General features: G+C 33.6%; 5 protein-coding genes across 7 annotated transcripts; 4 read left to right on the forward strand and 1 right to left on the reverse strand.

Annotated features, from left to right (window-relative positions):
* The first annotated feature begins 12,558 nt into the window (after positions 1-12,558).
* LOC120279045 (bifunctional fucokinase/fucose pyrophosphorylase) lies at positions 12,559-21,911 on the forward strand. Its single transcript, XM_039285888.1, is given in 8 exon segments — positions 12,559-12,916; positions 14,292-14,568; positions 15,063-15,430; positions 16,015-16,141; positions 18,331-19,347; positions 19,608-20,332; positions 21,364-21,669; positions 21,671-21,911. Coding segments are annotated over 8 exon segments (3,246 nt in total). The 5' UTR covers positions 12,559-12,580; the 3' UTR covers positions 21,761-21,911.
* Positions 21,912-22,252: 341 nt separating this feature from the next.
* LOC120279462 lies at positions 22,253-26,276 on the forward strand. Of its 2 annotated transcripts, none has more exons than XM_039286393.1 (5): positions 22,253-22,583; positions 22,714-22,937; positions 24,304-24,402; positions 25,064-25,137; positions 25,844-26,276. In XM_039286393.1, exons 1-5 carry the CDS (start codon positions 22,268-22,270, stop codon positions 26,067-26,069), a joined length of 939 nt encoding a protein of 312 aa, XP_039142327.1. In that variant the 5' UTR covers positions 22,253-22,267; the 3' UTR covers positions 26,070-26,276. The 2 variants fall into 2 exon arrangements, with proteins under 2 accessions (XP_039142327.1, XP_039142328.1); XM_039286394.1 differs by having other exon boundaries at positions 22,732-22,937.
* Positions 26,277-27,743: 1,467 nt separating this feature from the next.
* On the forward strand, positions 27,744-30,832 carry LOC120279231 (BTB/POZ domain-containing protein At3g05675-like). Its single transcript, XM_039286104.1, has 2 exons — positions 27,744-27,887; positions 29,324-30,832. Exon 2 carries the CDS (start codon positions 29,392-29,394, stop codon positions 30,694-30,696), a length of 1,305 nt encoding a protein of 434 aa, XP_039142038.1. The 5' UTR covers positions 27,744-27,887; positions 29,324-29,391; the 3' UTR covers positions 30,697-30,832.
* An 11,599-nt stretch (positions 30,833-42,431) lies between these two features.
* On the forward strand, positions 42,432-48,471 carry LOC120279254 (ORM1-like protein 3). Of its 2 annotated transcripts, XM_039286132.1 has the most exons (4): positions 42,432-42,744; positions 44,271-44,412; positions 46,049-46,055; positions 48,023-48,158. In XM_039286132.1, the coding sequence occupies exons 1-4, from the start codon at positions 42,559-42,561 to the stop codon at positions 48,156-48,158; spliced, it is 471 nt and encodes a 156-aa protein (XP_039142066.1). In that variant the 5' UTR covers positions 42,432-42,558. The 2 variants fall into 2 exon arrangements, with proteins under 2 accessions (XP_039142066.1, XP_039142064.1); XM_039286130.1 differs by lacking the exon at positions 46,049-46,055 and having other exon boundaries at positions 42,439-42,744; positions 44,271-44,420; positions 48,023-48,471.
* Positions 48,472-59,638: 11,167 nt separating this feature from the next.
* On the reverse strand, positions 59,639-60,951 carry LOC120278719 (dof zinc finger protein 2-like). The gene is made up of 2 exons (XM_039285446.1): positions 60,741-60,951; positions 59,639-60,638 (listed from the first exon to the last, which is right to left on the reverse strand). The coding sequence occupies exons 1-2, from the start codon at positions 60,762-60,764 to the stop codon at positions 59,724-59,726; spliced, it is 939 nt and encodes a 312-aa protein (XP_039141380.1). The 5' UTR covers positions 60,765-60,951; the 3' UTR covers positions 59,639-59,723.
* Between the last annotated feature and the right edge of the window lie 11,138 nt (positions 60,952-72,089).

Consider the following 72,089-nt stretch of genomic DNA (forward strand, 5'->3'; position numbering starts at 1 on the left):
ATCAAGTTTTATTCCATGTTGTTTAAGCCCACTGAAAACACTAGCAACATTGTCAACCTTTTTATTTATTTATATGTATATATATATATATATATCAAAATATTGTAGATATAGTGACTGGAAGCACTTTATCCCATTTCTCACCACCAGCATGTGCGCTACCAAACAGTAGAGGTATGGAAGATCAAGAACAGTCCCATTGTGACAATCATCTATAATGGCATGAAGCCTTGCATTGATTTCATCATCATTCCTTGGGTTTCAAAGTCCATCAGCCTCGTCGCCATGAGTATGCATGCTTCTCAAAATTTTACTTTTACTATTCTTTTTTTGGACACCATACAATATCCTTAGAAATAATGCAGTTTATATTACTTAAAAGCATGTTTGCTTAATCACAGAGCTCAAAAGCTTCAAGCCACCATTACCGCCACATTCTCAATTCTCCTAGACATGCATGAATAGTGGTGGGTCCCTTCATATGCCATCGGATTCAATTATTCTCCTTGTGCTTTTTTTTTACCATATGACACATGCATGTTTCGATTCCATTTGTCTTACTGAAGACTGAGATTTTTCATGCAAATAGATGATCCTGGTGCATTTCTCAAACCATTCTTCCGTCTCACCTGGCATTTTGTTTTTTAAACCTTGCCTCAGCCTCACAAAACATAATGGACAACCTATCTAGGTCTCCAACTTTTCTTCTAAACTGCCATAGTTTCAACTTTGTTTTCGATCACCAAAAAGCCAACCCTCATCTTCCTCGAGCTTGCAGCTGGTAGCACCTCTTCTACATGTAGGAGAGGGTGGTGGAGTGGCTATTCTTGCTTGTTTCACCGCAACATTTTGTCTAGCTCTATCTCTTATAGTTTGCCCGCTCCTTTGTTCTTCATTCTCAGCAGTAGTGACAGAAGTCTGGGAATCAGTAACAGCAGAAACTATGATATTGCTTGGCGATCCTTCACATGTCTTGCTTAATGATTGAGGACTTCATTCAAGAAAACTCTCACAACCTCCATCACCTCTAGTTATATATAGATATAGGAGAGCAAAGTTATCCATGGGACTTTCACAAGGGCATCCTGCCTCTGCAACTTGATCTTCAAATCTTTTCAATTATGATCTGCAACATTTCTTAAACAAAGTAACATGGACTTGCATGCCTCTGTTTGCAAACACTTTGTTATAGCCAGCTCGTTACTGTAGCAATTTTAAAGCCCAACATTGTAGCAACGTGTACTGTAGGAACCTGAAATTTATTTTATTTTTCTTTTTAAAAGCTTCAGCCTTTCTCTTCCATTTCCCATTCATGCCCAGTTGGAAACCCTAGCCATTTTTTTCTCTTTTTCTTGCCTTTTGATGGTTAAAGGTAAGTAAGTTTTTATTTTCCTTAAGTTTCATCTTGTGTTCTTCATCATAACCTTAGAATAACCTTAGAATAACTTAGGCCTTGTGTTCTTCTTGTTTCCTCTCTTGTTTTCCTTGGATTAGTAGAAGTAGAGAGGATGAGAAGAGAAGATTCCAAGGTGAGTGGGCTAACCGAATTCCTTTTGATCTATTTCAATGTTTCATCATGTATTTGCTTGATTTGGTGTTGTTTAAATGTGATTGATTATATTGGAAATTTTGGTTTGCTTTTGATGGATTATCATATTAGGTTTACATGTGAGATTTTCGAGAATCTATTTGTTGTTTCTATTGAAGTTCAAGGCTTGTATATATGTTGACTCATTATTATCCTAATTGCCAACCCATTTTGTTTTGCATAGCCCACTTGATAATTGTGGTATGTTGTTGATGAGGAAAACTAATAACCTTTGGGGGGGAGGTTTATCATGATTGGTGCGAAAGGAGGTGTGTGAACCTTTTTCACTAGATATGGTTGATTTGAGTTAAGGAATAATGCTCAATGAATGAGGTATGTAAATTGGTCGTATTCTTGACTTATGTGGGATTTATGGGGTGGAATTTGGGTGATGCATACAAAGTGTTTGATATAATGCCTTTAAGGAAAATATGTAAGCCATGACCAATTGGTTATTAGATTATGATGATGTGAGTTTATGGATTGCTTGAGATAATGTTATATGTGAGAGTTTTATATTAATGTTAATGGCATGTGTATTTATGCTTATATGAGGTGTATGTGAAATTGTTAGAATAGATTGGTACATTGGTGAATAAAGACTTTATTTTTCCCTATATCTACATTTGAAGTGTAAAATAGTCTTAGATTTGTGAAGAGTATGTGCAAGTTTATTTATAGATGTAAATTTACAAGTGTTTGAGTTTGTAGCCAAATGAATTTGACTATGTGAGGGACTTATACTTATGTAATTAGTATGTTTGGATATGGGAGAGATTGTATATGTTTTGATGGGTTAGGAGTATTGAAGGAGATAGAGAGATGATTGCTCATAATAAAATGTAAGGCATGGATGGAAGCTTTATGTGAAGGAATGCAAAAGCACGAATGTTCAAGAATGAAAATAGTATATTGAGTTGCAATTGAATCTAGAGGAATGGAGTGGTAAGAATCTAGAATTGAAAAGATGGTAGTTTTGACTTAGTTTCATTTCATCTTTGATATTGAAGGTAATCTTGATTTAATGTAAACTCAAATTGGGATAATTGCTTTACATAGCTTATTTTGGTTGATGTTGCATGGTGTTTCAAGGGTTGTTTTGATATTGGAAGGGAAAACTAGGTTTATAGACTTTGAATTGATAACTTACTTTAAAATGTCAATTTTGATAAGATGCATGGTTGATAACATGAAAATGATGGGAAAAATCATGGGTGTGGATTGGATATGTAATTATAGTCATTGCAAATGTAATACTCTCAATATGTAATTGTTGAGTATGCTAGTGTATGGAAATAAAAGAGAGACTTGATTAATGATACATGTATGGATGTGAGGAATTAAGGGCAACATTACTATAGCTATCACTGTAACACTGACTCATTTTCTTCAATTTTTATTCCGGAGTTAAATCTCGGTTTGGTATGAATTCAGTAATGTTAAGGTGATTTAATATAGAAGTTTATTAGAAAATGTTAAGTTGAAGCATGCTTATAATCCTTTGGTTTAATCTTTACAGGTTTGTGAGAATAATGATATGCTATTTTATTATAATTGGAGTCTGATAGAGGGGCTTGATGGTTTAACTTGAGTGGACTTATGTTGTTGAGAAAGGATGGAGCTACTCCCATTTACCACCTGGTTTTACTCATGTATTTTATCATGTCCCTTGAACCTACTTTCATATTATATTATCATTGATCTTACCCTCAGTATTTTTATTTGATTCCTTATCTAGATTATTGCTATTATTAATTATTTGTCATCTTAGCATTTTATCTGGTTTTCTTCACTAAATTGGGACTTTGAAATTTTGTATTTCTATTGGTGTGAGTACTTGGGCAAATTTGTGAATACTCTGTATTTCGACTAGGATGTTTTGTTTTGAATGATTTATTGTATCATTTTGTTTGTTTTTATATAATTTATTCTGTTTATCTAGTTATTTGTTCCCGAAGTGAATCTTGGAATTTATTAGTATTTCTTAGTTTATGTGAACTTGTGAATTTACAATTTCTGAACTTGAACTCTGTGTTTTTGGTGTATGATTATTTATTTATTTTGTTCTTGCATTCATTATTTGGTATTTTCTCTATCTGTATTCTGTATTTCTGTGGTTTTAGTACATTTTCCATTCTTGGCTTGCCCAGCTAGGAGGAGTAAGTCCTAGCCATGTGCACATGTTTTCTGTAGTAGCGCTACCCTCCGATTGCGGTCGAAGATCCGGCTTTGGCTGTTGATATTCTGTTCTGTTTTGACTTCATAGTCGATGATCCAGTCTCGTACTGTTGATTTCTGTTATTAGTCAGGGAGATGTACATATCTGTATTCACGTATTCTCTATATTTTTGATTATTTATGTGTTTTGAGTATTTTTTGTATTTCCGTTCAATTATTAGTCTGTCTGTATTTAGAGCATTTTCTGTTTTTTCGTTCCACTATTATTCTGCTATTTGCCATTCATTTATTTATTATTTTACCCACTTCTAAAAATCCTGTTGTAGTCTGATTGGAAAGTATTATGTTTTGGAAATGTTAAGATAACTAATTTCCGTATTTTGCTAGTATTTATGAGGTTTCCTCTTGTTTTCGCCCCACTCACTGAGTAACCGAGTTACTCAGCCTCTCTTCTTCTATCTTTTCAGGTACTCGACTTTTAGGTTGTCGTGCTTAAGACTTTGTTGTTCAACCAGTGCTAGGATGGATCCACTAGGGTTGTCGTTTTCTTGTAAATTTATTATTTACCTATATTTATACTTCGAATTCTTGTATATATAAGTCTGTGTTGTATTTTTCTGTACCATTTTATATTGTTCCCTGTTCTACTTGTTATGGTTGACTCTGACCAAGTCAAATTTGAGGCCTTGCACCCAATGGGGCCCAGCCCCTTTGGATGAGACCGATCTGTCAACTGGCCCTGCTTTGGGGCTGGGGCGTGACACACTTCAAGTCTGGTTTCTCCACATCTTTATATAAAGTGTTCATACAACCCTAGAGAAGAGTGTTCATCTAGGAGTTTCACTATCTCCCATGCAATGCAATGCAATGCACGCATGCAATGCAAACGAACAGCATCATGGTTGACCTTCTTTATTCTATATGCCTCCATATCCTCCGCGGTTATCTCATCATTCTACTTGACATTGTATTTTTTTCGTTTTCGTTCATCTCTTTCTTCTTTCTTTCATCCTCCTTCTTCAGAGCTTCTGCAAGACGTTTTTGGTCAAGAATCAAATCTTCAGGAACATCAGTACCCCAAGTGAGAAGGTTCTTTTCTTCATTTTGTTCAGGTTCCTCTTCTGAAGCTTTCTTGTGCACCATGTTCACTTTCAAGTCATCATCATCTTCATCTTTTTCGTCTTCGACCTTCTCTTTCTCTTCGTACGGTATAAAAGAAGTGGCAGCAATGATGGTAAGCGACGACGGCAGCGGACAACAACGGTCACCAACAGCAACAAACAAAGGCAGAGGTAACGGTGACAACAACATTAGCGAGTAGCTTCGGCAGTGAGTAGCAACAGCAACGGCATCCGGCATGATTGGCGGCATTATCTCAGCCACTCAACCATGACGGCGATTCTTTTTATATAGATTCATGTAGATATATGGGGAAGAGAGAAAAAAACCTTGCTGGTTCTTCTTCACCAATCCTTTCTCTCTTCTGAATTTCTTTACTCACTAAAAAAACTCTTTTCAAATTCCCACCTCTTTATCTTCGTCGGTCGCCTCCTTTTAAAAGATTTTTTTTATCCTTATCCTCAATCCCAACCCCCTCTCGTAGAATCCCAACCCATAACCTCTTTCGCGGAATAAGTGAAGAGAAAGAAGATAAAATTAAATTTAAAATTTAAAATTTAAATTTTTTTTAAAATTTAATTAATAAAATTTCAAGAGAGGATAAAATCAAAATTTAAAATTTTAATTAAAATTTTCAAAATTTAATTAAATTAATAAAATTCAATCTGCCTCGGGATATGTGTTTGGGAGCCCCAGGATTTGCATTTTCTCAGGTTGTCTCGAGATATGTTCTCAGGCTGTATGAAATTTAGCCTTGCCTCGGGATGCGTATTTGGGCTATCCTAAGATTTGAGATTGCTTCAAGATATGTGTTCTCAAGGGCAATCTTGTAATTTGCATTTTGCCTCGAAATATGTTCTCAAGGGCAATTTTGTAATTTGCATTTTGTCTCGAAATATGTTCTCAATGGGCAGTTTTATAATTTGCATGTTTTTTTATTTGCCTCAGGATTTGTATTTTAATCCAAGACAACTAAATAATTTATTTAAAGAGAACACCCAAAATCAATTATGATTAGGACATTTAAATTTTAATTCTAACCATAATTTAAATTTTAATTAAATTAGGATTTGGATTCTATTAGGACATATGTTATTATTATTATTATTATTATTATTATTATTATTATTATTATTTTTATATATAAACACATATATTTTTAATATATTTTAAAGAAATTCTTTATGGAATTGCGCCTTCATAATATGATTGAAGAGTATGTTATTACTTCACCGACCACCGGAATCTAGCAAGTATGTTAAAATTCATTTTATTTATCTTCTATGTGAACATTGTGAAGCAAGTTTGTGACTATTATGTTATTGTATAAATTTTGTATAATTTTTTTTACCAGCCACCTCCCACACACTTATGGTTTTTTTTTATTGTTAGGGCAACTTTAATCATTAGAATATCATAGAATTTGATATGCATACCACTTCATCAATCCATTAAACTCTTCCCATTAAATTATCTCCTATGATGGTTATATTATAAAAATAAAAATTCACAATCAACCCATTACAGTATTCCCATACTATAATTATTTAATAAAATATTAAATATTATTAATAAAATAATTAAATAATATATTTAAAAAATTAATATTACAAAATAAATATTTTAAATAATTAAAATATATGAATAATATATTATTTTAAAAAAATAATTGATTTATGATGATAAAAACAAAAAAAAAAATTTAAAAAAATTGAATTTAAAAAATTTATTTAAAGTAACGGGTCCTATTAGTTTTAAATTTAAAAAACTAAAAAAAAGATAGGACCCACCCATTGAGCATGTAGTCACCAAATGTTCAATGGGTATTAAACCCTCCTTAGAGAAGGTTTAATGCTCATCCACTCAATGAACTCCCATTGAGTTGTCATTATAGTTACTCTTAGCTCTCAACATTTATCGAAAGAGAGAAAGTCATAAACCCCAATTTTTGGTATGAGAGTCAAGTGTAATTTTTATATTAAAACTGATAAACACATTCTCAAAATAATAAGAATTATTACTTTTCTTTAACTAAAAGATAACTCCGTGAAGGACATAAGATTGTTACAAGTCAGAAATGGGTGTTGATGTTGTAAAAATCCAAATACCAAAAAAAATAATAATAATAATAAATAAAAACAGTTTTAATAAAAGACATTTATCTAGTGGTATTAGCTCTACTGTTGAAAAATTAATTTTAAATGAAATTTGAAAGATTGATTTATGTTTGTAAGAATAGGTGTTTTGAAAATTGAAAAGACTTTGGCTTTAAGAATTTCAACAGTTTCGGAATTTGAAAAGTTTTTAAACTTTATAGAATTTAAAAAGTTTCAAACTTTTGGAATTCTAGAATTAAGTTAGAATTTGAAGAATTCTTCAACTTCATAGAATTTAAAATGACTTAAACAGACCTTTTGAATTCTAGAATTAAGTTTGGAATTTTAAGGGTTAGTCTCTATATAAAGGGTTTCAATCTTTAATTTTAAATATGCAAAAAAATACAAAAACATACAATACAATAAAATGATAATTCTAGTGGAAAAAGACACACTCCACTTCCTTCAGCTCACATAATTTAGTTCGCTGGAGTTGTAAAGTGGTGTTACCTTGCAACTGAAGACCGTTATATCCCAAGCATCAGAGGGTGACGAATCTGCTTTAAGGAAACTGTGTGATACATAGGCTCCTGTTTTGTCTCTCCCCGTCTTTAAATTAGGTCCTTTCACTTTTAATATAAAGTTTTATTTTACTTGCTATTTTTCTATTTACCAATATCCCACATTGCAAGGATTGTTCATATCCAACACCTACTGCAAAAAAATGTCATATGAGGATATTCATTTAATATATTAATGTTAAAAAAAAAAGTTCCGATGGAGTTGTAGCCCAATCCTCACATTTGTCAATGCACTCCTATAGTATCAATCTCAAACACACAAGAATCATGTGAATGAGTGTGACGTGATCATCAATGGAGCATTTTTAATAATTATCAAGTTTTGTACCAATAATTTTGGACTTGATGATCATTAACTCAATATGTATGGAAATATTAATTGGTTTCATATACATCAAAGATATGAATAACAGGTCACAAGACAAAAGAAGATATCGAAAGAGTAAAAACAAGACTTGTAAAACCAGTCTTTTAGGATTTACACTCGTTACTTTGTCAATTGATGTGACCATCCTTATACTGATATTTATGTTGTTTGTTATTATTATTATTATTATTATTATTATTATTATTATTATTATTATTATTATTAGTAGTTAAAACTCATTGTCTCCATGGGGCCTAGATCCTGCTCATGTGCAGAAGGTGAAAGATGCAGATTGAGGCAAGCTTTGTTGATTTTGGAGCATTGAAAAAAAATTGTATAATTCTCGCAAATATGGTGTACAAGGTAAAGTAAAACAAAATTTACATATAAAATTTTCATTGAGCAATAAGACATTGGAGAATTTTTTTTTTTATTTTTTTATAAAATTAGATAAATCGCATTCTATAAAAATAAAATATAATACAAACAACATAAAAGAAAGCAGCCATTAAAAAACATAATGACAAACAACAAAAAGTTGAAGAAGAAATTAAAATAGAGTTGACAATAAAATAAAAAAAACATTATAGATCACCATGAATGAAAAGTATCCTTATAAAAATAGAAGAAACCTCTAAGAGGGAGAGGTAAAGTGGAAACGGATATGACATCTGTGTGTTATCAAAGTCTACTTCGCTCTATCAAATTACGCTCTAAGGCACTTGTTAGGCACGATCACCTTCTTCTCAAGTATTATCTAGAGGGAGTCGATGGAGAATCTAGTGTAGAGTTCATATTTCCATCTAGAAGAATTTTTTCAATTATGAAAAAGAGAATATGATATTATAAATCTCACAACCCTACATAGAGGTTGATATGTGCTCTCCATAAAGTCAAGTTGGCACCCTTTAGTCCCACATCGGCTAATTGAAAGGGTATTCATGTGCATATAAGAATGGGATCTTTTGGGATATGAATCCCACTATTATATGCATAACGATTTTCAATGTCGCCTTTTCTCTAGTTAACCCTTACATAGCATGAATGCACACAAGGATGGGATCCACATATTCATTTTAGTTAGGCCCACCCTTATATGCATATGGACACTTTCTCTCAAATAGCCAATATGGGATTAAATGGTTACATATGTAAATGAATATATAAATTTGAAAGCTTTATCTTTAAAACGTTAACATGGGAGAAAAGACACATTTACAAAAATACGGAGATAGTATCTCTTTTTATTTCTATAAAATTAAGCATTTTAATTATTTAAAAATAATGTTTAAGGTCAAACTACTTTAGGGCTTGCTTGGCTGGGAGGGTTTGAAAGGGTTTTGGAGGGTTCATAAAGTAAGGGTTCTTTGAACCCATGCTTGGGGGAAGGGTTTAGAAGAGTTTGTAAGGGTTTTGGGGGTTGAAAACCTCCCATTTCACTCAATTCATCAACCCACCAAAATGGTGGGTTGGGGAAGGTTAAGTATTTTGATGATGATTTTGCCCTTATATGATTTTTGTAATTACCAACTTTGCCCTTTATATTAGGTTTGAGCCAATGTTAGCTTCCCATCACTCAGCTGCTTGTGCTTTCTCAGCCGCCAACCTGACCGTTCGCAGAGGTGATTTTCCCAGCCTTTTATCTATGCGATTTGGTTTTTAATAGATTTCAAATTGCATGCTTGATGATGGTTGCTTGATGTTGATTTTCTTCATGCGGTTTGTATGTGTTTTGTTGTAATCGATGTTATGATTTTGATGATTGTGGAGTGATTAGTTTGGTTCAACGAATTATAATTTTGATGTTTGTTTTGCTTTGAAACTGAATGGTTGGTTGTTTTCTTGAAGTGATTTTATTTGAAGTTATATATCTTGTTCCAACAACCAAACTGCTAAGATCTCAAAATCTAGTATTTATAATCTTAACAATAAAGATTATGCCTAGAAATTCAATGAGAAGTCCTTTCTATGTATATGGCAGAGTTGTTTGGCATAATAAAAAGATAGAGGATGAATTCAATACATGAATAAATTGGCATAATAAAATTAGAATAGAACCTGTACATGTTTATCCAAATAAAATTCACCAAGATATTCTTTTATAAATAAATAGCAATCAGCAGCATATTATCAACCAAATTAGAATAGAACCGGTTCATGATAGCAAGATTTAAGTTGTTGAACTAAATTGTTTTATAACAGTTTTATGATGTGATATTGGGTTACCATCTATAATTGTCCAATGTATAGGACTAGCTTCAAATAAATTCTCTCATTTTATTTTTACCAGCTTGGTCAGATTGATGTCATCATGCATAAAGAGTTTGCCAGCCAAAAATCAAGATCTGATCGTGTTCCATTTAGCAGAATAATGTTCAAATATGTTACGGTAAATATTAAGTATCTTGATTAGTATGTTGTGTATGCTGACAAAATTAAAATAGAAGGTTAGTATTACTTGCCAACATGAAATGATCTTTGGTGTATTAATGTGAGATATAGTTACTAAAATCCTAATTTCATTCCTCCTATTTTTGTAGGGATTGGTGGATGATTGTCACAAATGGTGGTTCAACATTGAATGATTTTGAAGAACATTTTGTATCTTGATCTATCTTGCCAAATCAACATTGACTTGACTTTATTTTGATGAGCAATGTGATTTGATTTCATGCAAGAAAACAATGTGTTATGGTTTATTTAGATGTTGGAGCAACGTATATGTTGCTTAATTTGAGAACAATGTGTTATGGTTTATTTAGATGTTGGAGTAATGTGTATGTTGCTTAATTTAAGAGCAATGTGTTATGGTTTATTTAGATGTTGAAGCAATGTGTCATGTAAGGAAACAATGTTGTGATTTATTTCGATGAAAAATTTAGATTACAATGTTGGAGCAATGGTGCTTAATTTGAGGAAACTATGTGTATTATGCATGGTTTATTTTGTGGTTTTATGAAAATTGTTGTACTCATTTGTGTAGTTTTTTTGGTGCTACAGAAATTTTATTATGTATTTTGGTGCTACAGTAATTTTTATTACATTTGTCGATTTTTTTAAAAAAATTTGATAAAATTTTATGTTGGAATAACAAAGACTCAAACCAAAAATTTTGATTAGTTGTGCATCCACAAAATTAAAAATAATCTAAATGCTTATGCTTTTAACAATATAAAGGTATTTTGGTAATAATAACACATAACCTCACTTTCTTTTACTTTCAAACCAAACACAAAATGATAACAACCTTACTTTACTTTTCCTCTCCCCAAACAAAAGTATGTATTCAACCCTTCCTTTTCCTTTTCTTTCTTTCCTTTCCATCCAAGCACACCCTTTTAGTGTTAGGAGTATTAGCCCCACTTTTACTGCATGAAAATTTTTATTATTCCCGGGTCGTGTGTGGTGTGCATGTTCCTAATTGTGTACTTTATAAAAAAAAATTATTATTTGAATAAATTACTTACCAATCCATTCAACTATATATGACGGTGATAGATTTAAATTTTATCTTTAACTGATTTAAAATTTATCCGATTTAATATTTTGTTAATTTTTATAATTATAATTTTTTTGTTAGTTCACATCTAATTAACTGAGCATATTTTTTAATTTGTTGAGATCTTCAAAACATATTCGGATAGCATCAAATAACAATAGCTGCAATCTCATTATTTAAATTAATCTAATATTATAAAACATTGAATATCATGAAAAATTGGGGAGACTTTTATCTTATCAGTTAAAAACTTATTTTTTTTCTATTTCATAGTTTTTTTCCTTTAAAATTTGCCCCACCTCCTCCCTGAAGATCATTCTCTATCTGATCTAGTTAAATAATCCTTACCATCTCTTTTTGGTTACCATTATGATGGAAAGAAACATTTTATTATATAATTTTACGTTTTTTTGTGTGATTTAGCAATATTATTAATATTTAATAAAAATAAAATGATAAAAAAATGACCTCACAATTTGAAAATACTCTGACCATTTTATACTTCACATAATTTTGAAACATTTCCTTAATCTTTAATTATTAATAATTGAAGGATAATTTGATTATTTTCTTTTATTTTTATTATTTTTATATTTTTTTTGAAAATAGCAGTTCGAGTTTTTATATACATATAATCATCTCCCATACTAACAAATAATCCTCACCATCTCTTTTTGGTTACCATTATTATGTAAAAAAAACATTTATTATATAATTTTACGTATTTTTTTTTGATGATTTAACAATATTATTAATATTCAATAAAAATAAAATGATAAAAAACATAACCTCACCATTTGAAACCACTCTGACCATTTTATACTTCACATAATTTCGAAACATTTCAGCAATTTTAATTATTAATAATTGAAGGATAATTTGAGAATTTATTTTTTAATTTTTTTTATATTTCCAAAAATAGCAGTTCGAGTATTTATATACATATAATCATCAAATTAAAAAAAGTTTATTCTTTTCCTAAAATAATAATAATACTAATACTAATAATAATAAAATTTTCTATTCATCATTTTCAAACCTTCTCAGTATAATAATAATAATAATAATAATAATTTTTATTTATCATTTTCAAACCTTCTCCATTTACGGTCAATTCCTTTTGCCTTCAACTTCAGAGAGAGAGAGAGAGAGATGGAGACATTGGAGAGGCGAGCGAAGGGGAGGAAGGCCGGCGGCGAGCTGGAGGCGGTGCTGCGGAAGTCCTGGTACCGGCTACGGTTGTCGGTGCGGCATCCGGCCAGGGCTCCAACGTGGGATGCTATCGTGCTCACGGCTGCCAGCCCCGAGCAGGCCGAGCTCTACACCTGGCAGCTGCGCCGGGCGCAGCGCATCGGACGGATCGCCGCTTCGACTGTTACCCTCGCCGTCCCTGACCCCGACGGCGCCCGCATCGGGTCAGGCGCTGCTACTCTTCATGCTATCTCTGCCCTTGCCGACCATTTTGTCCGCCTTGGCCTTGTCCCTGAGGTGACACCTTCTTCCTTTTCTTAGGATTCGTTGGTATTTGGGATGTATGGAATCCAAAATGCTTTTGCTTTTGCTTGTGTGTGTGTGTGTGTGTGTTTTTTTTTTTTCTCTTTGGGTTTAGTGTGAGATTAGTGTTTGCAAATTCAGTAATTTGGATTTAGTGAGTGCAAAGAACCACTTAAGAATTAAGAATTAAGTTGGAGAAAACATTCATACTAGAAAATTCGGTAATTTGGATTGCTTGTCTTCTTCATCTTCTTCTTCTTCTTCCTTTTTCCCTATTTCTTTCTTTCTTTTAATTTTAGTATTTTAGGCTACAAGTACACTTAATTCGTGTTGGTCTCTGTTAGATGAGAATGGGATGAATGCTTGTGCTTGGAACCATGTTTATGAGTTCCCAATTCACAGTGATTAGTTTGTATTTCATTTGCTAGTTGAATTGCTGCAATGGAGTTTACTCTACTTGCTGATATATTCATATTCAGTATTTTAGAGTCTTAGACCAAGTATTTATTTATTTATTTTTTATTTTGGTAATAAGCACCCTGAATCCATGGTGGTCTCTGTAAGATGTGAACGGGATAAATTCTGTTATCTGCAACTTTGTCTGTGAGTCTGCAATCCATGTTGAATAGCCCATATTTATTTAATTATGCAGTGAATGCGTTAATATACTGCTGAATTTCTGTGATAGAGTTCACTTGCTGAAATATTCATATTCAGTATTTTGGGTTACCAATTCATATATATATATATATATATATATATTTTTGAAGTCTTTTGGGAGATAAGTACACTACTTATGTTGGTCTCAGTAGGATGAGAATAGGATAAATTCTGGTGCTTGGAACCCTGTTTATGCGTCTGAATGGTTTGTATTACACAGATAATGCTACGTTAGAGTTCACATACTGAGATATGCCACAATAAGCCCTAGAACTTGGATGTTCACTAGCATATACATTGTAATGAATCATTATAGGTTAAATTAGCAGTTAGATTGAAGGGTTCTCCATGGTTTCTTCTTCGTTATGGTTTGCTTGTGTTGTAAGTACATCTTGATTATACTTTCTGTTGGAATGGTATTAAAATCTGACCCATTCTAGCTGTGAAAATTTAATATATACAGTTGTGCGAGTCCTTAATACCTATTCTGCCATTCATGCTATAGTCATATTTACCTCATTGTGCTTTCTGCATGTGTGTAGCATTTTTCTCCTGTTACCCTTAACAAATTGAATATCTCTCAGTCAGTTCTTGTTTTTTTACAGTTGCTATTTATTTTTCTTACTGCTTTATCAGTCACTTCATTATCGAGCCAAGGAAAATGCTTTCTTCCAATAATATCTTTAAATAAATAATTTATCTTTTATAGGTTGCAGATGATGATACGGCAAATGGATCTTCTGTGGTCAATGGCCGGTCCAACAGTGTTCTTTGCCCATTGATGTTGAATTTTATGGCCAAAAAACATATATTGTTGCTTCATGCTGGAGGTGACTCTAAGAGGGTTCCATGGGCAAACCCAATGGGGAAAGTTTTCTTGCCATTGCCATATTTGGCAACAGATAACCCTGATGGGCCTGTTCCATTGCTCTTTGACCATATACTTGCTATTTCTTCTAGTGCAAGGCAAGCTTTTAAGGATGAAGGTTGCTATACTGGTGATCCTTCTCTTGCATTTAATGAAAATTGGCTCTAATATCCTGGGAAAATTGATGCTACCAAATGCGATCTTGAGGTTGAGGTCTTCTTTACATGCCAAAATATTTGAAACATAATAATGCCATTAAAGTCTTGAGCATTCATTATTTCCTCTTAAAAATATCTATCTGCATTTTGATTTTTCTTACTAGCACAAGGAAAATTTTCCATCCACAGTCCATTGCACTTGTGCTGAAGCAGTTTAATCCAAATTGTTGGGCCTTAGTCGCTATTGGATGAAGAGACCTGTTTGCTAGCCTTGCAAGCACATATGGATCCAAGCGATTTGCCTAAGTTTCCCTTTCAGCATTCCTTCACCCATCTTTCTTTCATCACCCTCCTTTTGACCATGGATATTTGTTTTTTATAAGTGCCTATGTATCTATTTTTGTCCATCACTGTCGTAACTGTTCTTATATGCCTCATGTCCCTATGTTGGCAGGTGGGCTCTTCATTATGACCGGAGATGTACTTCCTTGTTTTGATGCATCCACGTTGAGCCTTCCAGATGATGCCTGCTGCATTATCACAGTCCCAATCACCCTGGATATAGCTTCTAACCATGGTGTAGTGGTGGCATCAAAAGATGGAGTGCTGGAAGAAAACTACTCCCTCTGTTTGGTTGAAGATCTACTGCAGAAACCAACAGTGGAAGAGCTTGTTCAGAAGCATGCTGTTAGACATGACGGTCGAGCATTGCTTGATACAGGGATAATAGCGGTTAAGGGCAAGGCATGGCTGGATCTTATTATGCTTGCATATTCTTCAAGTAGAGCAATGGTACTGGAGCTTTTGAAAGCTAGAAAAGAGGTAAGCTTCTGTCTTTTGGTTATAGCTCTCATATAACTGCTAGGGCATCATTGAGTATGATAGTCTTTGTTGAATGTGCTTGTCTGCATTCTGGTCTTGATTTGTTAGAGTTTATTTCTACAATCCTTTCTAAGCATGTTCTACCTTATTACCTATGGGCGTACATCAGGAAGTGTTCACATACTTAGGGGGATGTCTGGCATTTTCTGTTCATTGCTACATGTAAATCTACTTCTGCATTGCAGGATCTGCAGGAAACCACTTATCCAGAAAGGTTGTTGATTTCAAGCTTAAGTTGAAGAGCATCTTCATTTTGATTTTAGCAGTGCACATTTTATCATTTGCCTATCATTTTAAGAATTGTTTAACTAGGTTCTCTAATTGTTATATTATCTTTGTAAATCCCTTTGGTACTACACATACCTTTTTTCTTGAGAGATGGGAGCACATCCAAACTTTCAAATTTTAGTCATGCTAATTGCAGCCCTATCTTTTCTAGATTATTATTCTCATTCAGACTTATATTCAATTAAGGAGCTAGATTTTCTGATTGGTTTTTTTAATTGTATAATGAGATTTTGCAGATGAGTTTATATGAGGATCTGGTTGCAGCATGGGTTCCTGCCAAGCATGAATGGTTAAACTCACGTCCTTTAGGAAAAGAACTCATCAAAGCCTTGGGGAGCCGGAAGATGTTCAGCTACTGTGCCTGTATGTCCATTTGTTGTCATAAATTATAAGATTTATCCTGATAATTTAGCACCTTTTAATTATGGATGAACCTTCCCATTTAATTCTGTTTTCTCACTAATTGGAAAATAGGAATATTAGAGTTTATCTTTGTGTTTTGTTTGAGAATAATTATATTGATTTTCTATATTATGAAATAGTTGACTGGTCAATCATTATGATTAGTAATATTTTACTATGACTTTTACTTGTTTAGGTGAAATTTTGACCCCTCTATTATGAATATGGTTCTTTTGGCATATATGGTTTGGCATAACGTTATCTAGCTTGTGACAATATTTATGTATCATTGCATCTGTCTATTGTGGGCAGACATCCATCATCTTCTATAATTATGTTGGAGCATCAATTATAATTAAGCAAACACTAAGTTCACGTCTATTTATTTTTGTGCCAACATACCTTCCATTTTTTCTTTTTTTTCTTTTTTTTTTCTGGGATTGGAACTGAGGAGTCAAAGTGAGTCAGAGCTTAGACATATTGGTCACAATTGAACTAGTACAGCAAAATAATTAAAAATATAACTATATAGCCTGTGGATGATGACATGACAAGGTGTTTGACATGTTCATGCATGGCATATGCCTTAAGCTCCCCTTACCCAACTTGAAATTAAAAAGCTTATTTAAATCCATGTCACTCACTCATGCTTGAATGGTAAGAAGCTCTTGGGTGAACATTCTTCCTAGTTCAGGAACTGAAATGACCTGTTCTTGTGTTGAAGGAGAAAATTGACAAAATGTTGTTAGTTCAAAGGCTAACAGTTCACTTTCTCCGAGAAATTTACCTAATTGTTATAAACAAGGTCTGACAAAGTTTTTTTTTTTTTTCTCAATCTCACAGTACAAACATTATCACATTTAGTATCATACATAATCATAGTTAGCAATAGGACATGTCAGCTAAGGGTGTAAAGTTCAGTTTTTGTATTGTTACAGATATGGGTAAAATTTTTTTTTTTTCTTACAGTTATTACCTCACTTAACATAAAAAACAGAACCCCTAAATAAGCATGGGATGTGCCAAACAAAGTAAAAAAGAAATTTCTTATTGTTACAAACGTAGGTGTAAAAGCAAGTTATCTCATTATTGCAAACATTACCACATATACCTAGTGAAACAAAACCTTAGTCAAGCATACCATTTATCAAATTGTGGATAAAATGTAATATCTCCCCTTATTACAAATAAATGAAATAATGGTATAAAAGTAATTGATCTCCTTAATACAAATTTTGCTTCACATTTCATTACTAACAAACCCCAGCCAATTATCAAATATGTTAAATAGTAGCAAATAAGTAATTTTTGTATTGGGAGCTGTTTCCATTCTGAGGAAATATAATATTACCATTTACCACCTATTGTAGAGAGAATCCCACTCACATGGATTGTCTGTATCTTATTAAAGCCAAAGGCATAGATTCTCATCAATACAATCTGAAGACTTGAAAGTAAATATTTTGTGCCTCCCATTCTTTACATGGTATATTATTTTTATATGGAGAATAACCTGGGAGACCTTGAAATTCCAGGTGATAATGAAGTATAGTCAGATAAAGGTGCACATTAACAAATGGTGATTTAGTCATTCACCATATTGAATGTCTATAAGTGCCAATACGAGGAAAACTTTTTTTCTAAAATTAAATCCTTGGTTTAATATTTGATAAGAAATGCATAATTAATATTGTAAAGCTGGTTCATTACAATCATTCAACACAAAATAAGATGCATGACAGGCCCTTTGTCCAAGGGTCTAAGTTGTATTCCTTAGGTGAGGTCTTGTGGAGGGCTAACCCCTGTGATCCCTACTATGAAAACAAATAATAAAAAAATAGTAACATGATTTGCAATAGTGTAAGTCCGTATATCCATTATTAATGTTAGCTCTGTAATTTACTATTTGGTCAATAGAGTGTGCATTTGTTCAAGTAATTATCCTTTATCTTTTTTGGACCATGAGAGTACTAAACAATGACTGGTTGTCAGAATTGGTTGCTTGATGTGGTTACAAGAGAATTTCTTTCTTCATGTTAAATTGCATCAAGCATTTGCATTTAGCTTTGAAACAATGAGTATGTCACCTACATGTTACACATGTTGATATTTCTGATTGTCCCATAAATTTACTTTTATCACTTCTACAGATGACTTGTCATTCTTACATTTTGGGACATCCAATGAAGTTTTGGACCACTTAAGTGGTTCAGATTTTGGACTTGTTGGTCGAAGGCACTTGTGTTCCATTGCAGATACCACTGTCTGTGACATTGCTGCATCTGCTGTCATTCTTTCTAGCAAAGTTTCACCTGGTGTTTCAGTTGGGGAGGATTCTCTGGTTTATGATTCATCACTTTCAGGTAGAATACAGATGGGTTCTCATTGTATTGTTGTTGGGGTAAATATTACACAAAAAAATGCGTCACAATCATCGGAAGATTCATTTCGGTTTATTTTACCTGATCGGCATTGTGTTTGGGAAGTTCCCCTGGTAGGTCACTCTGGGAGAATATTTATTTACTGTGGGCTTCATGATAACCCTAAAAGTCCGCTTGGGGATAATGGAACATTTTGTGGGAAACCATGGAGGCAAGTCTTGCACGATTTGAATATACAGCCAAGAGAATTATGGAGTTCCTCGTCTGCAAAAGACATGTGCCTTTGGAATGCCAAGTTATATCCTATACTTCCTCCTTCTGATATGCTTAGCATAGGCATGTGGCTTATGGGCTCATCTAGTCTAAATAGTGAACAAATGCTTTCCTTGTGGAGAAGTTCTCAACGTTTTAGTTTGGAGGAGCTGCACCGGTCAATTGACTTCCCCCGGCTTTGCATGCATTCTACTAACCATCAAGCAGAACTAGCTGCTGGAATTGCTAAAGCTTGCATCACTTATGGTTTGCTAGGTAGAGACCTGTCTCAATTGTGTGAAGAGATTTTGCAAAATAACGTCTCAGGATTGAAAACTTGTGAGGAGTTCCTCGAACTCTGTCCTAGTCTGGAGGCTCTGAATCGTGGGGTTCTTCCTCAAAGCAGAGCATACCAGGTGCAAGTGGATCTACTTAGGGCTTGTGGGGATGACTCAGCTGCGTGCTCACTGGAGCAGAAGGTATGGACAGCAGTTGCTAGCGAGACAGCATCAGCAGTAAAAGATGGAATTGCAGGTATGCAGAAAGCATATCTATATGCACCATTCTTCAATTGAATGTTGAAAACATATCTATGGTTAAGTCGGTAACTTTGATTTCTTTCATTATTTTTCCAAGATTAGTTGTCAACTTGTCACACAAGTAGATTTGTTACCAAAAATTGTTCTGCCACTTTTTAACCTGTAAATGCAATATCATTCCGTTATCTAAATAATCTTTGCCTTTTGACATTTTTTAAAACTTTTGTTGTTTACCTACTCTATTTCTCCTCTCAGATCAGTTCTCTTCCTCTTCTTTTGGAGTGAACCATTCATCAAGTGATAAGAGTGAAATTGATGGACTCACATTCCAGGCCAGAAGAGTGAAGGTAGAATTACCAGTTCGGGTTGATTTTGTTGGAGGTTGGAGTGATACACCACCTTGGAGTCTGGAGCGTCCTGGGTGTGTTCTGAATATGGCAGTACGTTTGGAGAATTCTCTGCCAGTTGGAATTGAGATAAACACAACAGAAAGTCATGGTGTTCTGATTGTAGATGATGCTGAAAATAGTGTATATATTCAACACCCCAAATCAATGATAGGACCGTTTGATGAAGATGATCGATTTAGACTTGTTAAATCTGCACTTCTTGTGACAGGCATTATCCATAATAATCTGTTAAAAGATTCAGGCCTGCAAATCAGGACATGGGCGAATGTTCCCCGAGGTAGTGGACTTGGAACATCAAGTATATTGGCTGCTGCTGTTGTAAAGGGACTTCTGCATCTCATGGAAGAAGATGAAAGCAATGAGAATGTTGCTAGAATTGTTTTGGTGCTTGAACAGGTAATGGGTACTGGAGGAGGTTGGCAAGACCAAATTGGAGGCCTTTATCCTGGCATTAAATATACTTCCAGTTTTCCAGGTCAACCGCTACGGTTACAGGTCACTCCCCTTGTAGCTTCTCCTCAGCTAGTGCAGGAGCTGGAGCAACGGTTGCTTGTTGTGTTTACTGGTCAAGTAAGTTTTTTATTTCTGTATTTGTTTGTGAAATTCTCCATTTTTGAATGTTATTCTTTATTATCGGGTTGTGCACAACATTAGCAGATGAATTATTACCCTGGTTATATACTGATCTGCGAATATCTTAGATAGTAGAAACATCCGTGGTTTGTTTGAAATGCCAGTTAGTGTAAGTGATCATACATTCTGTAATCCTAGATTTAGTACCTGTTATTTTGGTCATGATTGGCATGATAAAAATAACATAAAGAACCGGAAAAGTTGATGCATTATATTTCATTCTTCGATCAGTTTTAATTAGAACTGCTAAAGGAATCCAATCTTGAAGACTTGAACCTGAACTAAGAAGCATAAGGAGAGGGAACTTCTGAAATGGCATATAAGTAGGTTGTGCCAAGGGAATCAGATGATACATTTGGATGGTACTTTTCCCCTTTTTTCTGGAAGTTTGATGATGCACTTTATATATATAGTGCTAAAGCTGTTTGTATTGCTTGGAGTGATACACCGACTGAAGCCATAAAGAAATCCAAGCAATTTTTAAAATGCACACCCACCTTGAAAGATATAACTTTTAGCTGTTGCATGGAAGCCACAGAAGGAGACTGGCCATTCCTAGTGGCTAAGCATTAGTAAATACAAATTTTTGGCTTTGAACATGAACTATATTTACTTGTATTCTTGTAAAGTTCACAACATTACCCACCTCAGAAATTGGTTAGGATGATCTTAAAATGTTGATAAACTATATTTATGTTATAATTTCCTTATTAGGCGTCGTTTTGCATGCATGGATGAAGTTTGTTTTCACACAAGTTGTACATTTGTATATTTTTATAAGTCTCATCCCTCTTTTGATTAATGAAATGTGTTCTCCCTCCAACTCAAGTTGATCGACACTTCATATTTGAATCCAATCTTCTTTTTTATACCCGTATTCCAGCCTTAATATCAAGAAATATATAAGACCTAAATAGATGGAGCATTTACATTTTCATAGTCGCCATTACAAATCACTCTATTCGCAGGTCCGGCTTGCGAACCAAGTTTTGCAGAAGGTGGTAATTCGATATCTCCGCCGAGATAACTTGCTTATATCCAGCATCAAGCGTCTTGCCGCACTGGCAAGGATCGGAAGAGAAGCATTAATGAATGGCGACATTGATGAACTGGGAGAAATCATGCTTGAGGCCTGGAGGTTACATCAGGAGCTGGACCCTTACTGCAGCAACGAGTTTGTCGACAAACTCTTCACATTTGCCGAACCTTACTGCTGTGGCTACAAGTTGGTAGGTGCAGGTGGAGGAGGTTTTGCATTGCTGCTTGCAAAAGACTTTTCATTCTGCAAAAGAACTAAAAAAAAATCTCGAAGAAGCTTCAGAACTCGACGTAAAAGTATATAATTGGAGCATATTTTTCGGCTAGTCCCGCATGTCATATTTGTTTGTTTGCACAGTATTCCGTATTATTTTTAGGATTGAATTTCACAAGTAAATGGTATTTTGGGAGATTTAACTTCTCACTCAGTGTTTATATGTTCTTGTACCTGCTACAAATGCAACTTGCTTGGGCTGTATATGGTGATATCTCAAATTCATATTCTTTATAAGGGTATAGACGCAAATCCTGGTTTTATAGGGATATATTGTTAATTTTATTTTTAAATTCAAATTTCTTAAATTCAAATAAATCCCAAAATCGAAAGTTGATATTTTTTTATATTTCAGAAATTCAAAAAGAATGTATTTTCCATAAATTATAAAATATGGAATTTATTATTTCTTTTCTTTATAGAGTAATAATAATATGAAAATGCACATTTTTTGTGGGGGTATAGTGTAATTTTAATTACAAGGTTTAGCAAGGGCCTGCATGCAAAAAGTCCAAATCATACCAAAAAACCGAAAACGCCACCACCGAACTCACTCGACGATGTTTCTAAAAAAGAGAGAGTTTTGGGGTGGTCGTGCTCGCGGGCCCGCGCCGCCGGAGCTGCCTCCGCCGCCGGACGAGGCGTCGGCCGCTGCCACCGAGGCCTCGTCGGAGCTGGCCTCCTCTCTGGAGAACCGTCGCCTCTACAGAGAGGTCACACTGGCTCTCCGCACCGCCCTCCGCGACGCCACCGCCGAGTTCTCGTTCCTCCGCCTCCGAGGACTCCGGAACCTCCTCAAATCCCTCCGATCCATTGCCGACTCCGACGATGCCATCCGCCTCTTCCGCCAGTCCCAGTCCCTTCACGAACTCCAAGGTATCGATCTCGATCTCGATCCATTTCCTAGGGTTTTGATCTCTCTCAGTGTATCATTTTATAGCTCATTACTATTCATTTTTGTGAAAAATAAACGATTTTGGGATCAGAAAGTATGTAATTGAGATAGGGATTTATGGGCATGCAGTGATTCCAGTTCTGTTTAACAATAGTTTGCGGCAATTGAAAGATGAACCTGTGATGAGGGTGGATCATATATTTGGTGTGGAGCCAATGAAGATCACTAGCCCAGCTACTGATTCTGAGGTTGCCCTTGCTCTTAGAGTTTTGGAAGGATGCTGTCTGCTGCATAAGGAGAGCACTGTTTTAGCTCATGAGCACGATGCAATTAAGGTAAATATTGCACCTTGATTGCCAAAGAGATGTTTATGCTTAGGGTTTGAGGCAAAAAGTATGACATGATTCTTGTTATTAGTTGTTAAACTACTTTTCCTTACATTGGACAAGCTTGCTTATGATGTGAATTGTAGATCCTTTTGTGAGTTTTTTTACTGAAAATTTTTGTTTTGCTCGATTTAGATTACTGGAATATTAATGGAATAAAAAGCATGGTGTAAGACGATTTTTCTGCTGCATATATGGGGAGATTCTTGCACACGCAAGACCAATGGCTATGTGTTGTGTTGCATTATGATAATATATGAATGGTTCGGACTGTTCCACTGCATATGGCATATATTCTATGGTTTGTTGAACTGTACTTGGTCCAGGAAACAGCGTTTTGCTTAAGGGGAGTACTGCTGTAGCTCATGAGCGTGGCATGGTATTCATTGGTTTTGAGGCAGAAAGCATTATGTGATTTTTGTATTATTTGCAAGGCCATTTCATCCTTGTGAGTATTAGGTTTAATTGGTATTTGAAAATTTTGATGCTTGATTTAGATTACTGGCGTCTTTATGGGATGAAATATAAAGTTTAAGATTATATATGTCATTGGGGAAGTTATTTTCTTCATTGTAATTCTTTTTACCATAAGAGTAGTTTGCTCCTAGAATTAGCCTTTGATATCTAGTATGTCTAAATTGCTGTTCTCACTAAGAGATGTCGTCCAACTTCTTTACTTGGTAAATTTTGTTCCATTGGCAGGTCTCCACTTGGAATGGTGTTAGTCATATGTTGAATTTCATGAATCTTTTTCTCCTTTTGACTATGAATTTCATAGTATTACTAGCGCTTCCTGTTGAGAGTGATTTTATTGTAGTTAAAAGTTTACTCTGCTCATCCTCCTTGTCTTGTGGTGTGATTGTTAAAAAAATGACTTGGAGTGTATGGTTGAAGTTATCTAAAGCCCATGGTTTACAAAATTATTATTTTACAGGTAAAATTTAACCGTATTTGTAATTCGCATCATTTGATAGGTGTATGTGTTTTTTATTATATGCTAGCCTAGTATACAAGCTTCTCTTAGATGGGGTTAAGAGTTAAATGTCTCCCGATTCTTTACTCACCTGGAAACCATGCGACCTGGATTGTTGACAAGTAAAGTTTAGTGACAGAGGATTCTCTTTTTATGTAACAGCACACAGAACAAGCTCATATTACTCAACTGAATCACACAATAAATTGCTGTTGAACTCTTTAAATTCTTTTATATTCTTTAAGTGCTTCACTGACATATTGCTTTTTTAGTGCACTATTACATTGTCATGACAATCAGAGATGGGACATTTGGAAACTAAGACTAGTTCAATTAATGCAGGTGCTTGTTAATATACTATCAACCCGAGGAACACTTGAGCAGGGTGCATGCTTGGACGCTTTAATATCGTTAATGCTGGATTCTGTTGCCAACCAGATGGTAATGTATCTACATAATTGCTCCTATTTAGTTTCCTCCAACTTTGTTTGTTATTGAGCAATTTGAAATGTACTCTCAGAAACAACCTAGATCTTTTTGACACTTGTCAACTTCTAATCGTAATTAATTATAGTTTTTGATCCGAAAAATGGTACTTGTTGGTAGAATAGTAACATGACAGTTAGGTCTTAATTTATTGCCTGCACAACATGCAGTGTACCAAGTCAATGGATGTGTCATGTGGCGGTAACTGCCTTGTGGGACATATTCAGTGGTCTTGGTTCACTTCAACATGGTGTATGGAAGAATTTTCTTTGTTCATTGAGCCTCTTAAATACACACTTGAAAAACAAATCAGATCTTCTTGACCTGCTAATTTGGTAATTAATTATGGTTTTTGGTCAATGCATGGTACTTTGTGGTAGAATGGTAACATGTCAGGTTGGTTCTTCATCCGGTGGGTTCAGTGAGCACTTCAAACACACTATCAAATAAACAAACTATATCTTCTGGTTGCCTGTAAACTGCTAATTATGGTTTTGATCAACACATGGTACTTGTTGGTACAATAGTAACATGACAGGTAGGTTCTTCATTCCATGGGTTAAGCACCTTTTAAAGATGGAGAAATCAACTCTTTCCTTGTCTCTTTGCAATCTAGGATTTTGAGGGATGCTATGGCATCGAGAAAATTGCAGAACTTGTGAAAGATGAGGAAGGGGATGATAATATTAGGTGAGCTTGCTTTTCTTGCTTTTGCGTTTTTTTCTTATTGGTTAGATTGTTTAACTTTTGATATTATATGTCAGAAAGAGGATATTTTCATAGTTGACAAACCTTTTTCCTTTCTAATGTAAGATTAATAAAAATTGAGTTCCATTACCTACGATGATTTTACACTTTCTATCAAATGAAAATTGGAGGGTTTAATTCTGTATTATTCTAAAAGAGAACAAATCTGTTAGCCTCAATTGTACTACCCATGAGAAAAAGACTTGCTCCTTAAAGCTGCTGTAGAAAATGATTCATATGCATCTGCATTACTTTTTTCTTCTGGCATCTCCTTGCTTGGTAGCCTTGAATTTAATTATTTGCTTAACATCAGTCTTGCTTCTTCTACTGTTTGCCATTTTTCTTTTTACAATGGGTTGTCCTTAAATTCCACCTCACATTTAAATCATTATGACCAATAATGTCATAACTTTGTATTCAATGCATTTAGGTTAATTAAAGATAGCAAAACCAAAATAAGCAGCTTCGTTTATTTTGAAGGACCTTGTTTCTATTAGATCCTCACAATGTTTCCACACCCGGCAACCATCTTTTGCTAAAAGTACTAATCCTCTTGGTGACAGTCCTATGATCCAGAAATCCTCAGTGTTCTTCCCCATTCTTTTCATGAAATACCAAGTACCAACAAATATTTGTTTTCATTGTTCAGGTTAAAATGTGGGGAGTTTCTGCTGTTATTAGCCGGACAAGTTAAGAGAAGGGAAAGAGCTCCTTTAGCAACCATACACGAAGATATCAGGAAACTTCTCGGTGAGAAATGCGCGTCTCTTGTTTGGGCAGTGGGTCAATTCGGATCAACTCTAGCCCCGGAAGACAGGCAAGTCGCACTGCAGATTCAAGCTCGAAGAGTTCTCGAGTCATTAACACTTCATTGAAAAGGCACATTCACATATTTTGATTGTGCATTGCCCTAACCAATGATAAGATTTTCGCCATCAGTTCCCCATTGCCTACACAATTTGATTTATATTTCTTCAAAGCTGATTGTGTTTGCCTTCAAAAGGTGATCTATTATGAATACATACTCTAGTTGTACAGAACCTAGTTATGTTATAAATGAATAATGATTATTTTTTCTCTAATGTTTTCATCTGTCATTTGGTGTGGTTCTATGCTATCACTTCTTTGAAAGAACATGCATATTTTAAATGATTTTTTTTTTTCCCATCATTTTCATTCACTTTCTTTACTTCCTCCATTTTACATCAAATCAAAGACAGGGTTGTATGCTTTATCCTATTCATTTGATGGAAACTTTCAAAAAGAGGACCCTAGTTGTGCATTGTGTTGGGGGACCAAACACTTTTCCATAACACACTTGCTTGTTTGAGTGTTGCCTCAACTCAGTCAACTTCAAATTCTATTTAAACTATATTTTCTTTTCTTAAAAGAAAACAGAAAAGAAAAACAAGTGGACCACAATAATATCACCACTCCACTTGCATAGTTGCATGCACAAGTGGGTGCAAAAATTAAGGAATATCACAAAAGTTTTTGATAAAATATCTTAGAAATATAAAATTATTTTATAAATATTCATGTAAAGAACTAATAAATATCTAACTAAGCATCAAATAATAATAAATTAATTAATTATACTCGAAGATATCGATATCCTTGGTATTTATTAAAGGAGAGATTTGTGATATCAATGATCTGGGCCAGCCCATAAGTGCAACCCAACCCACCAGTTCAGAATCAGTTAAGTGGTTCATGTGTTCATGCGGTGCATGTGACCGGACTCTACTTTGGACAATCATTTGTGCAGAGAATCCACCGTTGATCTCCATATAAACGGATGAGATCTCGTTGTAATATAACCAAACGTCTATCATTTGGACGGCTGGATATCGTCCAAACTCCCAAGCAATTATTAGCATTCTGATTTTGATCTACGAACACGAATTTTGGCATTCATTTCACCGTAAGTGAGAGAAGTCAGGAAGTGAGAGACGCGCCACTTTTTTGAAATGGGGGAAGTAATATCACTTCCATGATTTCCGTGTTTATTTGTCAAAAATTAATAATAGAACCGAAGGATTTAGGTGTTAGATGAAGTTTTATGAGTTCAAAATAGATTGACTCATTTATCCCCACTTCAATAAAAAAAATACTGAAATGAGTTTAGTTCAAAATCCACTTCAGTTGGAAGTGGGGGAAGTGGCACTTCCTCCACTTCAACACAAATGAATATCAGAAGTGGAGGAAATCAAAACACTCCCCTCACTTTCTCCCACTTTCCTAAAAACATGAACGCCCAAAGTGATTTATTGATAATTGACTTTTATAAAACTATTTATAAATGGTGAGAATTCGAAATCGAGGCAGATTTTTAAAAGCAAGAGTAGTGATTATATATATGGATGATTTAAACACTCACTCACGTATGCATACACTTCACTTTATTTATTCTACCGAAAATTTATGAATACTCCTGTTTCTTTTGGCGGTCTAGCGGGTCATCTTAAATTAAAAAAAAAAAAAAAATACATGAATCTTGATGATCAATGCACGGTTAGATTAACAAGCTCTCGGTGCGTTGCCTCGCGTGCTCACTTAAGTTATTCGCTATCCTTTGCTCCTTTTGGTGCCTTTCTTGCAGGCTTCTCTCTCTCTCTTGTCTTGGTCCATGGGGTAGGATTCCGGGTTGGGGCTCTTCTTGTGCTCTGGCATTAGCTCGATCTCCATGAATGGTATGATTTCTGGCTTTTTTTTTTGAAGTTATTTGTTGTAATTTTTGTTTGGTGATGTGTTTTCTGATGATTTTTGTGATCTGTAGTTGGTTCTGGTGATCAAGTGATGTAGTGGGGTTTGGGATATGGTTTTGGGAGCTTCTGTGGACTGTTTTTGGTTTGAGATGGAGTTCTGATGTGAAAAGTTGTTATCTTTCTTTTTTATTTGTGTTTCTTTCTTAGGGTTATGAGCAAGATGGTATTTTGATTGCTTAATTGGATGTGGAGTGGAGGGATTGGAGGGGGAATTGATTTGGGTGTCACTAATGATTGTAGTGGAATGGTACCAAGAGATGTGTGTGGTTTGTGGTTTGAAGCATTCTTATTTTTTGATGCGTTAATTTTTAGGGTATTTTGGCAAGTCCTATGTTGTTCACAAGCAATAGGCATGAGCAGTTAGTAGTATAATACTCAGAATAAAACTTTTGCAAGATATTGGTGATGAATGAGCATTTAGTGTTTATAATACTAATTCTTAACTTAGTCTAGGATTTGATTGGGATAATTTTAGTCATGCTCAGTAGTTGCTGGTGTAGATGATATGATTATTTGGTGAAATCTCGTTCAGCTATAGAAGATAGATTGATGATAACCTTGTATGAGTATAGATGATGTGATATTCTCTAAAAAAATTACCCTTTGTGATGCAGTTGATTCTATGGAATATGGATTCTATGATTAGATAGATGGGCGTTACCATTTCCATTGAGTATCATCCATTAAGCTATAGAATGCCCTTTTTTTTTAAAAAAAATTTATTTGGGAGTAATATTAATGAGAAGAGAGAAAAGGTCTCTCATTAGAAGTTTATAATTGGGGGACAATAAAAAATTATTTGTTGCAATATATTTTCATGTCTTGAATCTTCAGTTATCTGATGGTAATTATAAGAAAGCAGTCATGTGGACTGCAGAGGATTATGTTGCATAATTCAAAAGATCTCTTATGATTGAAGTGTTGATTCATCTTATTCACAGATAAAGACAAGCACAGTAGCAGCAATGACTTCGTTTCTTTCATAAGCAATATATCTCTATCCCCAGGCTAATTACTCAGATTATGCTGCAGACATTTTAACTTTTTTGTGTTATTTCTTGAGTTTTCTGATGAAAAGAAGATTATCACCAGAAGTAGTCTTGGAAGAGATTCCACTCAAGAAACTTAATGAATCTGGTTGATCTAACTTTGTTAAAGAGATATCTGCCTGCATCCGTATTCCATCTTTGTTTGAAAAATAGTACCAGTAATGTTGAACACAGCTGAATTATCTGCTAAAATATAATCCTTATTTTTGTTTAGTGATTTGCTGCATTAAACTTCTTAGCATGTGTTATGCTGTACGTCACTGTAGTCCCACTTCCACAATTTGAATTGGAACTGGTTATGTTTTGTTGCAGTTATTTAGCTTCCTCACTTGTTTTCTGTACATATAAAGCATGAGTCTGGTTGTGTACTTTGTGGCCTCATGGACAAAACTAGCATAGAGCAGACAAGTGAATTTGGTGATCAGTCCACTAGTGATGTTACTGTTTGTTTGAGAAGCAGAGATGGGATGCCAGAATTGTTCTACTGCCACTCCTCCATTTTGAAGCAAAAGAGTGGGTTCTTTGCAGAACAGCTTATCAGTGACAACACTTCACCTAAAAACTACATTGAAGTGAAATGTCAGGGATCGGAGTATGACCATTACGCTAAGCTCTTGAAGCTCCTTTATCTCTCGGAAGATTTGATCTTAGACTCATGGGATGCTGTAAAAACAGCTCTTGGTGTACTTCGAGCTTCAATTGCTCTTCAATGTGAAGGAATTACAAATAGCTGCATACAATACTTGGAGGCTGTCCCATGGGAAGAAAAGGAGGAAGAGGAAATTCTAAAAATTACTCCAGCCCTGGGAACAGCAGCCACTGCTTTATTAGCCCGAATCCGACCTGTAAATGAGAATGCAGCCAAGAATGTTTTCCTTTCTGCTATTCATTTTGCGACCACGGCAGAAAGTTCATTTCCTCTCTATGCTGATGAACTAAAAACTTCGGCTCAGGAACAGGTGGAATACATGCTGGTGGAAGATGAAGATACTCCGTTGGTGATTTTGGATGAGGACGTAAGGTCTGAAGTAAGGACAGGCCTTGCACGGGTATTCACCAGATTCGAAGGAGAGTTAAACACACTAAACATTTTTTTTGATCTGTCCCCACAGGAAGCAGAAGAGAGAATGCTACAATGCCTATCAGACATTGACTGGATGTGTAATATTTTACCAAAGATGGAAATGATGAAGGATTTTATTTCAAACTGGATCGGCATCTCTGCACATATGCTAGCAATAATTCAGGCTGATGCATATTGTTCTGGTTTGTGGGCTGTCAAAGCAAAGCTGATAGAATTAGCAGGGAAGGCTTTCGACGCTGTCGGTTATGGCAGTGTTGTGCTTCCGGCCCCCTCGAGGCTTCATTTCCTTAAGACATGGCTACCTTATATGAGGAAAATGAAGCCGATCTTGGATTCACAGAGTGAAGGTGATGATTCCTTTCCTCACAAGATGGACACTGATCAATGCCAAAATATTGAGGGGGCTATCATATCATTAGTTTTAGCTTTGCCGTCGAATGATCAAGCGGAAATACTCGGTGATTGGATGAAGATGGCTGAGAAGGTGAAGTTCCCTGATCTCAGTGAGGCGTTCGAGGTTTGGTGTTACAGAACGAAGACAGCGAAGAGGAGGCTGATGGTAGGCCTCAATGGTGTCGGTAATCCTACCGTCACCCTCTAAATAAGGTATCAATCTAGATTTCATCTTTCACCTTGTTTTACTGGATTAATACTTAATCAAGATTGATTTTGATATGTATCTTTGTCAGAATCAAATTATTTTAGTTTATTTGAGCCATTAAGCCTTTTCTTCTCAATTCTCACTTAAAACTTGTGTACTTTTATGTGTACGTTTCTTATATCTGAATTCATTCAAGAACTAATCTTCTAAGTTATGAGTGTACACTTATACGCTCTCTCATTGATGAACTATTAACTCATAAATCAAGATTTTTGAGTTGTATTTGGTTTTGATGACAAGACTTTGGCAAGTTGGTCTTTCATCGTAAAGTTATTATTATTATTATTATTATTATTATTATTATTATTTTGGTTGAGGCTTTGAACTAGTTTGGGTTGAGAAGAATACTATGAATAGTAGACCTCTCCCAGCAAGGGTAATTATTATTAATTTTTATGTCAATATGTAGGGTCAGAATAGTGATGTTATCCTCAGTCCTTGAATTGTATGTGTCCTATTTCATGTGAGGACAACATCCCTGTATTTCTGATTAGTTGTATATTCAAATATTAAGTTTAAACAATTATATATATATATATATATATATCAGTGAAAAAATCTTAATCAAAAGGTAATTAAAAAAAAGTTTAGACTTATGGTTTACATGTTTACAATTATGTAATTTATATAGGGGAAAACTGGATGCGAGTCCCTCTCCGGAGGCACGTGCCTAGGGCTGTAAACGAGTCGAGCCGAACTGAACAAACTTTGTTTGTTAGGCTTAGGCTGGGCTATTTAAGAAATTCTAAGGTCTGAGCTTGGCCTGTTAGCTCGATAAAGCTCGGTGTTGTTGTTTGTTTGTTTTTTTTTTTTAATCTTCATGATGTTGTTGTTCTTCTTCTTCTTCTTTTATTATTAGAGGCTCTTCTTGTTTCTTCTTCATATAATGTGAAAAAAAAAGTTAAATTTAACTCGTTTATAGGATCATATCAAACTTGACTTGAATTCAAGCTCAACTTTAGGCTCGGCTCAAATTCAAGCTAGAGTTCAAGCTTGACATTATTATTAATGATGCTATAAACATATATGTTAATATTAAACGGGTCTGTAAATACTTTATATAAATGGGCTTATTAATTATATTATAAATGATTTTTTATAAATAATTATTATAAATAAGTTTGTTGATGATATCATAGACGAGTTTCTTAATGATTCTTATAAACAAATCTTTAATGATATTATAAATGATTGTTCGTGAGTCTCAACAAGCTGAGCTTGGTGATATTCATACTCTAAGCTTATTTATCTTATAAGTTTAGAAATTGAGCTCAAGAATCACGCATTTTTCTTTGTAAACAAATTGAGTATTTTTCTTTGTAAACTAAGACTTTAACAAACAGAGTTTTTGTGATTTTAAGAAATGCATTGGTTCATTTACAGTCCTATGTAACATTTCTGATTAGATCACGTAGGTCCCTGTGAGTCTCAGTCCTTGGTATGAATGGTATTTATATCAGATGAATGTCTTTATTAACCCATTTTTTAAGTCTAGTGACCACATTAATAAAAGAAAATTTAGTTCATGCATTAATATTGTATTTAATCTTTAACACAATAGCCACTTTATTAAATATATTTTGCAAGATTACGAGAGAAAGAATTAATTTTATTTTATATGTTGATGCCCAAATTGTACCTCGTATTATGCTTAACTAAGTTTGATATTTGGATTATAAAGAAACTGTGTTTTTGAAAAGGCAAAAGTAGCCAACATGTTTTGTTGGTGTTCTTTATTGCAATTCTTTCTCACCAACCAAATTTGACTAATAAAAGTTTTCAACAAAAGAGACTGATTCTTATGGGGATATTAAAAAATATAAAAAAAAATATATAAAGTTTTCTTTTTTTTTAATATATACAGTGAAAGTTGAGATTTTTTACATTTATTTTTGGGTAAAGTTATGTTTTTATTTTAGTGGAAATTGCCAAAAAAACCCTTTAAGTTTGTAAAATTGTCAAAAACACCCCGTTAGTTTTGCAATCCCTAAAAACCCCTCCTTTTAAACAAGATGTTTTTCAAACCCCCAAACCCTGTAACGGATGTGAACGGAGTGAGTTTCAAATTTTATAGACGAAAATGCCCTTGCATGGGGGGTCGTGGCTGCAGCCATCTCGGCGATTTGAGAGGAAGTGGGGTGGTTTTCCGTAGGGTAACCCCGAGAGACAATTTATTGGAGCCGTTTACTTGCTTTTTCTCAACTCGCGTCTTGACTCTTCCATTTCAGTCGTCTCCGAAGTTGTCTCTCCGCTGAAGCCTCCGTATTTCTGACTTTTTCATTTCCACGCAGTATCTCAAAGGAGAAGTCCCCCGTGAACTAGTTGGCATTTCATCGATTTGCGATTTAAGGTATTGAGTATGGTTTTTATGTTAACTGCTCATTACAAAGAAAGATTTTTTTCGGTTTTGTTTTGTGTTCCTGTTTTTGTTGGAAGATATTGAAGTCTGTAGGGGATTTCTACTGGGGTTTTTGTTAGTCTACGGGAGATTTCTCGGCTAGGGTTTTTGTTTTTTATTTTTGCATTTTTAGCTGCAGATACACTATCGAAAAAAGTTTTTCGATTGTTATGATTTGTGTAATATTTATAATGTACATTTCCCCTTTCATTTGATATGGTTGCGTTTTACAAATGAGGGTTGACGTTTAAGAAATGAGATGTTCGAGTTTAAGTTTTTGTTGTCTCTGTTTAAGTATTCTCGTCTCGCTTAATAAAAGTGGGTCTCGTTTAACATTTGATATCTCTGCTTTAATAACCCGAGAGGTTACCGCTTTAAAACCTTAAATTTGCGCTTAAACTTTTTGTGAATACTGCATGTTGAATGTGATGTTATTGTCGCAGTCGGTGATTATGGCGGTCAACCCTAGTTAATGGGCGATGCTATTTTGACACCTAGTAGTGGAGACTTTAGTCGAATTGAAAAAAATAACATGACCCCCTCGACATCTGGGAGATTATTCGACGGACACCGTTTGCGTGCTTCATCGAGTTGGAAGCTATATACCAAGAGAGGGCCCTTCTTGATTCTCTTTTGCAAAACGTACGATGGTCGCACCAATAAATTCGGGGATCGGGAAAGCTCTCTGAGTTTCGAGACCTCAAGATGTGGCCCCTCGTTCTTGGTCTCACGTTGCGATGGCGACGCAGCTGGTCTTTCGTAGAAGAAAACCCGGTTAGCGTCTCGAAGGGAGGTATCTATCAAAAACCTACGAGAGACAGGGAGACTCCATCAAGAGCACTCGGTGCAACTTGTTCGACGGAGGGAGAAGAAGATAATTTTGTCAAACTCCCGATGGTGTACCTCATGGGTACGATCCTCTTCCCAAAATACGTCATGCTCGGTTCCGAATCGGATCGTTGATTATGTCAATGATCTACCGACCCATGGGGCGATACGCATGGGCGCGAGCGACGCATGAGTGGCTTATGGAGGATATTCCACAGCGGACGCTCGAGTCGCAAGATAGATCGTCGGGAAGAAGACCAACATGTGGGTACATTAAAGGGTTGCTCGGTCGCGCTTAACGTCCCGGTTTTACGAGTGACCGGAACGGGAAGAAAGTCCGCTTTCGGCAAGATTCCAAGGATCGTCGTGCTACGGTGAAAGTACTTTACGGAAGCAAGCGAAGGTAGAAACCGACTTTGTCATCGCTCGATGGAAAAGAGGTAATAAATCATGGACAATGTTTAACATAAGTCTTTAATGTTTAAACATTTTATTTAGCGCTTTAACTTTAGTATTTACCATTTAACCGTTATTCATACCTGGGTTTAAATATTTTGTTCTCCGCTTTAATTATATTCTATAACGTTTAAATATATAAACACTCTGCTTTAAATATAGTTTTTTATAGTTTAAAATGAATGATTTCACCGAAAAATGTTTGGTTTACATATGTTAGTTTCTCGAAATTTGGTTCGGCGAATCTTTCGAAGAAGAAATATTTGTTGGGGCCAACCGACGGATGGATGCTATTGCTCCCGGAACCACTTGCTCGAGGCGGGATGAGAGGGCAGCCTTACATGCGCTACTGGACGCCTGCTCTCCTACTTCCGGACCCCACCACGCCACGCGATTCCTCGGCACGGAGAAGCCCTCCCCTACCCCGCAGATTGCAACAACCCCCTACCACGACAACGACGAGTCCCCCGATTGTGGCAGTCCCCGACCATGGCAGCCCCTCCGACCGTGGCAGTCCCACCGACGACATTAGGCGAAGATGTCACTGCAACTCTTATGCAGGCGTGCCAGATATTGATGACCGAAGTTTCTCGGCTTGTCGCTCGTGTTCGTGCAATCGGAAGGGACGTTTCGCAAATCGGTCGCGCCATCCCTCCAAAGAATTAAAGCACCCGGGACGAACGAGGCGTCGGAATTTGACGACAACGACATCATTGGGAAGGTCATTTCAAGGCGGCCACATTCGAAGAGACTTGCGAAAAAGAGGATAACAATATCGCCTCGTCTCCACCGGGTCCGACGATGAAACAATAGCAACACCATCGGTGCTGCTGTTGATGCATCGAGTCTCGCCGCTGATGACATGGCCACGACGGTGGAGGACATCGTAGATAATGTGGCGCCGTTGCGCTGTTGAGAAGGTCGTTAACTCTCTTCTGATGAAATCCTCGACCCGGTGGAACCGCGCCGAGATGCGGCATCAAAGATGGACACAATACCTGAAGATCAAGAACAAGTTAAGGGTGTGTCTCCCAATGATGATGTTGTCATGGCCACGGTTGAGAAGATCGTTGAATCATTGCCGGGCGTGGCGGTGCGGCCGACAAGATCGCGATCCAAGCGAGACACAATCCCACCACGACAAGAACCATGTAAGGATGTATCGCGGGTTGATGCTGTCGCCGCCGTCCCTCGCGATCGTAGCCGACACAATCCCACAACAAGAACAACCATGTAAGGATGTGTTCTGCAGTTGATCGTCGCCGCCATCGTCCCCGCGATCGAAGGAAGATGATCGTCGAAGACCCCGACCGAGCAACGAGAGAGATGATCAAGGCTAATCAACAATGGGACCCGACGGCTCGGAAAATCTTTTATTCAAGAAGAAGAAATGGGTTGGCTCGTCAGCGTCTTTAACAACATCGAAACGAGGAGTTGATGAGGATCTTCCTCAACTCGCTTCTATGGACTGGGTAAGTTTAAAGTTTTTTTATGATATTGTTTAAAGGTTTTTGTTATAGTGTTTAACGATTTTCTAATAGTGTTTAATGCCTTTTATGATTTAATTTGTCTATTTAATTATATATAATATCATATAACAATTGATAATATCATTTAAATATTTACAATATGGTCTTATTATATCTCATATCGCTTAATCTCAAAGACTCGTCGTGTGGAAGAATCGACATGTCAAGACCACACGCGACAAATTATACACGCTTGAGGGGAAGAAGATGGTCATCGATGATGTGATGGACGCTTTCAGATGCATAATACAAAAAGTCGCGAGCAAAAAGCCATATCCTTACAAGAAGCGCCTCAATCACTGCACCTCTTCATACTGTTTATGTCAAAGCGAGACGACGCATGACGAAACAATTATGGCTATGGTCGGGGATGTTGTCAGAACCTCGCATGAAGTTCAAATTGTCATCCTCCCGATAATCATGAATGGCCACTTCCATGTCGTCGTCCCCGGACAATGATAAACAAGAATACTGGGCATTATTCTTCATGTCCCGGTACGATAAGGATGCGTTGGACATGGTAAGTTCTTTAATTATGTCCGATTAATATCTGCTTTGGTATTTAATCGGTATTCTAATCTCGACTTGCATATCTCGATAATGGAATTTATTCGACACTTGTGCTCGATATGGAGTTCGGGCGAGTCGGCGACGACAAAGTACCCGCTCGCATGCGACAAGGAAACCCCACGCCCTAAAAACAAGGAAGCTCGATTGCGTACCGCTCATTATGCGGTTTATCGAGCAATTACTTTGGGGTGAGAAGTTACGGCTACCGCAAAAGCAGACGCTCCTTACCTCAGTTAAGGTATGTTACTCGCGATACTTAAGGAGGGAGGGCAGCGATGTCCATGATAAAGGGGTCGCACATAGCGGGTTAAATTTTTGTTTTTGAAGAACATGTCCTGATATCTCAATGTCAATTTTGTTTTTCGAACGTAAACCTCGACAAATTCAATTCATTGTTTTTGTTTTTCGAAGAACACGACTTGTATATCTAAATGTAATTTTTTTGTTTGTTTTTGAATTAGTAAAGCGATGTTAAATTCCATTTCAGTTTCCATTTCATTGTTTAATTTACGTTCTAATTGTGTACATTTCACTTTCATTGTTTAAATATACCATATATCGTTTAAACATCGATTGAAATATTTCAAATTACAGACTGTATCCGCTTTAAAAATAACAACGTCTCGCTTTAAATACATTCAATTCGTTAGTAAAAGAGTAAGAGTTTAAATATGGAAAGTCGCCCATCAATACACCATGTTTCCCCTGTCATCGCCTGGCTTTATTTACAATGCCTAGTTGGCGACAGCTTTATCGTAAGATCGCCGATCGTGACCGGATCCATGGCAGCCGTAATGTAACCTCGCGGACATCAAAAAGCTCACGACTCGATCCTCTTTTCGCCTCAGGCCGCCCAGTCGCCTTTCTCGTCACAGCGGTCGCGAACGAAGCTCACGATTTCCGTCCCCAAGGCCTCGCCATCGCTCGGGTATGGGGAATATAGCTTCCTTCTACGCCAGTTTGTAATTGTCGACGGTGAATTACCCGCTAATAAATCGATGTACGTTGGAATGTATGTCTGGGCATAAGTAGGTCTCCCATTTGTTCGCTTGCTCACGCCGGTTACATAACATGCGCATCAACTTGAACCTGGCAAATAAGGTTAAACAAAGACAATGATGGTTAAATAATTCGTAAACATGTTTGAACATTATTGTAAATATTTAAACGAAAGGATTAATATTTAAAGTCAGATAAGTGTAATTAAACAAAGATTGATAATGTTTAAAGGGTAACACTAAATGTTAAGTGTAAACCAACATTCGCAGCACCTTATGGAGTCGACCATTTTTCGCCACCCGTAAATGACGAGCTTCCTTGATCCAAGCATCGAACGACTCAGCGACGCTTTGAATACATCTCACCCCAACGATCACCTCCCGACAGATAATTCGACCAATGTGCCATATCCGATTTATTAATCAACCAATGATGAGCTTCGGGTGATGTGGCTCGCAGCTCATTCACTGTATCATCGAAATCTTTAGCCGTGGATGCCCACGCAATGCGGAAGCATATAGACTAACACTCCTCTCTCAATGCCTTCCCAAGTCCGACATCGCTTTTCATAAAATTGGCCTCCAAATGTCGAAGACGGGATGCATGTGGCGACGAAGGGAAGACTCTCGCAATTGCGCTCACAAGGCCCTCGACCTCGTCCGACACGAAGGTAATTATCTCATGATAATCTCCATCCTCGTATAAGGCATCGCCTAACTTAGATATGAACCAAGTCCAATTGGCATCGGTCTCGTTGTCGACTATACCAAGGCGACGTGGAAAAACCATTGTTTCTATCTTTCCCCGTGGCACCCATGAGTGTACCCCGATATTTTTCCAAGGAGCTGCAGTACCATCGAGAAACAGCAGCGCCCCGCAAGCCCTTCTTGAATCCCACAATACACGCTACCGAAAGAAAAAGAATGCACGCTTTAAAAATGATCACCGCCTTTTTTTCCACGATCGCAACGCCGCCGAATTTGTCTCGACCCACCTTATCCACATACCAAAGCAAACAATCGTAGTCGAGATGTCACCGCCGTCGAGGACCACCCGGCATGCTCTTTTTCCCAACCAAGCCTCGCTTGTATGGTATGTGGACACCATGTTCCCGCAACATGTCCTTCCGAATGTCGACGGCCTCAGCATAAGGGACGGCTCTTGAGCTTCGAATCACTCGTGCGCTAACCCATTTTTGGACGCTTTTCGGATGTGACCCCGAACCTATGCCACCACCGCAAGTGTGTGACGGGTTGATTGTCTTGATTCCGAAAAGTATTTTTTTGTTATACTCTTTTGATGAATGAAGCGCCAACGACAACCATCTGCAGCAGCATTCCACAATCACTCCGATGTTTTTTTCGTTATTTATGAATTTGAAGTCAAAAATTCCTTTTGATCGCATGATTTCAAGTACATCCCTCGAAAATGTTCGACACTCGCCAAAAACGTTGTCCAATATCCAACGACATGACTTTCGTAATGATCCGACGAGGAAGGAAGACATCCCACACCGCCGTGGTCACCATGGGGATGAACAGGGGCACTCAAGAATCGAATTCCCGCCAACACTTGATCAAATGAAAAAGATCAATATGTTAAGCTGAGAATATAATGTTTAAGTGATAATGACAATATTTAAACGTTAAATTAAATACTTAAGCAGTGACGGACATATTTAAACACTAATGACCCCGCATAACCGGAATAATTAAAAAAAAGGAACTTACAACGAGTAAAAACTCGCTTTTCATTAGGATTTCAGCAACGGCACATTTTCTGCTCCTCGACGATAAGATCAACTACAAAGACATTTGAAGATGGAGTGCACGTGACACATCCGCCGGAAGTCAACATCGCTTTTCTATTGGGCAAACCGCTTTTATATCCATCCGGTGTGATGAACTTAACCCCGATAATAGAAACTTCGAGACCCCATCGCTCACATATCTCACCTAACACCAACTCCCAAAAAGTCTCGAGCCGTGAACATTAGCACTCTTCCCTCCCCGTTGAATCTAGCAATACCACAAAAACTCTCCATAATATATCGGCCGAAAACCAAATCGATAAAACCAAAATGAAATGAAGAACAAAAAAATAAGCCAAGAAGAAGAAGAAGAAGAAGAAGAAGATGTAAACAACAAATGTAGCAATGATAGGCAAACAATAAAAAAAGTGCATATATATATATATTACTGTCGCGATGAAGACAGAAAAGTGCATAGAGGTTAGACTAGACGTGATATGATTGGGCGGTATTTTTCCCTCCATCCCAAGGGCAAAAAAGTAAAAATATATGTCACTGTCGCGATTAAGACATATTGTCATCGCCGACATGAGTATCTGCTTAAACGCTCAGCTTTTTTTATGTTTAAACGGATACATATAGTGTTTAACATAACGATCATCGGGTTTAAATAAAAGTCTATATTATGTAAATAATACGTAAAACCGCTTTAAATAAAAGTTATTTAACTGCTTTAAAAATATATGTTATTGTTTTAAATCGAATGCTTTCACCGACATCGCGTCGAAGATGGGTACCTCCTCGGGTCACTGCTTTAAAACATCTTTACGTATTTTCTTAAACACCGCTGTCATTGTTTAAAGAGTAACTAGAGTATTGTTTAACTTTTTTTCTATTGTTTACAATGACGCTCTTTTTGTTTCCCACATTGTTTTTTTACTAGGTCTCTGCTTTAAATTTCGTAAGTTCACATTCAAATAAGCTTGTTTCGCTTTTATTTATAAAAGATTTACAACATTTACAATATTTACAACGTTCTCTCGGACTTTGATCACTCACGACTCGACCTTCGTATAACGAAACAAGTGTCCCAGACATTCGAATGCTCACAGCGGTTGCATAACATGCGCATCAACTTGAACTTGCACAACGTACAACATTAAAAAAAAGGTTAAAGAAACACATTCATGAAAACGACTATTAATCAATGTGTCATGGTCGGACTTAAGCGAAGATCCTGATAGTTAAACACATAACGTAATAGTTGTACACTCAACGTAATGTTCTTAAACGGTAATGTAAAGTCTCAAGTGATAAATATCAACCCCGCCTTAAAGGATGTTTTCGATCTCCCTCCTCTAGAGATCCTCCGCAATCACGCAATACGTGAAAACTTTCTTTTCTTACCCAAGTCGAAATGCTCGCTTAATTGCTTGCCCGTCATCCACCGCTGAATAATCCTCTGCATTCAGGCAATTATGAGAGCATTTCGGCTTGGGCAGGAAAAGATAGTTTAACTTGTTGCGTGATTGCGGCTAAATGATTCTCAAGATAAGGAAGAAGGTTCACGAAACATCCTTTCAGATAGAGTGGTTGTCCATGGGAAGAGGAGGAAGAGGAGGAGGAGGAGGACGACGACGACGACGAGGAGTGGTTGTCCATGGGAAGGGTTCTTCCTGGTTATTTATGGTGTGAAGTCCACAAGCAGGCTGACTCTTCATATCCGAGAAAAAAGTTAAACGCACAGTGGACCGACATTGACTGATGACAACGAACGGGTGTTCGGATATTTATGTTACCTTATGCACGGGATACCATAACCTTGCCACCTGCCCGTGCCACCTGCCAACAATTCAGATCAAACGAAAAATATCTCCGTTTTACGCAGAGACTTTGAGAATTTACACGTTAATATGAATAGTTATACATGTAAAGATAATGTTAAACGGAGATGGCAAGTATTAAACGGATATGACAATTATTAAACATATTAGTAATATATTTAAACGGATAATAGCAAATAGTTAAACATTATTTAAAATATACAAATAGATAACCATAAACGAGAAGAACTTTACAACGAAATGAACTCGTCGTAATTACTGTTCTTCTCGTCGTAATACAACTTTACAACCATAAACGAGAAGACGATAATGGCACATGCTCTGCCTCGACAATAAAATCGACTATAGCTCATTTGAAGATGAAGTGCACTTAACCAATCCGATGGAAATCAATTTCATTTTCTGTTTGAGAAACCGATTTATATATTTCGGGTATGATAATGAGGAGAACAACAAGATGTAATGCAACTCCTAGGCATTGCTCTATCGGAAACCAAGCTAAATCCCTTCAAAAGGTTGAACATGATGTGATTTGGCGCTTTCCTTTCCCACCATTTTCAGGCCAAAAATGAGATTTCACAACACTGGACCCATTTGAAGCTGAATCGGTGAGGGAGTAAAAAGGGAAGTTAAACACTAACTAAGCAGTCCGGGTGTGTAAAAGTAGGAGGGGATTTTTGGGAAGTTTTAAAAATTACGATGGGTGAACAGTAATTTTTCCTTTTATTTTATAATATGATATTATTCTTTCCTATGTAACATAAAAAAATATTATTATTTTTAATTGAAAACCCAAAAACACATGAATATATTAAAATTTTTAAAATCCATAAATAAAAGTAAATATTGATCATGTACTATACGTCGATAAAAATTAACTTTTTCATCTTTTATTACAATATATAGATAAAAATAATAAAATAAATTATTAACCTAAAAAATAATACTAAAAAACCTTTTAGCATATTGATACCAATAACCATCAAATAGTAATCCGATGATTATGATCATTATAAACAATACTTAAAAACACATTTTACAATGTTATATAATATCATATATAGTAAAAAAAATATTATTTATAAAAATAAATGATTCAATAATTATAAATTAAACAATCCTAAAGAGCAGTAATCAAGGAATGTAGTTAGATTATTATTAACTATATATATATATATATACATACATAAAGAATATGTACGGAAAATAAATGTAAAATTAATTGCAACTGGACCCAGAAATAATTATAAAATTAATTAATAAAATAAATAAATAAATAAAAAAAAAAAAAGTCCATGTTTGGGGCGTTTGACCGATAGTTTCTCTTTCTCGGCGTCTCCGCCCTCCTCTATCAACCCCCTTCTCCTTCTCCTTCTCCTTCTTCTCTCCGAGGACATAGAGATCGAGATCGATCGATTGGAGTAAGAGATGGCCAAGCTCTACATGCAGACGGTGCCGCCTCCGGATCTCAACAAGAACACTGAGTGGTTCATGTACCCCGGCGTCTGGACAACCTACATCCTCATCTTATTTTTCTCCTGGCTTATCGTCCTCTCCGTCTTCGGTTGTACCCCCGGCATGGCCTGGACCCTCGTTAACCTCTTCCATTTCTCTGTATGATTTGATTCCTTTTGTTTTTCTTTCTTTTATTATGGATTGAGTTGCTGGATTTCGAGGTTTTGAGGAGGATTTGATGTTTTTGTGTTTGGGATTGGTTTTTTTTTTTTTATATGATTCATGATGAATTGTTTGATAAAGATTTGTTTTTTTTAATCTGGATTTTTATTTGGTTGCCTGGATTTCTCGAAAGTTTTGTTCTTGGGAGTGTCGGTGTTCCGGAATCGGGAATACTTTGTATGAATTTGGGGGTATTTATTTATTTTGTTTGTTGGGATTATCTGGATAATTGGATGGGGTAATAAGGCTGCATTACATGTGATCTTTGATGTGGGATTGGATGTTGGTGTAATTGTTAATCGGAAGTCAACGCCAATGTTAGGTTTTGGTGTTTTTTGCCCAAATGGTCTTGTTTTTTGTGCTTAAAACTTTATATTGTTTCAAATTGAACTCTTATGATGGAATCAAGGCGTTTGCATTTCATGTTTGGTGGTCATGTACCTGCTCTTTTGAGTCTAGGGTTTTAATTCAAATGATGTAGAGGTAAGATTGATTTGATTGAAACTGATCACTGAGCCAAAAGTTTTAGTTATGCAATTGGAAGTATCTTGGATTATCGTGAATCGTGAACTACAGGCTTGTTCTTTTGATTTTAGGGTTTATATTTAACTGAGCAGGGTTTGATTTGATTGAAATGTATCATTGAGGCCAAAGTTTTAGTTGTATGGTACACGTGTCTTAGAGAATTATGAATCCTAACCTTTATTAAGTTTAGGTTGAAGTTGTTTCATGAAGTTTTGTCAACAGGTTAATGCAAAGTATTTCTAACTATTTTAAGATTTTATGAACCTTTTCTTTATACTTGCAGAGTTGTTTTTCCTCGCTTGGTACATTTAAATCATTTCATATGCCTGTCTAGCTTTCATTCATGCAAACTTTGCATGCTACTTTTTGAGAACTGAAAAAATTTCTAATAGTTATTGTGAAAGCCAACATTGCTCTTCTATGCTTGAGGGTGACATGAGCAGCATTCTGCCATTCTGTATTCTTGAATTTTTGTGATCTGATTCCGTTATTTCCAAAGACTATCGTAGAAGACTATCGAAGACTTTGTTGTATCACTTGTTGAGGCTACTTGTATAACAGGGCTTGCTAACAATGTTCCCTATACAGTTTGGTAGGCCTATGACTGGTTCATTGTATTCAGTTTTTGGTAGTAATATTATTACATGCTTTCTGAATTCTTCTGTCAATATAAATGAAAGTTAAGTCGTTGTCTCAGGATATTTGTTATTTTACATCTTTAAATTTGTAGCTGATAAAGGTCGTTGCAGATAAAACCATATTCGTTTGCTTTTCACTAATTCAATAAGATGGATCTTTCTCACCTAATGAATACAATTGTTTTCACTTTGTCGTTTTTGATTTAATTGACACAACCTACTAAACATTTCTCACTATTTTTCATAAATTTTAAGATCTGAACTCTGTCATTCTTTCTTTGCTGTGTTCTTATGTTTCAGGTCACTTATTACTTTTTCCATTGGAAGAAGGGCACTCCATTTTCTGAAGACCAGGGAATTTACAATAACCGGACATGGTGGGAGCAAATTGATAATGGCAAGCAGCTGACACGTAACAGGAAGTTTTTGACAGTTGTACCCTGTTGTCCTGTGAGTATTATGTTTGCAACTTGCAGAGTATTATGTTTGCATCTTTAATCTGCAAGTTGTCATGTTACATGTTTGGTTTTAGTATGCTATTATCTTGAAGGAGCTATATGTCAAGGTTTTGAATTTGTGAATGATCTGTCCTGTTCTTAAGCACTTGCTTGAAATCTGAGGGAGAAATTAGAGGTGCAGCTTTTGTATTAAGATTCAAAGTTTTTAGCATTATGATGCATTATATTCCTGTGAATAATGTCCTTTTACATCATGGATTTATGTGTGTCATTTCTGACTAGCATACAATTATTTCAAAATGTGATTTTTATATTCCTGAATTGCATGGAAACTCCTGTTAGTCTAGAGCATCATAACATTGGCTATTTATGTTGAATGGCTTTATTTTTGCATCATGATTGTTATTGTATGACAAACTCTATGGTTTTGTTGTCAATTGGGCATGGTTGGTTCTCATTTGGTATCTGTGTAGTGTAATGGCCTGCTCAATTGGCCTTTTGGATTTCTTTTTTTGTCCTTTTATTTGATTTGATTAGTTCACATTATAGTCATGCCTCCCTCCATGTTTAATGGCAGGATTGTAGATATGAGCATGTCCACAACTTTTTATGTTATTATATAATTTCAAGTAGTTTTATTTTTGGTGGTCCATCTTTTATGTATGATATGACATGATTATAAATTATTGTGTAACTAGAATCTCTAACCTCTCTAACCTTTGTGGTTTAGAAAAGACAGGCCTTCTCTGTAATGAAGCTGTCAGCTTGTTGACCAGTGAAATGCAGATTTTTTTTTAATAATCTTTTATGCTGCGATTAAGCTTATTCATGTTCAAATCAGTAAAATGCACGCCTATCTTATTTTATTGTAATCTTGATGGCCCTTTTCTTTGTCATCTGGTTATCTTAAAGATAGTTATGAACATTAGATTTTCTTTTTGACTGCTTTGGGAACACTTTCCTGAATTCATTGAACACCATTTCTGAGAAGTGTAGGTTACTTTATGGCATCATTTTATCTTCTTTGAGTAGATGAATTTACTTTTAATGAAAGATGTTCATGTTTTACCTATTCATTATTTAGTTACAATGCGTGTGCTAGTCATAATCATGTGATAAGTACCAAATAAATTGTGTTAATATATTTGTTTCTAGTATTCATCTTTTCAGCAATTCTCATACAATCTGATCCTGTAGTTCATTGAATGGTGTAATACTAGTCCCATTGAATACAAAGAAACATCTTTTGGGATAATGTTCTTTCAGGGAATATTGCCCCATGGTCATTATAGTATACCATATTGTCATGAGTGTTATTCTGATGAATATTAATGCTCAAACAATCGGTATTGAACTTTTAAGCGTCTTGTATTTTTTGTTATAATGGTTAGTGCCACCAATTTTTGGATAGTTTCTTTTTTGGAGCAGGGTCTAATTAGAGGAGGTAAGCTGTAGGTTAAAATGTAATAAGTATATGTGTCGTATTCTAAATCCTCAAAAAGTATATACCATGGATATATAGGTACCAATGAATACATTGATTGATTGTGAAATTTTGAACAGAAGGATGTTTGTTTTTAAGTGATTCTAACTGATAAATACCTATATTAACCCTAGGAGATGTTTTGTTGGGGAGATAAAGAGGTAGGGTTAAGGAATTTTTTTTTAAAAATTTGGGTTAGAGAGCTTTTATTTGAGCTAGCTAAACATGTTTGCCTTGGTGTATGTTGTTTGTCGATGATGTGGTTTCAGTTGATGAAAGTAGGAAAGGTGAAATTTTTGGAAGCTAAGGCTTTTAAGTTAAGGTAAAGATGAAATATTTAAAATGTAATTTCAGTAATAAGGTGGGTAGAAATGAAGGAGAGGTTATGATGGACAATACTAAGATTGGTAGAAGTAGAGGTTTGGTACCTAGGCTCTATAATCCAAGAGGATAAGGAATTTGTAGAAGATGCCACAAATAGGATTAAAGCATGTTGGGTAAAATGATGGGAGCTTCTAGAGTTTTATGTGATTCTAGAACACGTATTATATTAAAGATAAGTTTTATAGAATGATTGTTAGGCTAAATATGATGTAAGGGTCAAAATGTTTGGTGGTTAAGAAACATTATACTCAACGGATAGGTGTGGTTGAGATGAGGATATTGAGATAGATGTTATGCATTACTGGGAAGAACTCATTAAGGAATGCATTTATTTGTAACAACTTAGACATGACACCTATTACGGACAAGTTAAGAGATAATCAATTAAGATGGTATGGACATGTCCTTATATGGCCGGCAGATGCCCCTGTTCTTTAGGTGGAGACTGATCTTTAGGTGGAGAGTCGTAGAAGAAGTAGAGTAGATTTAATGAGTGATTAATAAAACTTTACGAAATGATATGTCTGAACTTGGTCTATCCAGTTCTTTGGTCTTTTGATAGAGTAACGTGAAAGGAAAAGATTCATGTAGCCGATTCCAAATAGTTGGGACTGACGACTGATTGTTGTTGTTGCACCAAAATTTGACTTAATTAATATTAATAAAAAATTAAACATTTTAAAACTAAATTTTACTTTTAGAAATAATTATAAATATCTATCAATATTAAATTTAGGAAAAATTACTCATTAGTTCCTGGAACTTTTTGTTTATTCCATTAAGTCCTGACAAAAAATTATCCTCTGCGGTCCCCTTTTTTAACAATTAGTTCTATTTCATCCCTCCCTTCACCTTTGTAAGTTCGAATTCTGTTTGACAACACACAAATTTGAATAATTTCGCCAAATAGTAAATAGATACACAAAAAACCAAAGGGCAAAACTAAAAACTGAAGGTGATGTAAGAATAGTAAATCCGAAGTATCAAAATCAAAGAGTAAAACTAAAAATTGAACGTGATGTAAGCATAGTAAATCTGAGGTTATCTAGCCGTTGGACTTAAAAGTGATTCTGGTGAAAAAAGACTTTCAAGGGATTTGGAAAAATCAAAGGTTTTTTTGGCTCAATAGTAAAAGTTGTTTGGACTCTTTGAGCAATTCCTCTTAAATTTATTCATTTAAAAAAATTTAAAAAATAAGAATATTGTTTTTCCCAAATTGTTGGGTTGAGGGAATGGTGCTTATCCCCCAACAAACATGGTGCTAGTGGTTTGCGAAGCATTATTACATTATTTCGTATTATTTCTGGTAGAATGTCCCTTTATATAGTCTGTTTTAAAATTGCCACCGTTTGAACTCATAAATTCCGACAATTTAGCAATTTCTTTTTTTATGACTACATTCAAAAAATCTCATTAAGCCATCTTTTGATGATAATGAACATGTATTATTTTCATCTAACAACTATATCAGTATGAGCCCAACATATCCTCACCACAAGTCATTTTTGCAGTCTTCATGTTAGATGTATTCGTGCTCTTTTATTGGACTTTATAAACTCAAGATTAACTTGAGGTTTTCTAATGACTGCCAAATTATGTCAATCAGCTTGTTCATTTCAAACATACCGTGTCGCCACTTCTGGAATTACTTAGTAGCTGGCTTTCTCTTTTCTGCACAATAACTCAGGAATGCCTACTCATCATCTTTGTATTTTTTTCCTTGCCAGGTACTTGATCGCCTCGCATACAACCGATTACCAGTACCCATGGATCATCCTGAACACACTTGCCGTATTCGTTCTTCTGGTTGCCAAGCTACCGAACATGCACAAGGTCCGCATCTTCGGAATCAATGCAGACTAGTAAGAGCTGTGTACAAAGGCAATAACCTTGGTTGATATTACTGGATCTCTATATTATATTTCTACTCGACCACGCTTTCGACTCTCAGTGAAGGTAGCAGCAAATTCTTTAGCAGATTTTTGCTGATACCTGTACAGAAACAACTGTAAGAAAGCTAGAATTTGGTATTGTACTGGAACTTTTGTTTTCTGTTAAAACAAAAGGGCCTTTGTATACTGCCTTTTGACACATAAACCAGTTCAAGTTTGTTCTCTTGTATTAATTAATCTTTTTCTTTGTAGTGATATCTATACAGTCAGTATTGTTATGCTTACTGATTCTTGTCTATTGGTTTTATTATCATAACTGTAACTCTTTGGTATCTTTGAAATTCTTATAACCCTGAAGTTTTTTTTTTATCAAAATCTATTGAGTTTTTATTTTTATTATGATCATTTTTATCTTAAAGGTTATATTATTTCTGTTTAACTCTACTCTTGTAGGGAATGGTGGGAGTATTTACTAAAAAAATGACTAATTATAGAACTTTTGGAAAAATACCAGTGTTATTTGTTCTGTGATGGTAAACTTGACAAAAGATTTGATTGTGTTTTATAATTAAAAAAAGGTATTAATTAGTTATAATGAAATATTACAGGGACTCATAAGTAGTTTAATTATTATTATTATTTATCAAATTATTATTTTCTGAGTATATTTAATGTTGCTTTTCAAATTCTTAAAGATTTTTTCAAATAAAAAGCTAGAGAAAAAAAATGGAAAAGAATTTTAAATTATACCTTTGTATATTAATTTTAAAGGTTTTTTTTATTTTAGATTATAAATTATTTCTAAAAATTAATATCAAAGATAATAAGTTAAGACCTACCACCCTACAATGGGGTAGTTAGTATATTATTTCTCTTTGTAACTCAAAAATAAAGGGTTTGAATCCTATATGTGGCTTATTTACTGTTCTTTTAAAAAAAAAAAAGTAAACGGATCTTAGTTGGCAATAAGATATCTACATTTTATTTTAAAAAAATAAATAAAAGATCTTAGTTGACAATAAGGACTGATATAATGAAGTTTTCGTACTTTAACTAATATACAGATGATTGATTTTATTTTTAAATCATGAGTCAATGGAAAATAGGTGATAATGAATATAGGTAATATTGGCACAAAAATATTCTTTCTTTTGAAAAAATCATTATCTTTTAAAGTCGGTGTAAAATATTCTTTGTTTAAAAAAAAAAATCATCACTTTTTAAAGTCGGTGTATAATGATAATCACCATTAGCTGGTATAACTTCAAAAGGTACAATAATATCTAAGAAAGTTGTCCCATAATCTATTGTCACTTAACTAAAACATAGTGATTAATAGAAAGACAAATCTACTCATAACTTAATCCCACTTTAAAATATTAATTTTGTTCCCTAATCAAAGAATTAACTATTTGAGTACAGATTTCAAGCTAGTCTTATTTAATCACACGCCAAAGCAAACATAAAGAACAAAGCTATATATGTAATGGGATAAAATTCTCAATCAAATATTCCTCTCTAAAATAACTATTTATTTGATTTTATATATATCTAGATGATACACTATATATATATATAGACGAAACGTCAACTGTGGACATTCATAGAACTTCCGTAGTTGAGCACAGTGAGGATTAGGGAGCACAATGAATGTCAATTGGGTTTTGTTTTACGTTGATTAGTTGTAATTTTGTTTATAAAAATTGTTATAGGTCTAGTGAAAATAGAGTGAACGGTTAAAATTTATTTAGTTATTATGTTGAATTTGATTGAATGGTTTATATCAAAATACTGTGCATTTTACTTTTGAAATCTACGGATGTTCATAGAAGATTGATCCTCGTGTGTTCAAAAGGGTAAAATGCTTACCTTGATAATAGTGACCAATGTGATGAAGCTTCCTTACTTCAACTAGAATATTTTTGAAATCACGAGTCAATGAGAGATGGGTGATAATGAGTACAGGTAATTAGGGTAGGAAATATATATTCTTTTTTTCGAGCAAAGAAATCATCCACCTTTTAAAGTCGCATATATAATGATGGCCACCATAAGCTAATATAACTTCATTAATTAAAATAGAAACCTAAAAAAGTCATAATCCATTCTTCCTGAATCATTGATGAGTGTACAATTATATAACAATTAATATTATTTTGTACACTCATTAGTCATATATCAGAGTAACATTATGGAATTCAATGTTAAACATAATGTATTTTGCATTCTCAAGCTTCGGGCAGTGTTTAAGGATGAGGAAGAGCCAAAAAAAAGCATTCTAGAGCCAAAACGGTGAAGATGGAGCTCTCTCAGCATCAACTATTAAAGAACAGGCCATGCAGACTCACTTACGGGCACCTTACAGTCGTAACCTCTTCCATATAACATTGCAGGCATGCTTATGCTCATAAGCAAGAGCATAAGGACAATCAGAGGGACTTATAGACAGAACTTAAGCTCGTAAGTTAAATTGTAAGGACTGTTCTAAGGAGCTTATGAGCACAACATACACCAGTAAAGGTAATTATAAGGGCTATCCAAAAAAAACTTATAGTCCAGCACTTACAGCCATAAGCTGGACCATAACACAAGACAAAAACCTTACGGACTGGCTTTACGGCCGTAAGTGATCCCATAAAACTTGTGACTCATCATCCCATAAATAGTCTGTAAGTGGCTAGGTATAAATATTTATAAAAAGGATTTTTAGGGCATCTTTGGTTCTTTTCAAAGGCGAGATTTAGGGAAAGAAAGGGGATGGATTTCGAGGGTTTTGGAGGCGATTCAAGAGGGAGGTTCATCCCATCAATTAGAAATTAGAGGGATAAGACCCGTCAAGGATTGGCTTGGCGGAGTTTGTGGAAGTTCCTTGGGTGTTCTACGGCAAACACCATTCGGCGCAATTGAGAAGGGGGTTTCGATGTTTTCTTTAATTATTGTTGCTCCTTATTGTTTCAATGTTCGCTTTCATCTAATGAAGAGCTAATTTTGTAGATGTTTGGGCGTAGACGAACTCTAAGGTTTATTCTATTTTAACATTAATTGTATATCTTTATGTTTTAATTGTTTCTTAATTGCAATCAATTTCTTTGAATCCAATTATGTGTTTTTAATGTCTTGAATGCTATTGGGGTGAGTAGAAATACCCATCTAGCATAGACAAACCATGATTGGAGGGGTTTGTGAATAAACCTAGCAATGGGGTACTTTAGAGTCGGGTGTTCTCCTCCCTCAATCCTCCCTAGTGATTTAACAAGTAATTCCATGCTCTGTGCAATTGTAGGGAATAAATTTTAGAAGAAATCGCATTTCTGTTCTGTATGGGATTATGGGCAATTGCTTTGCAAGAAGTAGTGTCTATTTATGAATTCTTGTTAAATTCACATTAAGATTTCATAAAGTGTAATGCGGTTGTGGGGTGTCTATAGTAACATTGTACTAAACCAATTACTATTCATCCCTTGTAAAAGGGGTTTAGCATATTCTAGGATTTCTCTTGGTTCAAATAGGATTGCTATACTTATACAACTATTGTTCTGGACTTATAAAACCATAGAGGGACTCTACGGCTGAGCATCCCATCTCCCCTTGAGTTTCGACATATTGACTTTTCTTATTCTTGTTCTATTTCATTCTTTTTCTCATCATCTTGTTTGCTACACACATTACAACTCTTTGGTTAGGTTAATTTTCACGATTAAGATTAGTACTAGTACTCTCAATTTTCCATGCGGATCAATACCATGCCCTAATACACACTTTACTATTTAACCAGCGTGTAAGCTTGTGTTAACCCCAATCAATTATAATGATTCATAGAAAGACAAATCCGTTTATAACTTAATCCCACTCAAAAATATTAATTTTGCTACCCAATAAAATAATTACCTTTTTGAGTATAAATTTAAAACTAATCTTATTTAATTACAGATTTAATATTCAATCAAACATATTAAAATCTAATGTATGTAATTGGTAAAATTTTCCATTAAATACCCTTTTTTAGAATTAACTTTTTATTTATTTATTTTTTTCATATTTGGATGATAAATTATTTTTAAAACAAGAACATCAAATATTGCTCACAAAATTTCTTGATTTGACAACAAGGACTTAATGAGCTATGTGACGAAGCTTTCATACTTTAACCATATATACTGACTACTGAATTTAAATATATATATATATATATATATATATATATATATATATATATATATATCACAAGCCGATTAGGTATAGATGATAATGAGTATAGGCGATTGGGTCATATATATATATATATATATATATATATTGTTTTAAAATACAAACATATTATTTTTTAATGATGAATTCAACTTATAAATTTAATAATGATAAATATATCATACTAAACAAAATAAATTTATATTTTTCAAAAATAAATATTTGATATTTAAAAAAATTAATATCATTTATAATATATATATATATTGCAATAATAAACATAAATGTAATTTTCTGTCAAAATATTATTAACAATAATTGTTACTATTTTGAAATTATATCTCACATTCTATTGTTTCATACGGTTTAAAAAATAGAGGTGAGCTGATTCATGTATTTATTATATTTGTTTGAGGTAAGTTCATTTTTTTCCCTTACATATCTATATTATCTTTATGTTTTAGTTATAATGTCGAGGATCATTATTTGATTATTTCTAGTATTTTATTTTTTTCCTCTCATTTTTTCCAAATTTAATCTTTAGAAGTTGAAAGAATTATTCTATCATCTTTGGAATACAATATTATGTTATTATATATATGTCAATTTGTTTATGTTACTTATCTCTCAATTTATATGATAAGATTTCTCTAAGATAAGTAATATAGAAGTCTTCTTAGTGCATTAGATTTAAAAATGTAGAGTATATGAAAGCATGAACAATAGTTAATAAGAGAAAAAGTATTTCCATTTATGATTATTAAGAAATCTCCAATATTTCTCTTTCTCTATCAATTTCTAGATGTGACTAGCTATTTCTAGTTTTGTGAAATAATAGACAAGAGATCTTTGCTTGAATTTTGTTTTGCCCTTGCTACCGAAACATCCGGATCACCATTTACATTTCTTGTGATAATATATTGATTTTTTTTTTTTGTTGTGATTTTTTGTGTGTGCGCGGACCCAGCTTGCATGAGAGTATGATCAAGCCACAATTGTTGACTCTTCTATGTTAAATGTAAAATCCATTAACTTTAACAACCTATAAACTAGATTTTGTGTGAATTACCTTTAAATTTTCACACCCTTATGCAGGAGATTTTTTTTAAAAAAAAAACAAAACACAACTTCACTTCTTAGAAAAAGATGTTATTGCACAATTATTTTACAACAACGTTAGTATTTTGTTTTGTCTTAAGTGTGGTGTATTGAACCTATTTCCCATTAAAAAAACAAGATAAGTTTTACACTTTTTATTTTTTATTTCATAATGATAATAAATAAAATTGATTCGTAATCCAAGGACGGCCCTAGATTTCAAATATGAGGACATCTACAACAGCCACCGTATGACATCCCAACAACACCTATACTACTCTATGAACCCTAATTCAATTCTTTCTCCAATATATATATATATGATTCAATTCAACTATATATATATATAGAGATATGATACTAAACAATTTTACAACAATTAACATTGCACATCTATGGGCATTCTTGACTTACAATGCATCATCTTACCCCGTCATCAGAGAAGACGATGTAGAGCATCGACGGGGTCCTTAGGAGTACGAAGGAGACCATGGGGACGTTATGCAGCGGAGATTAGAAACCCTTCTACAAAGAAAAGACATTGGTTAGGCACATTTGATACAACAGAAGAAGCAGCATTGGCTTATGACATGTCTTCAATCACCTTTAGAGGTATCGATAAAGCTCAGACTAATTTTTGCTATAAGTTTCTAACTATGCCTTCTCCACCTCCCCCACCGCCGCCTCCGTCACCTCTTCCTTCGGAGATTAATGATGATCATGATCATTTAGTTGATAGTAATGACGATGATTGGGTCAATATTACCACCATTTCCAGAGTTTTTGTGAACCGAATGCATTACCTTCGTCTTTAATACTGTAACGGACATGTTGTTCATCACTTCCAATGATGTATTGCAAGATAAAAGCTTTGCTATTAAGAAAAATAAAATAATTGAGGTGAGTTTTGTTATGAATGAAATGAGTTATTTATTTATTTATTTATTTTATTATAGAAATATAGTTTGATCATCAAGACCTCAGTAAAAGTCATCAATATATATATATATATAAACACAAGTAGCATTAATTCTCAAATGGGTTATTAGGTAGCATATTCTTTCATATATACTCAATTAATATATGTAATTAAACTAATTAGTACATTAAGTTGACAATTAGTGGTTGTATACTATAATGTTTGTTAAAAAAAAAATCAAATGAATTTCCACCATAATAAATATTAATCAACCAATATAATAATACCTTTTACATATACATGGATTCATCTATTTTTTTTATCCTCTGCTAATCCTGATATAACTATGCAATTATTAAGATGAACAAAAAGCCAGATATGATGGAAAATTGGAAAGATCATTTTGTAATCTTATATGGATCTTCCCCCAATTACTAAATTATGTATTATCGTGAATAACAACCATCTAATAACCACAATAAATTCTTTAACCAAATTAACCGAGAACATAAATATAATATATATATATATATATATATATATATATATATATATATATATATATATATATATATATATATATGTGTGTGTGTGTGTGTGTGTGTGTGTGTGTGAAAAACAATTGTGAAAATCAAAACCAAATATGATCTTCTTCTTAAACAAAGAATCAATAACAAAATCCTTGATATCAAAATAAATAAATTACTGAACAAATAAAGAAATCATAACAATAACATTTAAGCCATTGTTTCAAAATTTCATTACATATGGAATTCATTCAAGAAAACACCCATATAAGACTACATTATATGCACAATCAACTTAAAAAAAAGACCAAACAATTAAACAAACATTACAAAAGTTTTGTAAACAAATTAAATTCATATTTCCATCTACAAAGTTGGCTGCAAAATTCTCTCACTAATCCATCTTCACATAACCATTTATTAGAAATTATATCATTGGTTTTCAGACTGCACAAATAATTTTCACATTCCCATCCCTCTGTTGTAATCCATCTAGTATCAAAACTCCATACTATATCTCTAAACAATTTCGCTGCAGCATGTCTACTTTTATTTATTATATGATTACCAGATTTTGTACTTGCTAATGCTCTTAAAACAATATCAACTCTTCCATCAGCGGCCATGTTAAGCATTTTCCATGCCAGAATGACGTGTTTCTTGATTTTTGTACAAAAGAATCCCCTCTACATAGCAGGCAAGTAAATGACCTTTAAACATTGCATTTGTGAGATGTTGGATGCCTGAATCTGTTTTCAACTGAATAAATTCGATCTAAACAAAGAAAAACAAAAAAATTCAATAGTACAACTATAACTTATCTAACACGAAAAAAAAGAATGATAAAATTTTCACCAATCCAAGCATCAAAAGAGCTTCCAAATTGTCTCTCCAGGCACAATTATGAAGAAAAATAATGTACTCTTTCATATCAAGACACCATAAATAATGTACTCCTTCATATCAAGACACCATAAATTATCAACTCGCATAAAAATAATGTACATAAATTAATTTAATTAAAGAGTGATTTAATTATAGGATGTATTTAATTAAAGAATGATTTAATTATGACATGTATAAGGTGTATTATAAAAATATTTTTTTTATTTATTAAGGGTATAATGGTAATTAACTGCTTCCACATGCATGCATGGCTTGAATGGTCTTCTCATTGTAAAACAATGGAAGAAAAGGCCAAACAGTGAGATCTTGAACATTATTTTTTTTTTACTGTTTTGTTCTAGTGTTAGAATATAAAAGTGGTTCATTGGAATGTGGGAGTGGGTGTCTTTCTTTTGTTTGGCTTCTTCCACCATTGCACATATTCCCTTTTATAATTAGTTTACGTAATTAATCACCCCATTTGCATGATTCTTTGTTTTGCATGAGCCAAAATTTAGATATATCTTTTCAATAAAAATATAAACTGTAGAAGAATTTAATGTTAATAAACTAAAAGATAGTAATATTTGCATTGTTATGTTTATGGAGATAATGGCTAAAGTATATTTATAGTTAAAATTAAGCTTATAGGATTACATTGTTTTTAACCATACCATATATTCAGTGAACTATAAAGTTCATTATATGCACACGATTCTATTATAATTACAACAAAAATAAAGTCTCAAACCATTGTCCGGTAAAATAGATTAACTCAACTGTGTATTTTCAATTCATTTTTAAGTCAAATCAGGCTTCAAAGTCTTATGAAACTCAAATCACCCAAATTTATTACAAGATGAATCAATCAAAAGGTAATTTAGACTTGAGTTATAAATGTTGCAATTAAAATAAAATTATATTCATAAAAGTTGAACTAAAAAGAATTACATACATAATTTATAGTGGAACATGTGAGGCTTCTTTTCTTGACCATAAATAATGAGAGATCCAATGGTTAGATGAATTAACACCACTCCTATCCGATACAAATATTATATATATATATATATATGAAGTTTTATGATTTAATTAATATGAGAAGAGTTATGTTTTTCTCCAAAATAAAAGAAGAGTTATGTCATAGAAGTGATCATTAATTTAATCTACTTATATCATGCAGCATAGAACAATGTTACACATAGTGAGAGCACATTGGATTGTACTATTAATTTAAAAAACACTCGTAAAAATAGAAAAAGAAAAGCAGAGAGGGAATCTTGAGTTTATGGCCATTTCTTTTGGAAGGATAAGGCTATAAGAATCATGTTGCAAAACAAGAGAATGCCACAGTGTCAAATTAAGTACCTCATGATTAATATATATATATATATGGGAAAACATCATCTAGGGACGTCCCTAGATTTTAAATCTAGGGATGTTTTTAAATTTAAACCGTTGGATTATCATCCGATGGTTGATTGATTATATAAACATCATACACCTTTTTAATCGTTTCATGATCATCGCACAACACCGTAGAACGCTGTTTCTACTATTCAGTAATGATAAGAGCCGCCGATTTTTCATCCGATGAGCATTATGGACATCCCTAGATTTTGAAATCTAGGGACGTCCCTAGATGATGGGTTCTATATATATATATATATATATATATATATGCCAATTGATATGTTGTTCTTTTGATTTAGCTAGGAATGAAAAGATATATCTCTCAGTAGAATAAGGTTGAACAGGAATAAATATGTCAGAGAAGTAGCACTACATCCAAAAACAAAAACAAGAGTGCATGTTTTTATTCTTTTTTACTTGAGTAAATAATGCAAGGCCATAAATCATTGAATGAGACAATTGAAGATCAAATTAATGTTCTTCTTTTATCCTCTTTAATTTCTTTTTGATAAGTCTCTTTGTTGCTATTTGATCAATGAATTTTTATAACAATCAAGTCTTCTTCAATCTCTTGGTTAATTTGTGTTGTTCTCTAATCGTTTGGTAGTATGTTCATGAACCGTAATGTAATTAATATACATAAATATATATTATAAGTTGAAATATTGCATTTTAATATTATTTTTGTTAAAAATATATCATCATCATGGAACGAATTAAATTAATGTTTATGTAGATCTAATAATTAATAAAACTACTAAACGTGTATTTTGTTTTTTTTTCCTTGATCCATGCTATTCGGGGGCATTCAATTCATTCAGGGAAAAAAAAATTTTCACTTTGCGACCAAAGTAAAATTTTATTAGTTCTACACAAATGTTAATAATAAACACGTACTAAAATTATTGGAAGCAAGATCATTTCTTTCCTATTCAAACCACTTTTCTCTAGAACACCTCTAAATCAAAATATTATATTTTGATATTCTATTTTATTAAAAAAAAAAAGGGGAGACAAGATTAGACTCAAATTTATACGGTTCATATAATATTTAAAATTATTATGTGTACGTTTTCTTGCTTTAGATCTGGTAAGCCAAAATATGATATTTTGCCACTATTTTGTTGAAAAAATCAAGTCTGATAGTTAATCTGAGAACAAGTTCTAATGAAGTCATGAGTTAAATGGTTCATATAAATTCTAAACTAAAGCACATATCCTATTTTTTTCGCCTAATTTAGATGCTATAAACCCAAATACCATATTTTAACACTATTTCAATGAATAAAAACAATGTCATGATGCACATATATGAGAACAAAATATTCTTCTCATCATAAAAATAAACGCACTTATGTTTAAACATAACAAGCTATTTTGAAAAAATAATAAAACTATCACATGTATATAGAATAAGGATATATGCGATTTATGAAGGAGAGAGACAAAAGAAAAACAAGGGTTTAAATGAGAGCAATGACACTTGCATTACTTGCAAACAAAGTTTATGAAGAATCAAAGATACATAGTGAAGAAAATAAAGAAGGGGAAATAAATGCACAACAAACAATTAATAAATATTACAGAGAAGGAATGGGTGGAAGATGATTCAATATATATATTTTTATACTTAAATATGAAGAAGGTCATAATCCTAAAAATCCTTTGGTGTAGTACATGTTCCTAGACAAAAATATTATAATAACCAGTAAGAAAAGAGGAGAATGATTCCTTGTGTGCTATCATCCCTAGGGGAATGTTTGGGGGACCCCCACAAAAGAATGAAGGCATGCCACTTAAAATAAAAGAGAAATGGATCAGACTCACCATAATAATACATGGAAATGATTTTGTAGAACTTTGGGTTGGGCAGATGCACTTGGCCATTCCATTCTTCACCCTCTAGTTAGGGTAAGGGTTAGGGTTAGGGTTAGGGTTAGAGTTAGAACAGGAGTCCAACATATATAGTTATTAAACTAGTGCAAGAGTGAGTCACTTCCACTGTCTCTAAAAATGCATGTGAAGGCAAGCATGGGTTGGTGGTGTGTGTGGTCTTACCTACTTATTCTCATCTCTCTAACTTTGTGGTGCTTTCATGGCTGGAAGAATCTTTGTAAGAGTGATCATGATGAGACATGACAAACCTACATTTGCACAAATGAAATTAACAACAACAACAACAACACCAACAACAACACCACAAACAGCTAGCACAACACCTCTCAATCCATTAATCTTTCATATCTCAAGTCTCAAGTTTGAAAAAAAGAAAAAAATAAATAAAAGGAAAAAGATAAGAAAAAAGAGTGTCTATGTGTGTGTTCTTCATTCTTCTCTAACATCTCCATACATTAATATCTTTGAAGCCAACCTAAAAAGAAGCTTCACACATGAATTAAAATGTGAAAATTCAAAAACTGTTAGTCTTATCTTGACCCCAAAAAAAAAAAAACTCTTAAATTTAATAACAAATACTTATTATAATCAGAAGAGTGCTTTCTGTAATTCACCATGGACCAGCACCAGTACCACCACCACCACCACCACCACCACCACCCATCATTCCAGTCCAAAACCCTTGAGCATCACCTCCATGACCACCTCTGTTACTCTCATCCACCTGCCTTAAATCCTCAAAAGGAAACAAAAGCCTCCCTGCATTCTCTTGCACTGGATCATGAGGATTAAAACTCAAAGAAGCTGGTGGCTTGAACTCATGCAAACCAAACCCAGCAGGATAAGGCATCATACCAGCATCATTCATAGAAACAAATGGAGAACTACTACTCAACCCTCTCACAACCATCCCACTCCTCAACAACTCCATAGCTGACAAAGAAGAAGAAGAAGCAACAACTGAACAACCACTGCCATTGTTACCACTACTCTCCATGCTTGCCATCTCCCCATACTCTCCCATACTATTCCTAGGATTTGGAAAAGCCAAGTTCAGGTCTTGTCCTCTAATGGAAGGAAGAGTTGCTGATGTTGTTGTTGTGGTGGCCGTTGCTGTGGTGATGGTGGAGGTAGTGGTGGTGGTGCAAGAGGACGTGGTTCTCTTGTTCTTTCTAGAGCCACCACCCACAGGGACATTCCTTAGGGATCCACCTTCAGTCCAGTACCTTCTGCATGTCTTACAGAAATACCTTGGCTGTGTAAGGCTGTAGTTGTTGTAGTAGCAGAACTTTGTGTTGATGGAGTTGCACCTTGGGCAGTTTAAGGCTTGTTCTTTTTGTGGCCTTGTTTTCCTTTCCACCATCACTTGAGATCCTGTTGCTGTTGTTGCTGGTGTTGCTGGTGTTGCTGGTGTTGCTGCTGTTCTTGTGATTGTGTTGTTGTTCATGTTGTTGCTGCGGTTGGTGCTGTTTGTGTTTGAGTTTACTGCAATTAGTTCCTCCATGGGCTTGACCAAACCTATGCCCTGATCAACTTGATTGTTTGAATCATAAGAAAGAGAAAAAATAGAAAGGAAGCTAGAAAAACTGATGATATGAAATGAAGGTTGTGTTTTTTGATTAATTACCTGTGGCCACTGAGCTGTGTCCATGGAGAAGAGAAGAGAAGAGAAGAGTCCTTGGAGAAGATGAAGAGAAGATCAAGAAGGAGATGGTTCTAGAGAGAGGGAAAAAGAGAGAAGGAGAAAGAGGGGAAGTGGTGGAATGCTCTGGGATTTGGTTTGGAAATATTATATCAGACTTGTTGGCCTTAGATTTGAACAAAGTGTTTTCAATGAAAAGTATAGTAAATAGTAGTAGGAGTAGTAGTATAAGGTGCTTTACTTTGGAAGGAAGTGGGGAAGTCCGGAAGTGGAGCCATTTCCCCTGGTTTAGTCATTTGGCTCTATGTAATTTAGCCGTGAAATTTATAATTATTTTCAAAAATTAATAAAAATGGTATATATTTTTGTTCTTCTACTCTGAAGTCAATTTCCTGAAATATGCATTATAAATTAAAAATAATTGAAATGATGGTAGATTAGACTTAAATATAAAAAAAATTAATTAATATTAATTTTTAATTGAGGTCAAGAAAAATCCAATTTATAATAATTTAAGTATTATGATTAAATGGTCACACAGTCTGTCCTCAACTCCACTTCAAAATTTAATATTTAAAGTCATTGTAATTATATTTGATTAAGATATAAAACTATATATGATTATATTCTGATAAATTTTTGAATTATCTTTATTAAATATATAATGATTTCTTTTTTTTTTTTACTACTTATCAGAAAGCAATGGTGAGAATTAGACACGTGTGAAGTTGGGGTTGGCACGTGGGAGAGGGTGGTTGTGGGGCCCAGAGAGGAACGCGGAGAAAGTGGGACCCACTCATTTGTTAGTGCGGGAGGGGTTGGGAGTGGGGGAAAATATGATGGTGGTGGCAGGATGGAGACGAGTCTCTCAATTTCCTCTTTTCATTTGAGAATGGAAACACACCTTTGGGCTTTGAGAGCAATGGTTTTCCTTTTTTTTTTATTTTTTTTAACAAAATATTATTATTATTATTTAAAAAATAATAAATTTTTAGTCAGTTTTGGACACTTGACTTTGCCTTCAGTGGCTCCTCATCTGCTAAATAAAATTATAAAATTATTTATTAAGTTTTTTTTTGTTTGAGTCAATAATTTAGGAGTAGAGTTTATTAAAAATAATTAATAATACTCGTCTATTAATATCATGATTTTTTTTATATAAGTATTTATATTTTATTGAGTAAGTGAGTTTGGACTTCAAATTATACAGGTGAGCGTATATGATAGAATTTACGTTTCATTTCTTTTATCTATATTCACTTCTGACACGTGGATTGTCTATATTTGTCAAAAAAAAATTTATAATTATATTTCTAGAATTAGGAGTTTTTCCTAAATTAAATTTAAACCGTATGTGTTTGATTTATAATTAAAATTTAAAATTTTATAATTTATTAAACATAAATTTGAGTTAATATAATAAATGCAAGGGCAACTTGCTCATTCAAGCAGTAAAGTAGTAGTAATAACAACAATAATAATCATTAGGTCATGATATAAAAACAAAATTTTTTTAATTTTATTTTAGACCAGGACAAAGTTAGGAATTAGTCTTTGAAGTCATTTTCTACATTTTCTATAAGCTTCTAAAAATATAAAAAATAAAAATATTATTTGTTGGCATCAATTAATTATTTTCTTATGATGATAAAACATTACATTGTAATAAATTTATGGAATGTCATAGTAGACCCTACAAAATAATTATAGCTAGAGTTGAAACCAAAACACTTGATAGAGAAATTCTTGTACCATTGTAGCCAGAAGTTTAAAGAACATGCATCTTGTGCATCATTAATTATTAAATAAAAAAAATCAATGCATAAAAAATTATAAGAAATTATTTATTTTAATTGTTTTTTACACATAAAGGATATAAAATTTTCACCCATACATTTAATTATATCACAAAAGCTATTAATTCATTTACACTAATAAATCCTTGAGTTGGCGAAAGATACTAAATAATCTAGCCACTAAAAGTATAAATTATAGTACATGCATATACAAAGTGAAAATGAAATCAGTAATAATCAAATAAATGCACAACCATAACATAAGATTTATTATTGATCAACCAACTTCAAGTTACATCAAAAGTGTAAATTGAAAGCAATAAACAACTATTAACAAGAAAAAGATTAATTACGTGATTTAAAAAATTAAATTAATAATATACATCTACTAATGAGAATATTATTTGTTTTTTTTTCTAATTATTAGTAAATTTGCTCATTCTTCTTGATTAGTTATATAGTAAGAATATTATCAATTGAGGAAATTCGATCTAATTTAAATTTTGAATGTTTTTATTTTACTTGATTTTTTTTTTTACAAATATGTGATAAGCACCTTCATTTAAGGAAGTCAATGATGTGCACAGACGTGGAGCAAGCTCAATAAACATTTATGCTCTCACTTTGTGTGATTTTTGGGGTTTATTTTTAAATTTTTCCTAAAATAAATATTCTAATTAAAAAATCTGGTGCAAATATATTAAGAAGCTAATTGTTAGGTTACTTGAGATAATCATGAATGATACTTCTTGCTTGATAATGTTGCATTATTTATTCATTATAAAGACATATGATTCCATAATATGACACTCAAAGATAAATGAAATTATTTGAGTATCAACAAATCAACATGTGTATTTTACCTAATATGAAGCAATTAATAGCATTGAATGAACACTAATTAATGATTTATTTTCTTTAAAACTACTCCCTTGTTTCATTTTAGTTGTCACGTTTTAAAGCTATTCTCTATTTTTTTACTTGTTACATTAAAAATTATGTCATATTAAATAATATTTTTTTAAATTTACCCTTTAATTTAATGCACTTATATAATTTTCAATAAATCATAATCAACTAAATATTAAATTATATACTCCACTAGTGGGATTTTAAATAAGATAGTTTTGAAAAGTAATGAATTTTTTAATAAAATATAGGTAACCAACTAATTTTAACTAATTTTTTTAATATGTGTGAATTAGATAAATATGACAGAGTAAAAAGGAACGGAGGGATTATATACTTGTCTCTAAAGTTTGAAACAACTAATTTCAATATTTTACTTTTTTATTTATTTTAATGGCTTTTTAAAGAAAAAACTTTAAATATAAAAAAACAATTTTTTTTAGGTTGAAACAAAACTTTGTGAGATTAAATTGAATAAAAAAAGCAATGAATATTAAAGTTAGTTAGAGATGATTTGAGTTTAAGCCATTTCTATTGGAAAGTCATTAGCAATTTCTTGGTCCATTGACACTAAATCTCTTTGGTAGAGTGCTTGTGTTATACTAAGGAGGTGGCCGGGTTCGAATTTTAATTTATACAAAGTGAGACATAAATGCGTTGAAATATTAACTTCATATATGTGTACACCAATATTTTTTCTGAAAGAAAAAAAAACCATGACCAAAAGAATTTAAAAAATAAAAATAAAAACAAAGATAAACAAATCAACCTAGCAAATGCCGTATTAAAAAGAAACTTAATTATTAACCTTTACTGTTACATTAGTCCACACAGTTTAGTTAGACAAACACATCATAGCCATCATTTTGAAGATCCATTGTTGGATTTTTGTTTGACTTATCGTAAGGAAAAAAAAAATAGGTCCATTACGTTGATTAGAGGTTTGTCTCTTTTTATATTTTTTGCCATTAAATTTTGTAAGTATAAATATGTTTAATACGATGAACTCTAAGAAAAAATAAAAATAAAAGTGAATGATTACGAGTTATTATTGGTCAACGTTATGACTGTTTATCTCAATTATTATTTTTGATTTTTTAATATGTAGCATCCGAAAACACATATTTTATCACTTAAAAAAACCAGATTTTTTTATCTAATAATTACATATAATTCAAATATATTATTAAAAAATAAATAAAAATGTAAGATTATTATCAAAATCATGTTAGGATCAAACTCACTTTCAATCACTAAGATTAGAAACCCTAGTGGGCCAGGGTTAGTGTGGGCCACACCTCTTAAGGACTACCATAAGGGCATCAATGGTTGAGTTGAAGTCTATCAAGGCTATGAATGGGCACACAAGAGAGGGTTGAAATTAAGCATGAGGGGCTTTGTATAAGGGGACAATTCATCCGAGTCTTTAGGTGATATGAATTGTAGGGTACACCCTTGATGGTTACCTAGCAACAATATTTGATGATCAAGCACCTTGCACACTATGCCAATTAATTTTTTCATTTTGTACATTTTTAGGGTTTTAGCTTTATTTTTGAAAAAAAAACAAAACAAAAGTTTGTGTAAAAAATATATATATATATATATATATATAAATCCACGTAATACAATAAATAAAAATAAAATTTCATAACATAAATTTAGTATTCCGTACTTCATATTTTTTTGTTAAAAAATTTAATAGAGTACAATATCAATACAGATAATCTTTATTAAATGAATAATATACGGAAGCAGGATACATATTTCCTACTATAGTATTTTGAATAAGTAGATGCCAAATATTACCCTTCTTAAATACCATAATTAACTAATTTTTATATATTTTATTTGAAAACTATGGTGGTACATTCAATCTATGTTGTTCTTCTCTCAATGAGTAGAGAATTCATAAAAACATTAGATTGCACCCTTAATCGAATCCTTCTTATGAAAAAATTAATATCATTTTAAATTTAAAAGTATATCAATATAATTAAGATATAATTTTAATGAGAAAGAAATAAACTAAATCAGACATGAAAAGGTCATACTTTCATTCATATAAAGACCTTCGATTTAAATCTAAATAAATTTTATCTTAAAGTTAATCAATAAAATTTAAATTAACACTTTTCCCGTTACAACTCTCTCTCATACAAGCATAAAATAATAAAATATACAATAATCAGAATAATGTAAGAACCTAATAATTTGTAGATATTTCTAATTGTTTGATTTTATGTTATATTTTGTTTAATGGAATATTATATATATTATATATATATACATATACATATATATGATCCATAATATGCTTTTAGTAAATAATTATAGTAAAAAAACAACACACTCATTAATTATGACCGCATTATATATACTACATAATCATTTAAAACGTTTTGGTAGGTTAAACGTTGTTTAATTGTCACGTGTGAGTTTAAAATGAAAAGATATCTCATAGTCTTGATATTTCCTTCTCATTTGATGGAGTATTCTTTTTATTAAACATGATGCTCATATGCTCTGTGAACACTTATTCCTAAATTTAGAAATAATTCTTCTTTTGTGAAGGTTTTTTGTGTTTATGTGCAAAGGGAGGATTATTTTTTCATACAACCTATAATACCATTTAAAAAAAAAAGGCGAAAGCAATATATGTATATAATTTAGAATTAGGAGCAATTTTATTTTTAAAAAATTATAAACCATGCATTATTCCAACTTTAGAATATATATATATATATATATATATATAAAAGGGTGTTCACACTAACATGTAATAAATACATAAAATGAGGAAACGGCAACAACCCTAAAGTGTTTAATGAATGTGATGACTAAATTTTTTGGTGTTTAATGTAAAATGAGAAGGCACATCACTTTCTCACTTAAGGCCCGTTTGGCATTTTGCAGGGAAAGTAATTACATGTAAAGTCTTTGCAGGGAAAGACTTTGCATGCAATTACTTTACCTGTAAAATAACATTACAACGTTTGGTTATCCCAATCAAAATTGTAATTACTTTGCATGCAAACTTAATTCCCACATTTGGTATGAACTTGTTTTCAATGTAAAATTAGGTTTATTCTCAATTTTTGCCCTTAGTTGTTATAGTTACTAAATTTGGGTTTTTTTATTCAACTCTAATAATATTATTAACTTAGTCCAAATAATAATTAACCTATTCTTCATAAATTATCAAATGGGGTTTTTTTATGTTTTTTTAGTACACTAAAAATATAGATTTAAACCACCATGTGTTCCTAATTGTCCATCATACAATTTTATTTGTTTCAATTCTTACATCTATTGCCTTGATTGATATTATCCAACAAATATTCATGACACATTCCATATGAACAATCACACATTAATAAATAGCTCAAAGTATTACCATAAAGGGTTTTATGTAATAAAGGGTAGTTTGGTAATTTGACAATTACCAAACTTTCTCATCCAACGGTGTAAACACTTTCGCACCCCCCTGTGAATCACTTCCCTAGTTAAGTGGAAAGTGATTACAAGGAGACCATATTATTTTTAAGAACCAAACGCTTGAAATAGATTCACCCCTCTTACTTTGAAGGGAAAGTAACAACTTTACATCATACCAAACGGGCCCTAAGTGTCTAAATTTATCTGCCGCCCTTGAATTTTTATTCTGTGTCTTCAAGCACCAAACTACGTAATAACTGCTCTTCTTCATGATATAAACTTCCAACAAGTTCTAGCCCTCAATTATTTTACTAGTCATAGAGTTCTAAGCATAGTTATCAGACCCGGCCCGGGCATTGACACGGTCAAGACTCTGGGTCACGGGTCAATTGGTTCAACCGTCGGGTCATTTGGGTCAATGCTGGGTTGATAAAAATATTTTAAAATATTATTTTTAAAATTATAAATTAGTTTTTAATTATATAATAATATATCATAATAATATCCATGAATTATTAGTTATCAAATAAATAATTTGATGGAAAAAATACAAAATAATTGCTAATCTTTGATTTGGAAGTAGTAGAAAAGAGGAAAAAAGCTCAAACTTCACATAATATCAATACATAACAATACTAATTCACAATAAAAGTTTAAATTTATCATCAAACTATCAAACCAAACTCAATCCAATATATAACCAAAGTTCAAAATTGAAATTACAAATCAAACTGGGTCAATTGGTCTGACCGCCGGGTCAACTGGTTCGACCGCCGGGTCAATCAGTCCGACCACTGGGTCAACCGATCTAACCACCGGGTCAAAGCGGGTCAATGCGGGTCAGAACGGGTTGATTGCATAACCGGTCTAATTAAAGACCCGGACCGGTTGAAGCACCGGGTCACCGGGTCAACCGGTCCGACCGCCGGGCCGGTCCGGGTTTGATAACTATGGTTCTAAGGATATAGCATATTAAATAATAATTATTGTAAGATATATTTAATTATTCTCATCTACATCTATATCATGATAATATACAAATTATTAATGAAAGTATCATTTTCATAATATATATATATTTGTATAAAAATCAGAATTGCTTATATATACCTTATTAATCATTGTTATTATAATGTCTTAACCATAAATTAAAAGTCTATAATGTTTCATGCATATTTTATTTTTATTTAAGAACATGTTTTTCATAATAATTAAAATGAGCTTGATGCTAATAGTAATAGTTATTGTAATTATAATTTATTTTTCATTTATGTCTTTTATAAATAACAAACTAGTTTGTCAGGGTAAATTTTTTAGTAAGTCACTAAACTTTGGCTCATTTTCACTTTGATCACCAAACTTCAATTTGTATCAATTTGGTCACTCAACTTTAATTTCATTTCACTTCGTAATAAATCAAAATATTTCAACCTCCAAATGAATGATGTGGCTCTTTTTCAATGACGTGGACGTCTCTAATAGACTTAATAATGTGTCAATAGGAGAACTGACTTAGATTTTTAGACAACTATGTAATCAATTGGGGGTTGAAATCCTTGATTTATTATCGTTTGAAATCAAATTAAAATTGAGTGACTAAATTGATATAAATTGAAGTTCAATGATCAAAGTGAAATGAGCCAAAGTTTAGTGACTTACTAAAAAATTTACCCTATTTGTCACTCAAGTTTATATTTGTTGGTTAAAGATCTTACTTGGAATTTTTCATTTAATAAAAAATAATTAAACATATTTGTTTTGTTAAATTAAATATTTATGAAATCAAGACAAAAGTTTCTAAGCTTTCATCCTTAAAAATGACACATATATACAAACAAGATAACATCATTATAGAATGAGTTCAAGAAGAGTCTTCATTGGATTTGGTGGTCTAATTTAACATCCTAAATTCCAACGAAATTGTCCTTTGTTGATGAAATGGTGGTCTCATTTTTAATTACATCACTTCAAAGATATAACTTAATGTATATATACACACACACATGTTAACAAAAATAATAGAGAATCACTAGAGAATTTAAGAAAGTAAGAAGACAATCCAAACAAACAAGCAAAATTTCTAAAGTAACATTTTTTTTCTTATTTATTGAAAAAACTGGTATTATATGAATTTATAAGTAAAAATTTTATTTGGATAAAAATTATAAAATTACTATAACTTTAATCCTATCCGGATACAAATAACAAGATTAGTAAAATTCTCACCCTATATAGATACAACTTATCTATGTATACCGTACCGAAGGGCCATTACTTTTACACCTCCAACCTATCGAATTGTGGCTCACCAATAAGGCAGCATGCTACACTTCATCGTTTCGTTCCAGCAACTACTCATTTATTTTGTATATGAACCATATATAATAACGCATAGAATATAAAATATATGGAATTTACGTCAAAATATCCGCAAAATGATAGAAGTGGTGAAAGCGGCAAGTAGAGTTTGAATTCAGAGAGAAAAGAAAAAGGTAGCCCTATTGGATGTTGATCCAACGACATTAGCAAATGATGCGTACTCAATTAATATATGTTATTGTTCTTCATTTTTTAAAAACTACCTCTAAGTGAGGTATTAGTTTTTCATTTCCATTAGACGGAAAGAGTTGGTAGGATAAACATGAATAAAATAATAATAATAATTTTTTAAGTATTGGAATGGAATGAAATCATTTGTATTTTTTACTATTTAGTATTCTGTTGCATAAAATTGCTATGATTTATATCTAATGCTTAGTTAAGCATGTCTAAAAAGTGCAGTTAAAGGTCGGGCTTAAGATTTGTTTCAGAGTCAACTTTAATAATATAAAGTTGATTAATACTATCTAAAATCATTGTTTTTATATTAAAATTATATATTTTAAATAACTCTAAGTATTTATTAATACTAGTAGTTTTACATATCAATTAACAAAATAATAATTTAATTAATTAATTATAAAAATTTTATTTATTGTTCATGTGATTCTTCATTATTAATGTCTTAGATTGGTTCAAGATAATTAGGTACGTGAATGCAAATTTATCCTTAATAATATTAATAGTAATTATTAAAAATTAGAAAAATATTAACTTTAGCAACATAATATATAAAAACATAAATTATGGTCAATAAAAGTTGGTCCAAGTTAGAAATTTGAGTCCTTTGCTCAATTAAACTGAAAAAAATCATTTTTTTTACAACACTTTCACCTCTTCTTGCTCAAAGTTGTGGTTCTAAAGAATTAATGTGTCAAAAGCCTAAAAAGAATAATATAAAATATGGTATAATATATACAGTCAGGTAAGTGAACTTGGCTCATCTAATAATAAACAAATAAATAAAACTCAGAGGAATTTTATTAATTCAGTAAGCATATTTATATATGTTGAGTTGTGTGGAGCCTGATTATAATGAACACCACTTGTGTTATTTAGAAATTTTTTGAGGGGGTATTTTGGAAATTTTCATTGCACTAGGTTTTTTCTTCCCCTCTTATATATATTTTTTCATCCTTCTAAAATTTTTTTTTGGGGAAGAAAATAGTGAAATCGACCATGGTCGTGGACGTAGCCCTAGTTTTTGGGTGAACCACGTAAATCTCTGTGTTTTTTCCTTTTTTTGCTTGTTTTCTTTTATTCTTGCCTCTTGTTTCTAATTAGTTACTAACATTTGGTACCAGAGCAAGGTTTTTTTTTTGTTTTTTGAGTGGGAGCAATGGCAGAGGAAGCAGGAAAGGCATCTGGAGTAGAAAAGTTTGATGGTACAGACTTCGCGTATTGGCGGATGCAGACTGAAGATTATTTGCATGCAAAGAAATTACATCTATCTCTTTTGGGGATAAAACCAGAGACGATGAAGGCCGAGGATTGGGTTCTTCTTGACAGACAGGTACTGGGAGTTATTAGATTAACTCTGTCAAGGTCTGTTGCACATAATGTTGTGAAGGAGAAGACCACAGCAGATCCGATGAAGGCGTTGGCTGGTATGTATGAAAAGCCGTTGGCAAATAATAAGGTGTATCTGATGAAGAAATTGTTCAATTTGAAGATGGCAGAGAACGCATTAGTAGCACAACACCTGAATGACCTCAACACTATCACAAATCAATTGTCGTCTGTAGAAATTGATTTTGATGATGAGGTTTGTGCTCTGATCGTTCTGGCTTCTTTGCTGAACAGTTGGGAAGTAATGAGGATAGTAGTAAGCAATTCTATGGGAAAAGAAAAGCTCAAATACAATGATATAAGAGATCTAGTTTTGGCTGAGGAGATTCGCAAAAGAGATGCAGGTGAAACTTCAGAATCTGGCTTTGCCCTAAATCTTGAGACAAGAGGTAGAAACATTAACAAAAGCTCAAATCGGGGTAGATTAAAATCCAAAAATTTCAATCAAAACAGAAGTAAATCTAGATCAGGCCGTCCAGTACAATGCTGGAATTGTGGAAAAATAGGTCATTTCAGGAACCAATGCAAAAGCCCTAAAAAGAAGAATGAAGATGATTCTGCTAATGTTGTAACAGAAGAGATACATGATGCATTACTTCTTGCAATAGACAGTCCACTTGATGATTGGGTTTTGGACTCAGGAGCTTCATTTCATACCACTCAACACTGAGAGATCCTACAAAATTACACTGCATGTGATTTTGGGAAGGTGTATTTGGCTGATGGTTCAGCCTTGGATGTTGTAGGTGTGGGAGAAGTCAGGATATCATCGCCCTATGGATCCATCTGGTCATTGGAGAAGGTTCGGCATATTCCAGACTTGAGGAGAAATCTAATTTCTGTTGGACAGCTTGATGATGAAGGGCATGCAATTCTGTTTGCTGGTGGTACCTGGAAGGTTACAAAGGGAGCTAGAGTATTGGCTCATGAAAAAAAGACTAGCACTCTATATATGACCTCATGTCCAAAAGATACAGTTGTAGTTACTGAAGCAAGTATTGATCCAAACCTATGGCATTGCAGGCTTGGTCACATGAGTGAGAAAGGATTGAAGATGTTGTTGTCAAGAGGAAAGCTACCAGAAATAAAGTCTATTGATTTTGACATGTGTAAAAGTTGCATCTTAGGAAAGCAGAGAAGGGTGAGATTCTTGAAAACTGGCAGGACTCCGAAGGCTGAAAAATTGGAATTAGTGCACACTGATTTGTGGGGACCTTCTCCGATTGCATCACTTTGGAGGTTC

The sequence above is a fragment of the Dioscorea cayenensis genome, chromosome 16 (assembly GCF_009730915.1).
Source record: "Dioscorea cayenensis subsp. rotundata cultivar TDr96_F1 chromosome 16, TDr96_F1_v2_PseudoChromosome.rev07_lg8_w22 25.fasta, whole genome shotgun sequence".
Classification (NCBI taxonomy): domain Eukaryota; kingdom Viridiplantae; phylum Streptophyta; class Magnoliopsida; order Dioscoreales; family Dioscoreaceae; genus Dioscorea; species Dioscorea cayenensis.

Coding starts and splice junctions, on each gene's coding strand:
- LOC120279462 (XM_039286393.1), top strand. CDS start 22,268: ATGTTTCTAAAAAAGAGAGAGTTTTGGGGTGGTCGTGCTCGCGGGCCC. Junction 22,938..24,303: donor ATGAGCACGATGCAATTAAG/GTAAATATTGCA, acceptor CAATTAATGCAG/GTGCTTGTTAATATACTATC. Junction 24,403..25,063: donor ATTCTGTTGCCAACCAGATG/GTAATGTATCTA, acceptor TTTGCAATCTAG/GATTTTGAGGGATGCTATGG.
- LOC120279254 (XM_039286130.1), top strand. CDS start 42,559: ATGGCCAAGCTCTACATGCAGACGGTGCCGCCTCCGGATCTCAACAAG. Junction 42,745..44,270: donor TTAACCTCTTCCATTTCTCT/GTATGATTTGAT, acceptor CTTATGTTTCAG/GTCACTTATTACTTTTTCCA. Junction 44,421..48,022: donor CAGTTGTACCCTGTTGTCCT/GTGAGTATTATG, acceptor TTTCCTTGCCAG/GTACTTGATCGCCTCGCATA.
- LOC120279231 (XM_039286104.1), top strand. CDS start 29,392: ATGGACAAAACTAGCATAGAGCAGACAAGTGAATTTGGTGATCAGTCC.
- LOC120278719 (XM_039285446.1), bottom strand. CDS start 60,764: ATGGACACAGCTCAGTGGCCACAG. Junction 60,639..60,740: donor ACACAGCTCAGTGGCCACAG/GTAATTAATCAA, acceptor CAAGTTGATCAG/GGCATAGGTTTGGTCAAGCC.